Consider the following 55740-nt stretch of genomic DNA (forward strand, 5'->3'; position numbering starts at 1 on the left):
TTAGGGTGGAATGTGAGTTCATGGATTAAATCTATCATTGAGAGTGTGATAATCTTACTAATTGTATTCTTAGCAATTTGGTTCATTTACAGCATCTTAAAAGGAGAAAGGAAGAAGAAAACATCCTGGAACCAGAAAATAATGAAGGCACTGACACGAGATCCACAGCCACCATCTTCTGGTTCTCCATTTTGTGACAACATTTCCAGGACAACGTTTACATCCATCAAGGATTTGAAGAACATCAAGTATAAACTCAGAAACAAAGGATTGTATCAAGTGAAAACACTTCCACTTATAGTGAAATAAAAATGCTTTCTAAGGTGGGAATGATAGAAAAAGGTTTTAACATCACAGAAACTTTGGGGACTTAGAAAGTTAATCTTGGCAAGCCCTGGGAAAAGTAGGCCCTGAGTCATGTTAGGCCTTGTGCTTGCTAAAGGTCATGGGAAACTGCACTTGTGCAATCAATAGATGATAAATGATACAATTGTTAGATGTGATTATTGCTTAAAGAAGATGAGAAACAATGTTAGGGGGTTGAGAGGGGATCACAAGAAATCCATGCTTGGGTAAAAACAATGCATACAATAGAACAATGTAAGTTTAAGAATTAATATATAAGTTATATAATGATAGAGTATAAAAACATGTTTAACTCCAAATGAAGTCAGGTCAGATTTGGGTATGTGTACCCCTGACAGCCAGAGCTCTTCAATAAATCACCTTCATAGAATCATTCTGTGATTATGTGTGTTCCTGAACACCAACATCATGATTTCAGTGCTCAGAAGATGGAGAGAGGAGCAGGTTGTGCACACACCAAAGAAAGCAAGTTTCTTGGAGAATAAGTGGGATGTTAACAAACTGCTGCATTTAGTGTTGCAAGGTTTCATTCGAGTTAGAATCTGGAGGCTTTTGAAGGAATGTGCGTTTGAATGGATGAAGTTGGTTCCTGACTTGGAGCTGTTAGCAGTACACTGTGTTGTACCAACATTTCCTTCAATTTCAGCAGTTTAATCCAAAGTTACATTGAAGAGAAATGCAATTGTCCAGAGATCTAATAATTGGATATAAGAGAGGAGAGAAAATGACTTCTGTTATATAAAAGTAAAAAAGAGGCAAAGGCAGATCTCAGGTCAACAATGCAACAGGAAATTCGTTGTGCCATGAAACAGAAAACTCAGATGACCAAACTGAGCTAAGTCCTCTAGGTGTTAAAATTTGGTTATCTGTGTGGACATGCATCCTTAATTTGGGTTTTTCATTTTTGTCTCGATTGTGTGATTTACCTGCATCCTCCGTCATACTTCAAGATGTCTTAGTATTGCCATATTTAGGCAGAGGTAGTAATAAACAAGGTTCATTGTAGCCGCTAATTATGATTTGGTTTGATCTTCATAAAAAACCTAAAACATTAGTATTAGCCTGATAAAGTGATCTTTCGATTTTTCCTATTCATGAAAACTACTTGACTTGTCAGAAGTACTCCCAGATAACACTTCAACAGACACACATCAAATGATGTACTTATAGGGTGGCCATAAGTTTTAGACGAATGTTTTCTGTTTCTCATTATTGCAAGACTTTGAACTTCTTGGTGGATGCAATGACAGTAAGCAGAAATGTCTTTTTAAATAGCTATATTCGTAGGTGACCTGCTATGCTAGGTATTTACTCTGAAAAGAGCATTTAAAGAAGCATTTATGGTCAAGTAAATTTGATCTTATTTAACCTGCAATGAAATGGCACTCAGTTGATTTTATAAGAAATTGAAACCAATGTTGGTTTGGCTCAACAGCATCAGCTGAGGCAATTTTATTTTAAAATTTTGTTGTTTTCAAATTTGTTTTTGATCTTGGTGCATAGTTGTCAGCAGAAGGAAAAGCACATTTTCAGCTCATTCCATCATTCATCTGGAGGCATAGAAAAATTGGGGTTTTTTGAGCTTCAGAAGCCCAGAACAGAGAGACAGCATATTTGCATTGTCCATTTCTCATATTCAGTGCTTTGGCACCCATCCAAGGAGCTTAATTATTCATATATTAAATGTATAGTTGGAATTGCTTTAGCATCTTAGTATTTTTATCTAAAGCATTGAATGTCCTTTAGGGTTTTTTCAGAAAATGGAAGAGTCATCCCCACCCACTCTCCAACACTTGATACCTAATTACCCAAAAGGATGAACTGTAGTAAGTGGGAATGTTTTGTAAGAGATGAGGCTCCTCATGTAGAGCACGAGCTGAACATATCCTTGTGCTCATCTCCACAGCACTGGATCAATTTCCACCGTTCTCCCCACACCAGAGGGCACCCAACCAAAGGGACCAGGGGCTGAGGAGCATTCCTGCATCTGGCAGGGCTCAGATGGCTTCCCTGGTGCCCTCAGGAGCCCCAGCCCATCGCTCTCAACACAGGCCTCATGGCAGAGTGGCTAGAAGGACAACTGATTATTAATTCTGCTTTTTTTGCTGTGGCACCGTGCAGAGCAGAGCAGGTCCTCAGGAGGGAAGGTGCTGACCCCAGGAGCAGAGCAAAGCTCCTCAGCCCTGTTGGGAAGTTCTAGTAGAGGAGTAGTTCAACACCTGACAAAGTCAAGATTTCAGAGACTTGAAATCAGGATCTGAATGGTTAGATAGTTGGAACAGTTTGAGAAAAACAAAAACTCCAACAAACTTGGATTCTGTGTTAATTGCTATTTACTCGGGGTCAAGTTAAAGCAGTCCCATTAGATATAAAACAGCCAGAGACCAATAAAGCTGGAGGAGAAAGGTTAAGGAAGGGTTTAAATTTGCTTTAGCTTTGGGGAGGTGTGGTTTGTTGTGGGTTCTTTGGGCACAGGAAGGCTCCAGTGATGCTCAGGTGCCTGAGGCTGAAGGCGGCGGGAGGCGCAGCTGTGCCCGTGAGGCCGCGTGTGCGGAGCTGTGTCCAGCTGGGCCCAGCAGGAGCGGGATGTGCCTGTGGAGCAGGGCTGGAGGCGGCCCTGGGGATGTGTGGAGGCCTGGGGCAGCTGTCCTTTGCAGCCAGGCTGGGAGAGCCGGGGCTGTGCAGCCGGGAGAGGAGCAGGGGCTGGGGAGGCCTGACTGTGGCCTTCCCGTGCCCAGAGGGGGCAGCGAGCCATGGGGGAAAGGGAAGGTTGGGATCAGATGTTTGCAAGAGCTAGGAGGGTGCTGAGCCAGTGCAACAGGCTGCCCAGAGAAGCTGTGGATGCCCTGTCCCTGCAAGGTTCCAGGCCAGGCAGGACAGGGCCCTGAGCACTGCGATGGAGCCAGCGGCAGCAGAACCAGGCCATGGCTGCGGTGCCTCCGTGGCCTTCTGGAACTCCATGGGTGAGCAAAGCGCAGCCCCGTTACCTGGGCATGGAATGTTGGCACCGATTGCCAGGGGCACTCCTGCTCCCAAGGTTCTGTTGACACCGAGTCTCTTGAGCCAGTTGACGGATTCTCTGCTGCGCAGCAGACGTAGAGTGTCCGTCTTCTCCATCCCGGCTGCGTACAGAGAGCCGTGTGTTGAATTTGCGAGCCAAACTCTGCTGTGACTGAACAGGTGAGTGCAAACAACTCCTGAAAAGCTGAGTGTCATGCTGAGGGGCTGTTCTGGGCTGCAGCATGGGCTGCAGGTGGGCTCCAGTGCCAGAGTCAGGGACTTCCCACCTAGCTTTGAACAGGAACAAAAGACTTGGCAATGGGAGTCTTGGGGCATGCGGGTATTCAAGAAAATTGGCATTCCAAATAGACAATCTCTCCTGTACTTTTCTGACAGGTTTGGAACAGCAGTTTTCAGTCACGCCAAATAATCGGCAGTGGGCTACCCAAAGGAACCAAAGGGATTGATCCCATCCCTGAGGTTCCTTTTTTGGTGTTGGTCCCACTTCCTTTGCCGGTACCTTTAGATCCAAAAACACCATGAGCTCCGTAAGTACATTGCTACTCAGTGCTGATCTGAATCTTGAAACATTTTACAGGGCACTTCTAGGAAGTATTTCAAGACTTTGTAGCAAAAAGACAAGAATGGAAACCTTTGAAAATTTCATGCAACTGGATGTTGCTCTCCTCATTTACAAGGGATTGGGACAGGCTCTTTCTTGTTGAGGCGGCTTGTCGGAGTTCAGGGCTGATGTCTTTGCTCTGAGGAGATGCACTTAGGTGGGAATGGCCCATAGCACCATTGGATGCATATTGCAGCCTTTGCAGGAGTGTTTTGTGTATCCTTGTGTGCTGTCATTGGGGTGGCAAAAACCAAGTGCCATGTTCATATTAGTGCCACAGAAAATGCTAAGGCTTTGTTCTCTCTCAGGGTCAGCGAAAGCGCCCTGGAGAGGCGCTGGATTCTACCCCAGCTCAGAAACGGAGCAGGCTGCTGCCCTCCAGAGCTGGTGGAACCTTGGAGACAGAGCCAAGAGAGGCTGGTAAGAACAGAAACTGCTTCTGGAGGCTTGGAGTTCATTTGAGTGGGTGCTTTTGCCAGTTCCTAGGCTCTTTCCTGGGGAGGAAGGGAACCTTGGGCTTGAGGAAGCACCTGGTATGGCATCCCTAAACAACCAGCCCACTGACAGCTGTTTTGGTTTGTTACTGAACTCTGTCCATTGGCCTCTAGTGGGAGAGGAGCTGTTTAGCAAAGGCCCCAAGTGCTGCTCAAACACCTGAATGGGTGCCCTGATGAGCTGGCAGTGACTGCAGTTGCCACAGTGGAGGTGGCAGGCTGAGTTTGGCATCTCCCAAGCTGCACAAAGATGAAGAAAAGTTAGTCATTAGCGGGGGCTCATTCTTCAGGGGAGCACAGACAGCATGGTACTGTAAAATTAGCATCCCCCATAGATTTGGAGGTTTTTTTCTCCTGTGTGCTAAACATTCCCCTATGCAAGAGGAATGATCTGTTGGTGTGCACCTCCCGTACGCTGTTGTCATCCAACAGAACTTGTGAGGAGCTCAGGAGCTCTTCCTCTTGTTTTGCCCCTTCAGGGCACAAGGCAATGCTCAGCAGGACACATGAGGCAATGCACAGAGGACCATGCTCCCTGTGGACTGCTGAGGGCAAAGCTTGAGTGAAATGTTGGACCCATTCCTGAAAAAAAGACACCTTGGGCACAGGGAATCCTAGCACAGTCTGTTCCACAGTGGCAGCCCATTGCATTCCTCTGCAATCTCTGAACTCACTTCTAACCTTCTCTTTTTCAACTGCTGAAGAAGTCATAGATCTCACAGGAGATTCTCCGCAGCCTGAAGTCATCACCATCAGCGATGATGAATCTCCTGTGGTAAGTAGTGACTGGCACACTCCTCTCCATGTTGCATCCATAGGAATTTTCTTGCCCTCTTCAATTTTACTAAGTCCTCTGGCCTCAAAGGTTGAAAGATGGCTCTGATTTAGCACTTTAGACACAGTTCCTAGTCAACCCCAAACACACTCACAAACACATCAGCATGCCTGAGAATCAGTTGCAGGGAGTGGATGAACAACCTAAAAGAGGTTGTTGCTTCAGTGATTCAAAAGAGAGCAGAGGAAGTCTTTGATTTGAAGAAGTGTTTTAGCTGCAGCATCAGTTTAAGGTCCCCCTGTCACTGAGGTGTCAAAAGCAACTGCAGCTGACTGGGGTACACACTAATTCTCTTTCTTATTCCTCTAAGTCTTTAAAAGGGGCATATTTGGGATTTTTTCTTTTTACCCTACTATTTTGAAAGAATATGCTTTGATGCAGCCCTCAGAGCAGTGTGTCTGCTCAAATCTGGGATGCCTCTACTGCTGTGCAAAGCAGACACATGCAGCAAACATTGCATGGCAGTTATATCCTGACAGGGTTGATCCTGAACCTGTGCAAAGAAAAGGCCTCCAATTTCACAACAGACTTTGCATGACCCAGCTCCTCTTACACCAAACACCAGAGCAGGTTTGGGTCTAGGGGTTTTTTTCTCTTCAGTAGCAGTTCCTATAAAAAGTAGTGCTCAGGCTATCACAGGTGAACTGCCAGTTGGAGGGAGAAAGAGGCAAAGAAACAGCTCTGGCCCAAATCCAATTAGGGAACTGAAATGGGGGAGCAGGAAGGGTCAAGTTCCACTGGTTCCTAAGTGTGTCCATTTCTACCCCGTTCTACCCCTGCAGCAGAGCCCACAGCAGCCACGTCTTTCCAGGGCCTCGGAGAATTCACCTGAGCCACTGGAAAGGAACGATGGAGAGGAACCAGGAGAAGATGATGGGTATGTGAGAGAGAAAGTGTCTATTAAAACTCTGATTCCATATATGTGGTAGAAAGAGGTTTTTGCCAAGCCGTAGGGTTCTGCAAAACTCTGTGCAAATACTTCAGACCTGGAATATAGTGGTCTGCCTCGAGGAGAATTAAAAGAAACCCAGCAAAATCCAGCAGAAACCTTCCTTCCCTGTTTGTGAAGCCACAATTGAATTTAAGATAGCTACTTGACATGCTGAAATGCTTGCAGTACATAAAAATTCTTGCAATGATGGTGTTTCTGGGTGAGAATGCATCTTATTCAGAATAGGGGATGTTTTGAGTACCAGCGTTTTCTTTGTTGGTAACCCTTGGTGGCCAGTGAAAGAAATGTCTGTGCATTTAAATGACTGTATGTTCTTTTGGTTCTCCTCTCTCTAGTGATTGGCTGCTGTTTGAATTTGATCCTCCCTATTGGTCGGATGAGGACTCCCAGGTGAGGATGCACATGTTCTTGTCCTGCTCTGTGGGAGGGAAAAGGGGCAGAGGGGGAGCTGCACAACTCACTTGTCTTAGGTGGGTGCCACGGGCAGCTGGCTGGAAGCACAGCCCTTGCTGGGAAGCTCCAAGTTGTCCATTCCTGCAAGTCCCTCCTTGCTGGTGTCCATAGAGGGAGGAGCCCTTGCCAGGATGGCACTGGCAGAGCTGTGTGTTCCTTGTAGTTCTTACATTGACTGACTGACTGCACATACTCCAAGTCCTGTTTGTCTGGGGCCAATAGAGCAGCAAACTGGAATTCCTTCCTCCCAGTGCCTGGTATGCTTTCCATTCTTCAGCAGCTGGTCATACAGCAGGAAGTATTTAGAGCTGTGACTGTAGAAGTTGCCCATTTTGGGGCTAAGGCAAAGAAAAGGTTCTAGCCCAAATCCAATCAGGGAACTGTAAAAGGGGAAGTAGGACAGAGTTGATTTGAGTGGCTTCTAATTTGCCTCCATTTTTACCCCACTGCAGTACAGAGAGCAGAACCAGCAGCACTCTCAGCTTTCCAGATTAGCTGAGAATTCAGCTGGGCCCCTGACAACTCCTGATGAAGAGGAACCAAGAGTTAATGATGGGTATGTGAGAGTAAAATCTCTCTCTCTCTAGATTCTAATTTCTGATAGATGGTAAGAACAGGTTTTGCCACACTTCCGGCTTCTACTCAAGTCTGTGCAGAAACTTCTGACTTGGAATATAGTGACCTATCTGTCAAAGAAGCAAGTAAAAGAATCAAAAAAACCCCATAGCAAAATCCAGATGAAACCTTTCTTTTCCTTTCATTAAGTCATGGTTGAATATTTATTCCAGTATGGCTCGCTATAAGTTTCAAATGCTTACAGTACATAGCAGCTGGGGGAACAACTGTGGTGCTGGGCTGGGATGTTGCTAGAACAGAATAGGTGTTACCTGTTGGTAAGCCTTGGTGCCCAGGGAAATTCTTGGCTTTGTGTTGAAATGGCTGCATGTTCTTTCTGGTTCTGTTCCCTCTAGGGCACAGCCAGCAGATCCTGCTAGTCCTCTGACTACGGAGGATGACAACTCAGAGGAGCAGGACAGGGAGCTGAGTCAGCTGCATGCACAGGATTCCAGGGAGGCAGAGAATTCAGCTGAGCTCTGGCCAAGAGATGATGAGGAGGAATCAAGAGACAACGATGAGTATGTAACAGATGATGTGTCTCCCCAAAGTGTCATTTCTGACATAGGGCAGACACAGGGTTTTGCCAAGCTTTTGCATTCTGCTTGATTCTGTGGGAAGGAATCTGATTTGAACCATAGTGTCCTGTCTGGAAGGCAACTTGTGGAAAAAACCCCTAAAGCCCAGCAAAATCCAGGAGAAACATTTCTTCTCCATTCAGGAAGTCATTATTGAATGTTTCTTTACATTATGTGTTGTGATACACTGATATGCTTGCAGTCCATTAAAGCTCTTGCACTGACTGTGTTTCTGGCATGGGATGTTGCTAAATGAGAATAAGGGATTGTTTCAATTTCTGCCATTTTCTATCTCTATGCACTGTGAAATTGATGGCTGCATGTTCTTTTGGTTCTTCTCCCTCTAGTGCATGGTCAGCAAGTCTCATCAGTCCTCCAAGTCCTGAGGATGACAACGCAGAGGTGAGGATCCACAGCCCTTGCTGGGAAGCTCCAAGTTGCCCATTCCTGCAAGTCCCTCCTTGCTGGTGTCCATAGAGGGAGGAGCCCTTGCCAGGATGGCACTGGCAGACCCATGTGTTTTTTATAGTTCTAGCACTGACTGACAGACTGCACATACTCCAAGTCCTGTTTGCCTGGGGCCAATAGAGCAGCAAACATTTTGCCCCAAATTCCTGTGCCTGTGCTTTCCATTTCTCAGCAGCTGGTCATCCAACGCCAAGTGTTTAGGGCTAACGAGGGAAAGGAAGGTTCTAGCCCAAATCCTGTTAGGGAACTGAAATGGGGAAGCAGGATGGGGTGGCTTCAAGCGCTTCATAATCTCTCTCCGTTTTTACCCCATTGCAGGACTGGGAGGAGAGCCAGCAGTATCCATCTGATTCCAGATCAGATGAGAATTCAAACCAAGGACTGGCGAGCAGACTTCAACAGGAGCCAAGAGATCTAGAATTGTATGTGACAGATAAAGGGTCTCTCCAAAGTGTAATTTCTGATGCCATTTCCGTGTAGACACAGGTTTTTGCCAATCTTTTGGCTTCTACTTGATTCTGTTTGGAGAATTCTGACTTGGATCATAGTGGCCTGTCTGGAAGAGAAGGAATGGAAAAAACCCCTAAAACCGGCAAAATGCAGGGGAAATATTTCCTCTCTGTCAGGAAGTCATTATTGTAATGTTTCTTACCTTATGGACTGTGATACACTGAAATGCTTGCCGAACATAAAAGCTCTTGCACTTGATTGTGTTTCTCAGCTGGGATGTTGCTAAATTAGAATAAGGGGTTACTTTAAGTTCTGCAGTTCTATGTCTTGGTAACCCTCTGTGCTGAGTGAAATTGATGGCTGCATGTTCTTCTGATTCTGCTCCCTCTAGTGCACCGCCAGGAGGTCCCATTAGTCCCCCGAATTGGGAGGATGACAACGCAGAGGTGAGGACCCACATGTTGTTGTCATTTCTGATTTGTGGGAGGGGAAGGGATAAAGAAGTGCTGCACAACTCACTTGTCTTAGGTGGGTGCCACGGGCAGCTGGCTGGAAGCACAGCCCTTGCTGGGAAGCTCCAAGTTGTCCATTCCTGCAAGTCCCTCCTTGCTGGTGTCCATAGAGGGAGGAGCCCTTGCCAGGATGGCACTGGCAGACCCATGTGTTATTTACAGTTCTAGCATTGGCTGATAGAGTTCTTTATTCACAATGCCTGTTGTGGTTTCCTTTCTTCAGCAGCTCTTTCTAACGTGAAGTGTTTAGAGTTAAAATAGCAGAATTTGCCTGTTTAAAAGAGAACAAGGGAACAAAACAGCTCCAGCCCAAATTGCATTAGGGCACAGGAAGAGGGGAGGAGGGAGGAGGGTTTTCAGGTGGTTCCTAAGCTATCTCTGTTTGTACCCTGTTGAGAGCAGAATCAGCAGCAGCCACTTGGTTCTTTTCAGGGCAGCAGCTGTTTGTGCTCCTGCTTTGAATGCTCTTAAGCCAACTTGGAGGGTGATAGCCTAGCCTTCCTCACTCCTCTGCTAGAACTGCTTTCTGAGCTGAGGTTTGCATGCAGCACAGGGGGCTCACCCAATCTAATTGTATCTTCTTTTCTTTCCCTTCTCATGTGCATCAATGGAAGTTTCCTGAAGGTGAGTTGATGTTTGACATTTGGTAATGGACTTTGATCTAGAATGTAATCATGACTTTTATTCTTTTCCAAGAACCTGGAGCAGCAGGGCTTGAAAGTGCTTTTAGTAAAAGGCACAGGACAGGCTCAAGCTGCTAGCCAGTGTCTTAGAGAATGGATGCAATGTGTGTGGGCATACATGAGGATGAAATATATCAATACAAAAACATCCTTCCTTAAGAATGAAATATATCGAGAACAAGAGCATCCTTTCTTAAGAAATCTTTTACATGTTCTACATTTTGCATCTCATAGAACTCCATCTTCAAATTACCTTAACTCAGGAGGGACATGATGATAATGTTTAAGGGGACACTCACTGCTCCAAGTAATTGTGTAGTTTCCAGGGACTGTTCTTGAGAATCACCTTTTTAGCTGAGTGTAGAGTGAACAAAGCAAAAGTTTTGTGTTGCTCCATAGCAGAGCAGTTGTCGTACTGTGTTAGGAACAACCAGAAGTGCAATATGACTCTCTTAGTTGCTTTGTCCAAGAGAGCAAAGTTTATTATTCCACATCTTCTTTTATAGATGTGTTCCAGAAGGTCTGAGAGGTAAAACTCTCATTGGTCCTTAAATTTACACATCACTATCATTGCTTAATTGGAACAGCACCCCTTGACTATTTCTTGCAAGGAAACAAGGATTCTAAACAGCACCTGCAAAGATTGCTGTCCTTTACCAAGGACTGCTTGGATTTTTCATTATGCTTTCTCAGGCCAGAGTGAGAAGCTTTGTGTGACTTAGTTTCACACAGACTGTGTGTTCCTGCTTGCTTTTTGCACTTAGCATCCACAAGTAGTCCCAATGTCTGGAAAGGTTCAGCCTTACTCTTTGGGAAAGTTGTTTATTTCAGGTTGTTTTTAACCCAGATGAACAGAGTCCATTTAAAACAGGAACCATTACTGACTATTTCTAGAACTCATTTGAAGGGTAGCTCCAGGGAGAGAGGGAATAATAGATGTAACTTCTGAAAATTCAATTACAGTGCATGGAGAAGAACAGAGAACTGCTGCACTGAACAGCCAGGAACAGGTGGATGGCTCTGCTGATGGCACAGGAGCTAATGACGCACCTGTGGCTGATGCAGCCCCTGCAGAACACGGAGCAGAGGAGCATGCTGGAAGTTCAGCGTACGTATGGCTCATGCCCTACCAAACACGGAACTTTGTGCTTTTGTTTCTTTTCTCAGTAGGAATAAGTTCTACAGCTATGCCTGCTTTATCTCTGAAGCCTTCCCTACTCTACTCATTTCCATACTTCTCCTGTGCTGCATGATGATCAAATGATACCATTTGCATTTTGGGAGAAAAAGGCAGCCCAAGGCAGACACCACAGAACCTTAGAGATGAGAGTGGGGCTATGGCAAGGAAGGGCATTGGTCACAGCCCATAGCTCAGGATTGCATTTGCTTTTTCTGACAAGTTCTAGTAGCCAGGTTAGCTATGGAAATACTTCCATTGCTAGCAATGAGGCTTGGCATCATGGGGCCAGCAGGCAGCAGCTGGGCAACTTCCAGCAGAAATTCCCTGCTGGAATGCTGCCAGCTGGCTCCCTTTCTCCTGCAGCTGGAGCCATTCTTCCCAAGGTACACTTGCACACAAGCAGCTGTGCAGGTCCTGCTTTTATGGCCAGTGCTGGATGTCACAAGCCCTGATTTCTTTGCTTCTGGCATGGAGATCTTGCAGTTCAAGTTGGCTGCCTGCACAGTAAAATCCCCGTTCTGCAGAGCAACAGCAAAGTCCTGCTCTAGGAGCGCTCCAGCAGAATAAGAAAGAGGCAATGCATTAGGCTGATTAGATTAAACCAGGCATCTGTGTCACTAGGGAGGACAAAGCACATGAGAATTATGATGGAAGGTTTTCTAAAGTGGCTTTTTGGGGGTGAAAGGGAAAGGCATAGGTTTAAACAAAGCTGGTGTGCTTTGAGCCTTTGGGAAAGGCAATGTAGGAGAGAAACTGAGGATGGAACTTTTAGGTGTCAGGTCTTAAACATGCCACCTCAAGGGCTTTCACTATTCTTAAGCATGATGCCTTTTGCCAATGACTTTGGACATGTTTAAGTTTTGGTTGTTGGGTCTGCAGGTGAACAAATCCCACTATTTGGTTCATATAGAAAAAGAATACTCTGTCCCTTCAGTTCTCTGTTCCAGAATGGAACTGCTCTGAAAGAAGTCAGTGCTACAGCATTCAACATTGACCAAAGGCTCCTTTCTGGGGCTGGATCTTGCCAGAGTCATGCTACTCTGTAGCGTTAGAACTGGCTCCTGCAATGAATATTCCGGGCTGAATGGTTCCCAGAGGACAGCTGGATGCTGTAGTTCCAAAGCTGTTCCTGATGAGCTGCTGCAAGTCCAAGTTTCCAAACACCAAGTGGCCAGCACTAAAGACTGCTCTTCAAATGCCAGAGCAGGGTGTCTGACTGCACCTTTCTCCTAGTGAAAACCAGGATGCTCTTTCCCTCGAGGCATGGAGAGCCCAAATCCTCATTAAATGCAGCAAAGAGAGAGTTAAAGACAGCAGGCTTCTTCAAAGGAAATGGGCCAGGGCTAGTCAGTGCACTTGCATGATGAGCTGAGATTTTTAGGTATCAATAACCATTGAAGTGGGGTGATATTAACAGCTGCACGTTCTTTCTGCTTCTGTTCCCTCTAGTGCAGAGCCAGGAGTTGTCATTAGCTGTCCAATTTGCATGGACTATTACTCAGAGGTAAGGATGCACCTCTTGTCATCCTTTGTGCTTTGTGGGAGGAGGAAGAAGCCAAAAGGGGAGTTGCCCAAGTCAGCTGCCTGATGTGGGCAGCTGGCTGGAAGCACAGCCCTTGCTGGGAAGCTCCACAAGTCCCTTCTTGCTGGTGAATGGAGAGGGACAAGCCCTTGCCAGGATGGCACTGGCAGATCTGTGGGTCCCCCCTGGCTTCTAACTGATTCCAGATGCTCTCAAGTCTCATTTGCCTGCTGCCAATAGAGCAGAAAACTCCAATTCTTTTCTCCCAATACATGTGGTTGTTGTTTCCTTTCTTCCAGATCATGCAAAATGGACGACAGCTTGTGACAACTGTGTGTGGCCACGTGTTCTGCAGCGCGTGCCTCCCTGCTGCCCTGGAGAACACCGGCATGTGCCCAATGTGCGGCGTGCAACTCGATCCAGGGTTGTACTTTCCTATTTATTTATGAGTGCTTCTGCTGCTCAGGACAGACTCAGGTGGACCTCGAAGAACAGGCGGTGCAGAGGCTTGCTTCTTTCTGTATATAGTTTTTTCTGTACATAGTTTCATGTTTTCTGCGTTCAGTTATACATAAAGTTTTGATTGATTTAAATCTAGTCTGCCTGCTCTTCTGTGTTGGACTGTGCTGATAAACAGAGATGTTGTTTACCAGGTGGAAATCAGGCTCTTGGTTTGAGCAGTCAGAAGCTCGTTCTTTTCATCACACCATAGTCACTGATTTGGGGGAAATGTGCTAAAGCCATGGGCTTTGTAGTTCTTGTGGCCAACAAATAATAATTGAATAGTAATTGTGGCAAATAAAGACTGTGTTGTACAGGGAAAAGAAACAGGTGCTCCTTGGGATGCAAGGCCTTGTACTTGTCAGGCCACAATCTGGTGGATGTTTAGGTGCAAATGTCAGTGATAGTAAAAGGTTTTAAAATCATAGAAACTTTGGGGACTTAGAAAGAAAGTTAAGCTTGGCAAGCCCTGGGAAAAGTAGGCCCTGAGAAATGTTAGGCCTTGTGCTTGCTAAAGATCATGGGAAACTGCACTTGTGTTATCAACACATGATAAATGATACAATTGTTGATGTGATTATTGCTTAAAGAAGATGAGAAACAATGTTAGGGGCTTGAGAGGGGATCATGAGAAATCCATGTTTGGGTAAAAACAATGCTTCAAATAGAACAATGTAAGTTTAATAATTAATATGTAAGATATAGAACAGAGTATAAAAACATATAGAATAGAGTATAAAAACATATAAAAACTCCAAATGAATGCGGGTCAGATTTGGGTATGTGTACCCCTGATAGCCAGAGCTCTTCAATAAAGCACCTCCATATAATCATTCTGTGACTATGTCTGTTCCTGAACACTAACATTTTGGCGACCCCAGATGGGATCTCGTGAGTGCTGCTGAGCGAGATCGTGACCCGATCACGCTCCAGCCGGCACCGAGGGATTCTCGGGGAGCCCATCGGCCGTGACCGTCTCTGCTGCTCACAACGTCCCCAGGAGAGAAAGGTGAGGTGCTTTACCTGGTTTGGGTGCCTGCCAGTAAGATGCAGCGAAAGCTGTGCTTGGTTGGGCTAAAGGAATTCCTGTCGGCATTGCCCAGGCGCCGTCCGTCAGACGACTGCGAAAGCATGGCAAGTTTGGCATTTGTGGTGTATTGTAGTTGTAATATGAAGAAGCTTAAAGGGGTTTTGGGCAGCAATGCTCCCATTCTGGGTACTTCTCCTTTGGGGTGCTTAATAGCACATTGGAAACAAGGTAACTTTGGGGAAGAATTCCATAAGACTAAGTTAATTTCGGTGAGATCTCCCCACAGAAAAAGACCCCAGCGAACCCGTCTCGTCTGTTGGTAGCTATAACCCCCTCTTCTCTCTTCCTTTACTTTGTTTTCTTTATCTCTCCCTCTCTCTCCCTCTCCTCTATCGCATAACCCTTGTTGTTGGCACTAAAATAAAGGTGCATTATTGTTGTTGTGATTCAAACTGAAATCCCTTTGTATTCTTTTTGCACTCTAAGATCAAACGAACCTCTCCCGACTCCTGCTTGCGTTAGCCAATTGTGACATTTAAACTGGAGCCACAGACAGGATTTCTGACAGACAGAAGGGGCTGCAGGTTTTGTTGTGCAGTCTCTGTTAGGGGAAGGAGGGCTCCAGCCGCACCCAGCCCGACACTCCCAAAAGAGTGAGCGGGCCCTAGAAAGCAAGGTGGGGGTGACTCAAATTTCCCACAAACTGCACACACCGAGGTGAAAAGCACCCCACACTCACTTGAGGGCTCTCTCTGCAGAATTTCACAGAACATCTCTTAGTGCAAAAAGCGGGGGGACTGATGTTTTTTATTGTTGTGTGTTTGAATTTTGACTGTTTGGTGTAGCGAAGAGACAACCAGAATTTGAAACTGAAGGAGTGCCTCCCAAGCAGATTTGTTCTTTTCACCCACACAGGGAAGCAAAAAGCTGTGTGTGTGTGTGTATCATTTAAGTTTATACATCCCTGTAGTGATTTTCCCTTTGTAAAAATGACTGAAAAATAGCAATGCAGAACTTATTGCTGCGTTTATGCTCTGTTAGCAAAACATAATGCCAGACCTTCTCTGGGAGGGGAAGAATGGGCACTTAATAATTGGTTTAATTTGGAAAATGTGATTGATAGAGTATGTTCATTACAACATGAAACAAAATTAAAGAGGGCAAAAATAAAATTATACAATGCTCAGTTTTGGGAGCTTGTTTTACAGCAGCTATAGAAACTTGCTGTGATAGATTAGCATTTAAGAAAACAAAGAGAAACACCTAAAGAAGTTAAAACTGCTGGAGGCTGGTGGGAGTTTTTGTCCCGGCCAACAACTGGCCATTTCTAAGAATTGACAGGAGTTTTGACCACTGAAAAGTGAGATCAACCTGTGAACACCACCTTAAGACCTAAGCCTGAGAATTTCTTTGTCTCTTTGTTTCCTGGCTGTGAAAGGTAACTGAGCTCCAGCTGGCCTCCTGTTCCCCCACCCAGCCCATGCGGCCCGGGCAGGGGCTGGGCTGGGCCTGCCGCGGCTCCTGGCCGGGAGATGGGGCGTGCGGGGCTTGCCCCGGGCTCTGGCCGGGCCAGGCCGGTCCCTGGCTCGGCTGCAGTTTTGTTTTTGCTGTGACTGAATTCATCAGAGACTGCCGAGTAAGGAAAGCAAAAAGCTCTTGACCTGTGGTGGGCTGAGACAGTGACCACACTCTCCAGAGCAGCCATGAAGAATCTTCCATTGCAGACAGCTCCGGCTGCTGCTCCAGCAGAGATCACAGAACCATCTACAAAGCCTGGGCAAGATTTTAAGCCTTTCTTTAACCAAATGAGACTTGCAGATTAATCCTTTTGTTCCAGAGAGAGAAAGAGAGAGTAATCAGCATGTAAAGAGACTTTATCAGCTATCAGAGACAGTAAAGAAAGGAATTAAGTGTAAGAAGAGGTAGAGAATAAGGAGTTGCTTTAATAAGCTGAAATATTTTTCTGTTAAAGCTATGGAGATGGACAAGAATGTTCTGAAAAAACTCCTTTAATTCATGACAGAGTATATTAGGAGGAATAGAGTAGTTCAAAGTGTGAATTTTGAGCAAAAAGTAAAGTGATTGTGATACAGTGAGGTGCTGGAACAGAGGGAGAGAAGCAATAGTTCAAGATTGGTAGCTTTGTAGGGGCAAAGAGAAAACTTTTGTTTCCAGAGAAGCTCACAGAGACAAATGAAGAGAACTTTTACTTTTGAATAACTCATCCTTCAAAATGATATCCCTAGACTCATTCGACCCATAACACACCTCAGAGTGATGGGAAATGGGAGGAGACAATTGATGGCAGATTTTTCCAGGCATCTGGCATCAGAGAAATTGAAAGCCATAACAGAAATAGTTTTCTTGTGAAAAACTTCATAGATTAGCAGAAGAAACTTCTTTTTCTCTATGAAGACTGATGGGAAGACTATAGCAAGAAATGGGACTGTTGTAAACACCAAAACTCTTTTTGTCTTTATGCTGTCATGTGAACAAGAGAAGAGTTGGGTAGTGGGGGGAAAAACGGGTTTCCTGGAAGATTTATCCTGGTTTTCTTATTCTTGTAGTTTTGTTAATAAACTTTCTTTATTCCTTTTAAGTTTTAAGCCTGTTTTGCTCTTGTTATAATCCATATCTCACAGCAAGACATAAGTAAGTTTTCTAGTGATTTTTTAGTTGCTGCTTTAAAACCAAAACATTTATTCGGTGTGTTGGGCGGGAAACGAAATTAACAAAACTAAACCACTACACTGCAGATGGAGAATATGGAATCTATCGGTTGCAACAAATAGAGCATGGAGCACAGGAAGAGCAAAAGGATTTGACTACAAGTTGGTTGGGCAAAATCTTCAAAGGGTTAGGCTGGAATGTGAGTTCATGGATTAAATCTATCATTGAGAGTGTGATAATCTTACTAATTGTATTCTTAGCAATTTGGTTGGTTTACAGCATCTTAAAAGCAGAAAGGAAGAAGAAAATGCCCTGGAACCAGAAAATAATAAAGGCACTGACACGAGATCCACAGCCACCATCTTCTGGTTCTCCAGTTTGTGACAACGTTTCCAGGACAATGTTTACATCCATCAAGGATTTGAAGAACATCAAGTATAAACTCATAAAAAAAAGGACTGTGTCAAGTGAAAACATTTCCACTTATAGTGAAGTGAAAATGATTTCAAAGGGGGGAATGATAGTAAAAGGTTTTAAAATCATAGAAACTTTGGGGACTTAGAAAGAAAGTTAAGCTTGGCAAGCCCTGGGAAAAGTAGGCCCTGAGACATGTTAGGCCTTGTGCTTGCTAAAGATCATGGGAAACTGCACTTGTGCAATCAATAGATGATAAATGATACAATTATTGATGTGATTATTGTTTAAAGAAGATGAGAAACAATGTTAGGGGCTTGAGAGGGGATCACAAGAAATCCATGCTTGGGTAAAAACAATGCATACAATAGAACAATGGAAGTTGAATAATTAATATGTAAGATATAGAACGATAGAGTATAAAACCATGTTCAACTCCAAACCAAGTCAGGTCAAATTTGGGTATGTGTACCACTGACAGCCAGAGCTCTTCAATAAAGCACCTTCATAGAATCATTCCATGATTATGTGTGTTCCTGAACACTAACATCATGATTTCAGTCCTCAGAAGATGGAGAGAGGAGCAGGTTGTGCACACACCCAAAGAAAGCAAGTTTCTTGGAGAATAACTGGGATGTTAACAAACTGCTGCATTTAGCGTTGCAAGGTTTCATTCGAGTTCAAATCTGGAGGCTTTTGAAGGAATGTGTGTTTGAATGGATGAAGTTGGTTCCTGACTTGGAGCTGTTAGCAGCATAATGTGTTGTACCAACATTTCCTTCAATTACAGCAGTTTAATCCAAAGTTACATTGAAGAGAAATGCAATTGTCCAGAGATCTAATAATTGGACATAAGAGAGGAGAGAAAATGACTTCTGTTATATAAAAGTAAAAAAGAGGCAAAGGCAGATCTCAGGTCAACAATGCAACAGGAAATTCGTTGTGCCATGAAACAGAAAACACAGATGACCAAACTGAGCTAAGTCCTCTAGGTGTTAAAATTTGGTTATCTGTGTGGACATGCGTCCTTAATTTGGGTTTTTCATTTTTGTCTTGATTGTGTGATTTACCTGCATCCTCAGTCATACTTCAAGATGTCTTAGTATTGCCATATTTAGGCAGAGGTAGTAATAAACAAGGTTCATTGTAGCCGCTAATTATGATTTGGTTTGATCTTCATAAAAAAACCTAAAACATTAGTATTAGCCTGATAGAGTGATCTTTTGATTTTTCCTATTCATGAAAACTACTTGAGTTGTCAAAAGTACTCCAAGATAACACTTCCACAGACACACATCAAATGATGTACTTATAGGGTGGCCATAAAGTTTAGACCAATGTTTTCTATTTCTCATTATTGCCAGACTTTGAACTTCTTGGTGGATGCAATGACAGTAAGCAGAAATGTCTTTTTAAATAGCTATATTCGTAGATGACATGCTATGCTAGGAATTTTCATTGAAAAGAGCATTTAAAGAAAGCATTTATGGTCAAGTAAATTTGATCTTAATTAACCTGCAATGAAATGGCACTCAGTTGATTTTGTAAGAAGTTGAAACCAATGTTGGTTTGGCTCAACAGCATCAGCTGAGGCAATTTTCTTTTAAAATTTTGTTGTTTTCAAATTTGTTTTTGATCTTGGTGCATAGTTGTCAGCAGAAGGAAAAGCACATTTTCAGCTCATTCCATCATTGATCTGGAGGCATAGAAAAATTGAGGTTTTTTGAGTTTCAGAAGCCCAGAACAGAGAGACAGCATATTTGCACTGCCCATTTCTCATATTCAGTGCTTTGGCACCCATCCAAGGAGCTTAATTATTCATATATTAAATGTATAGTTGGAATTGCTTTAGCATCTTAGTATTTTTATCTAAAACATTGAATCTCCTTTAGGGTTTTTTCAGAAAATGGAAAAGTCATCCCCACGCATTCTCCAACACTTGATACCTAATTACCCACAAAGGATGAATTGTAGTAAGTGAGAATGTTTTGTAAGAAATGAGGCTCCTCGTGTAGAGCACGAGCTGAACATATCCTTGTGCTCATCTCCACAGCACTGGATCAATTTCCACCGTTCTCCCCACACCAGAGGGCACCCAGCCAAAGGGAACAGGGGCTGAGGAGCATTCCTGCATCTGGCAGGGCTCAGATGGCTTCCCTGGTGCTCTCAGGAGCCCCAGCCCATCCCTCTGAACACAGGTCCCATGGCAGAGTGGCTAGAAGGAAAACTGATTATTAATTCTGCTTTTTTTGCTGTGGTACCGTGCAGAGCAGAGCAGGGCCTCAGGAGGGAAGGTGCTGACCCCAGGAGCAGAGCAAAGCTCCTCAGCCCTGTTGGGAAATTCTAGTAGAGGAGTAGTTCAACACCTGACAAAGTCAAGATTTCAGAGACTTGAATTCAGGATCTAAATGGTTAGATAGTTGGAACAGGTTGAAAACAAAAAACTCCAGCAAATTTTGATTCTGTTTTAATTGCTATTTCTTTGGGTTCAAGTTAAAGCAGTCCCATAAGAGTTAAACCAGCCAGAGACCAATAAAAATGGAGGAGGAGGATTAAGAAAGGGTTTAAATTTCTTTTTGCTTTGGGCAGGTGTGGTTTGCTGGGGGTTCTTTGGGCACAAGAAGGCTCCAGTGATGCTCAGGTGCCTGAGGGTGAAGGTGGCGGGAGGCGCAGCTGTGCCCGTGAGGCCGCGCGTGCGGAGCTGTGTCCAGCTGGGCCCAGCAGGAGCGGGATGTGCCTGTGGAGCAGGGCTGGAGGCGGCCCTGGGGATGTGTGGAGGCCTGGGGCAGCTGTCCCTTGCAGCCAGGCTGGGAGTGCCGGGGCTGTGCAGCCGGGAGAGGAGCAGGGGCTGGGGAGGCTTGACTGTGGCCTTCCAGTGGCCAGAGGGGGCAGAGAGCCATGGGGGAAGGGGAAGGTTGGGATGAGATGTTTGCAAGAGCTAAGAGGGTGCTGAGCCAGTGCAACAGGCTGCCCAGAGAAGCTGTGGATGCCCTGTCCCTGCAAGGTTCCAGGCCAGGCAGGACAGGGCCCTGAGCACCGCGATGGAGCCAGCGGCAGCAGAACCAGGCCATGGCTGCGGTGCCTCCATGGCCTTCTGCAACTCCATGGGTGAGCAAAGCGCAGCCCCGTTACCTGGGCATGGAATGTTGGCACCGGTTGCCAGGGGCACTCCTGCTCCCAAGGTTCTGTTGACACGGAGTCTCTCGAGCCAGTTGACGGATTCTCTGCTGCGCAGCAGACGTAGAGCGTCCGTCTTCTCCATCCCGGCTGCGTACAGAGAGCCGTGTGCTGAATTTGCGAGCCAAACTCTGCAGTGACTGAACAGGTGAGTGCAGACAACTCCTGAAAAGCTGAGTGTCATGCTGAGGGGCTGGTCTGGGCTGCAGCATGGGCTGCAGGTGGGCTCCAGTGCCAGAGTCATGGACTTCCCACCTAGCTTTGAACAGGAACAAAAGACTTGGCAATGGGAGTCTTGGGGCATGGGGATATTCAAGAAAATTGGCATTCCAAATAGATAATCTCTCCTGTACTTTTCTGACAGGTTTGGAACAGCAGTTTTCAGTCACACCAAATAATCGGCAGTGGGCTACCCAAAGGAGCCAAAGGGATTGATCCCATCCCTGAGGTTCCTTTTTTGGTGTTGGTCCCACTTCCTTTGCCGGTGCTTTTAGATCCAAAAACACCATGAGCTCCGTAAGTACATTGCTACTCAGTGCTGATCTGAATCTTGAAACATTTTACGGGCTACTTCTAGGAAGTATTTCAAGAGTTTGTAGGAAAAGGACAAGAATGGAAACCTTTGAAAACTTTACATAACATGGTGTTCTGGAATACTGAAAGTTTTGGATGTCTGTGGGTGTTAGCAGCAATAGTTCACAACTGCTTACAGTGTGAGCAGCAGCCTGCTAGAATTGGGAACTGTTCTCCTCATTTTCAAGGGGTTGGGACAGGCTCTTTCTTGGTGAGGCACCCTGTCGGAGTTCAGGGCTGATGTCTTTGCTCTGAGGAGATGCACTTAGGTGGGAATGGCCCATAGCACCACTGGATGCATATTGCAGCCTTTGCAGGAGTGTTTTGTGTATCCTTGTGTGCTGTCATTGGGGTGGCAAAAACCAAGTGCCATGTTCATATTAGTGCCACAGAAAATGCTAAGGCTTTGTTCTCTCTCAGGGTCAGCGAAAGCGCCCTGGAGAGGCGCTGGATTCTACCCCAGCTCAGAAACGGAGCAGGCTGCTGCCCTCCAGAGCTGGTGGAACCTTGGAGACAGAACCAAGAGAGGCTGGTAAGAACAGAAACTGCTTCTGGAGGCTTGGAGTTCATTTGAATGGGTGCTTTTGCCAGTTCCTAGGCCCTTTCCTGGGGAGGAAGGGAACCTTGGGCTTGAGGAAGCACCTGGTATGGCATCCCTAAACAACCAGCCCACTGACAGCTGGTTTGGTTTGTTACTGAACTCTGTCCATTGGCCTCTAGTGGGAGAGGAGCTGTGTAGCCAAGGCCCCAAGTGTTGCTCAAACACCTGAATGGGTGCCCTGATGAGCTGGCAGTGACTGCAGCTGCCACAGTGGAGGTGGCAGGCTGAGTTTGGCATCTCCCAAGCTGCACAAAGATGAAGAAAAGTTAGTCATTAGCTGGGGCCCATTCTTCAGGGGAGCATGGACAGCATGGTACTGTAACATTAGCATCCCCCATAGATTTGGTGGTTTTTTTCTCCTGTGTGCTAAACATTCCCCTATGCGAGAGGAATGATCTGTTGGTGTGCACTTCCCGTAAGCTGTTGTCATCCAACAGAACTTGTGAGGAGTTCAGGAGCTCTTCCTCTTGTTTTGTCCCTTCAGGGCACAGGGCAAGGCTCAGCAGGACACATGAGGCAATGCACAGAGGACCATGCTCCCTGTGGACTGCTGAGGGCAAAGCTTGAGTGAAATGTTGGACCCATTCCTGAACAAAAGACACCTTGGGCACAGGGAATCCAAGCACAGTCTGTTCCACAGTGGCAGCCCATTGCATTCCTCTGCAATCTCTGAACTCACTTCTAACCTTCTCTTTTTCCACTGCTGAAGAAGTCATAGATCTCACAGGAGATTCTCCAGAGCCTGAAGTCACCACGATCAGCGATGATGAATCTCCTGTGGTAAGTAGTGACTGGCACACTCCTCTCCATGTTGCATCCATAGGAATTTTCTTGCCCTCTGCAATCTTACTAAGTCCCCTGGCCTCAAAGGTTGAAAGATGGCTCTGATTTAGCACTTTAGACACAGTTCCCAGTCAACCCCAAACACACTCCCAAACACATCAGCATGCCTGAGAATCAGTTGCAGAGAGTGGATGAAGAACCTAAAAGAGGATGTTGCTTCAGTGATTCAAAAGAGAGCAGAGGAAGTCTTTGATTTGAAGAAGTGTTTTAGCTGCAGCATCAGTTTAAGGTCCCCCTGTCACTGAGGTGTCAAAAGCAACTGCAGCTGACTGGGGTACACACTAATTCTCTTTCTTATTCCCCTAAGTCTTTAAAAGGGGCATATTTGGGATTTTTTCTTTTTACCCTACTATTTTGAAAGAATATGCTTTGATGCAGCCCTCAGAGCAGTGTGTCTGCTCAAATTTGGGATGCCTCTACTGCTGTGCAAAGCAGACACATGCAGCAAACATTGCATGGCAGTTATATCCTGACAGGGTTGTTCCTGAACCTGTGCAAAGAAAAGGCCTCCAATTACACAACACATTTTGCATGACCCAGCTCCACTTACACCAAGCACCAGAGCAGGTTTGGGTCTAGGGTTTTTTTTCTCTTCAGTAGCTGTTCCTCTAAAAAGTAGTGCTCAGGCTATCACAGGTGAACTTGCCAGTTGGAGGGAGAAAGAGGCAAAGAAACAGCTCTGGCCCAAATCCAATTAGGGAACTGAAACGGGGGAGCAGGAAGGGTCAAGTTCTGCTGCTTCCTAAGTGTGTCCATTTCTACCCCGTTCTACCCCTGCAGCAGAGCCCCCAGCAGCCACATCTTTCCAGGGCCTCGGACAATTCACCTGAGCCACTGGAAAGGAACGATGGAGAGGAGCCAGGAGAAGATGATGGGTATGTGAGAGAGAAAGTGTCTATTAAAACTCTGATTCCATATATGTGGTAGAAAGAGGTTTTTGCCAAGCCGTAGGGTTCTGCAAAACTCTGTGCAAATACTTCAGACCTGGAATATAGTGGTCTGCCTGGAGGAGAATTAAAAGAAACCCAGCAAAATCCAGCAGAAACCTTCCTTCCCTGTTTGTGAAGCCACAATTGAATTTAAGAAAGCTGCTTGACATGCTGAAATGCTTGCAGTACATAAAAATTCTTGCAATGATGGTGTTTCTGGGTGAGAATGCATCTTATTCAGAACAGGGGATGTTTTGAGTACCAACGTTTTCTTTGTTGGTAACCCTTGGTGGCCAGTGAAAGAAATGGCTGTGCATTTAAATGACTGTATGTTCTTTTGGTTCTCCTCTCTCTAGTGATTGGCTGCTGTTTGAATTTGATCCTCCCTATTGGTCAGATGAGGACTCCCAGGTGAGGATGCACATGTTCTTGTCCTGCTCTGTGGGAGGGAAAGGGGCAGAGGGGGAGCTGCACAACTCACTTGTCTTAGGTGGGTGCCATGGGCAGCGGGCTGGAAGCACAGCCCTTGCTGGGAAGCTCCAAGTTGTCCATTCCTGCAAGTCCCTCCTTGCTGGTGTCCATAGAGGGAGGAGCCCTTGCCAGGATGGCACTGGCAGAGCTGTGTGTTCCTTGTAGTTCTTACATTGACTGACTGACTGCACATACTCCAAGTCCTGTTTGCCTGGGGCCAATAGAGCAGCAAACTGGAATTCCTTCCTCCCAATGCCGGGTATGCTTTCCATTCTTCAGCATCTGGTCATGCAGCAGGAGTGTTTAGAGCTGTGACTGCAGAAGTTGCCCATTTTGGGGCTAAGGCAAAGAAAAGGTTCTAGCCCAAATCCAATCAGGGAACTGTAAAGGGGAAGTAGGACAGAGTTGATTTGAGTGGCTTCTAATTTGCCTCCATTTTTACCCCACTGCAGTACAGAGAGCAGAACCAGCAGCACTCTCAGCTTTCCAGATTAGCTGAGAATTCAGCTGGGCCCCTGACAACTCCTGATGAAGAGGAACCAAGAGTTAATGATGGGTATGTGAGAGTAAAATGTCTCTCTAGATTCTAATTTCTGATAGATGGTAAGAACAGGTTTTGCCACACTTCCGGCTTCTATTCAAGTCTGTGCAGAAACTTCTGACTTTGAATATAGTGACCTATCTGTCAAAGAAGCAAGTAAAAGAATCCAAAAAAACACATAGCAAAATCCAGATGAAACCTTTCTTTTCCTTCCATTAAGTCATGGTTGAATATTTATTCCAGTATGGCTTGCTATAAGTTTCAAATGCTTACAGTACATAGCAGCTGGGGGAACAACTGTGGTGCTGGGCTGGGATGTTGCTAGAACAGAATTTGTGTTAACTGTTGGTAAGCCTTGGTGCCCAGGGAAATTCTTGGCTTTGTGTTGAAATGGCTGCATGTTCTTTCTGGTTCTGTTCCCTCTAGGGCACAGCCAGCAGATCCTGCTAGTCCTCTGACTACGGAGGATGACAACTCAGAGGAGCAGGACAGGGAGCTGAGTCAGCTGCACTCACAGGATTCCAGGGAGGCAGAGAATTCAGCTGAGCTCTGGCCAAGAGATGATGAGGAGGAATCAAGAGACAACGATGAGTATGTAACAGATGATGTGTCTCCCCAAAGTGTCATTTCTGACATAGGGCAGACACAGGGTTTTGCCAAACTGTTGGATTCTGCTTGATTCTGTGGGAAGGAATCTGATTTGAACCATAGTGTCCTGTCTGGAAGGCAACTTGTGGAAAAAACCCCTAAAGCCCAGCAAAATCCAGGAGAAACATTTCTTCTCCATTCAGGAAGTCATTATTGAATGTTTCTTTATATTATGTGTTGTGATATACTGATATGCTTGCAGTCCATTAAAGCTCTTGCACTGACTGTGTTTCTCGCATGGGATGTTGCTAAATCAGAATAAGGGATTGTTTCAATTTCTGCCATTTTCTATCTCTATGCACTTTGAAATTGATGGCTGCATGTTCTTCTGGTCCTTCTCCCTCTAGTGCATGGTCAGCAAGTCTCATCAGTCCTCCAAGTCCTGAGGATGACAACGCAGAGGTGAGGATCCACAGCCCTTGCTGGGAAGCTCCAAGTTGCCCATTCCTGCAAGTCCCTCCTTGCTGGTGTCCATAGAGGGAGGAGCCCTTGCCAGGATGGCACTGGCAGACTCATGTGTTTTTTATAGTTCTAGCACTGACTGACAGACTGCACATACTCCAAGTCCTGTTTGCCTGGGGCCAATAGAGCAGCAAACATTTTGCCCCAAATTCCTGTGCCTGTGCTTTCCGTTTCTCAGCAGCTGCTCATCCAACGCCAAGTGTTTAGGGCTAATGAGGGAAAGGAAGGTTCTAGCCCAAATCCTGTTAGGGAACTGAAATGGGGAAGCAGGATGGGGTGGCTTCAAGCGCTTCATAATCTCTCTCCTTTTTTACCCCATTGCAGGACTGGGAGGAGAGCCAGCAGTATCCATCTGATTCCAGATCAGATGAGAATTCAAACCCAGTGCTGGCAGGCAGACTTCAACATGAGCCAAGAGATCTAGAATTGTATGTGACAGATAAAGGGTCTCTCCAAAGTGTAATTTCTGATGCCATTTCCATGTAGACACAGGTTTTTGCCAATCTTTTGGCTTCTACTTGATTCTGTTTGGAGAATTCTGACTTGAATCATAGTGACCTGTCTGGAAGAGAAGGAATGGAAAAAACCCCTAAAACTGGCAAAATGCAGGAGAAATATTTCCTCTCTGTCAGGAAGTCATTATTGTAATGTTTCTTACCTTATGGACTGTGATACACTGAAATGCTTGCAGAACATAAAAGCTCTTGCACTTGATTGTGTTTCTCAGCTGGGATGTTGCTAAATTAGAATAAGGGGTTACTTCAAGTTCTGCAATTCTATGTCTTGGTAACCCTCTGTGCTGAGTGAAATTGATGGCTGCATGTTCTTCTGATTCTGCTCCCTCTAGTGCACCGCCAGGAGGTCCCATTAGTCCCCCGAATTGGGAGGATGACAACGCAGAGGTGAGGACCCACATGTTGTTGTCATTTCTGATTTGTGGGAGGGGAAGGGATAAAGCAGTGCTGCACAACTCACTTGTCTTAGGTGGGTGCCACGGGCAGCTGGCTGGAAGCACAGCCCTTGCTGGGAAGCTCCAAGTTGTCCATTCCTGGAAGTGCCTCCTTGCTGGTGTCCATAGAGGGAGAAGCCCTTGCCAGGATGGACCTGGCAGACCCATGTGTTATTTACAGTTCTAGCATTGACTGATAGAGTTCTTTATTCACAATGCCTGTTGTGGTTTCCTTTCTTCAGCAGCTCTTTCTAACGTGAAGTGTTTAGAGTTAAAATAGCAGAATTTGCCAGTTTAAAAGAGAACAAGGGAACAAAACAGCTCCAGCCCAAATTGCATTAGGGCACAGGAAGAGGGGAGGAGGGAGGAGGGTTTTCAGGTGGTTCCTAAGCTATCTCTGTTTGTACCCTGTTGAGAGCAGAATCAGCAGCAGCCACTTGGTTCTTTTCAGGGCAGCAGCTGTTTGTGCTCCTGCTTTGAATGCTCTTAAGCCAACTTGGAGGGTGATAGTCTAGCCTTCCTCACTCCTCTTTCTGAGGAGTGAGCTGAGGTTTCTGAGCTGAGGTTTGCATGCAGCACAAGGGGCTCACCCAATCTAATTGTATTTTCTTTTCTTTCCCTTCTCATGTGCATCAATGGAAGTTTCCTGAAGGTGAGTTGATGTTTGACACTTGGTAATGGACTTTGATCTAGAATGTAATCATGACTTTTGTTCTTTTCCAAGAATCTGGAGCAGCAGGGCTTGAAAGTGCTTTTAGGAGAAGGCATAGGACAGGCTCAAGCTGCTAGCCAGTGTCTTAGAGAATGGATGCAATGTGTGTGTGGTGGCCTCTATCAGTCACAGTGGAAAATCCCTGTCATAAGAGTTGAGGCTGAATTGCAGAAGGAACTGGAATTTGGTGACACTTCCTACACTTTGAGTTAATTAGTGATTGATTAGTATCACATGGAGAATGGAATTGCAGAAGTCATTGATGCCTGCATTTTCTGAGAGTTAAAAAGCAAGCAGCATTTCTTGACCCTCTGGTGTTACAGAGCGGGCCATTTAAAATTGATCTCTCTTGAACTTGGTCAAGATGTTGCCCACAAAAACTGGATTGGTTACTGGGTTTGGTGCAACAGGTCAATAGTTGTACACTTGGGAGAGACATTGATTGTTTCTTTCAGTGCTGCACTTTCAGTCTGGCTGCTCAGTGCTATTTCACCTATCAGACACGCTCACTAGCAAAACTAATATTTACGAATTTGAACAAACCAAGAAATTAGTATTGATTGGTTACAAATGACACGGTCATCTTCCTAATTAGTCTTCTGTCTTCTTTTGGTTCCCAATTGCCTCACTTCTCCCTAGAATTAGTCCAATCAGTGCATTGCTCAGTCTCTCTCTCCTTTTGGGCTGGGCAGTTTCTTGAGCTGCTGCTCCTTGAGTCGGTGGTCGCAATCTCCCCCTGCAGGAATTACTTTTTACCACTCAAAGCGGATTTCAGGAGAGTCTGGTTTCTTAGTTGTTTCCTTATCTTGGGACTTGGGTTGAATGTCCTTTTGGCCCCTCAGTTCTGCATTCTTTGTGTCCACTCTCAGTGGGCATCCTTCTCCTGAAGCTTTCTTAACCTTCCCCTGGCTCTGAGCTCCTGGAAGCATGGCAAGGTCTGAAGCTTAACAAGGCAATTCTACCAACAAGGAATTTGTTTTTCTAACCCATGGGCATCACTGAGATCTTGTTTGTTAGTTGCTGTCTATTTCATGGATTAAATCTCCCTTCCGGTTGCTTTGGTTTGAGAATACACAAGGGTGAAATATATCAATACAAAAACATCTTTCCTTAAGAAATCTTTTACATGTTCTACATTTTGCATCTCATAGAACTCCATCTTCAAATTACCTTAACCCAGGAGGGACCTGATGACAATGTTTAAGGGGACACTGCTCCAAGTAATTGTGTAGTTTCCAGGGACTGTCCTTGAGAATCACCTTTTTAGCTGGGTGTAGAGTGAACAAAGCAAAGGTTTTGTGTTGCTCTGTAGCAGAGCAGTTGTCGTACTGTGTTAGGAACAACCAGAAGTGCGATATGACTCTCTTAGTTGCTTTGTCCAAGAGAGCAAAGTTTATTATTCCACATCTTCTTTTATAGACGTGTTCCAGAAGGTCTGAGAGGTAAAACTCTCATTGGTCCTTAAATTTACACATCACTATAACTGGTGAATTGGAACAGCGCCCCTTGACTGTTTCTTGCAAGGAAACAACAAGGATTCTAAACAGCACCTGCAAAGATTGCTGTCCTTTACCAAGGACTGCTTGGATTTTTCATTATGCTTTCTCAGGCCAGAGTGAGAAGCTTTGTGTGACTTAGTTTCACACAGACTGTGTGTTCCTGCTTGCTTTTTGCATTTAGCATCCACAAGTAGTCCCAATGTCTGGAAAGGTTCAGCCTTACTCTTTGGGAAAGTAGTTTATTTCAGGTTGTTTTTATCCCAGATGAACAGAGTCCATTTAAAACAGGAACCATTACTGACTATTTCTAGAACTCATTTGAAGGGTAGCTCCAGGGAGAGAGAGAGAATAATAGATGTAACTTCTGAAAATTCAATTACAGTGCATGGAGAAGAACAGAGAACTGCTGCACTGAACAGCCAGGAACAGGTGGATGGCTCTGCTGATGGCACAGGAGCTAATGATGCACCTGTGGCTGATGCAGCCCCTGCAGAACACGGAGCAGAGGAGCATGCTGGAAGTTCAGCGTACGTATGGCTCATGCCCTACCAAACACGGAACTTTGTGCTTTTGTTTCTTTTCTCAGTAGGAATAAGTTCTACAGCTATGCCTGCTTTATCTTTGATACTACTACTCTACTCATTTCCACACTTCTCCTGTGTTGCATGATGATCAAATGATACCATTTGCATTTTGGGAGAAAAAGGCAGCCCAAGGCAGAGACCACAGAACCTTAGAGATGAGAGTGGGGCTATGGCAAGGAAGGGCATTGGTCACAGCCCATAGCTCAGGATTGCATTTGCTTTTTCTGACAAGTTCTAGTAGCCAGGTTAGCTATGGAAATACTTCCATTGCTAGCAATGAGGCTTGGCATCATGGGGCCAGCAGGCAGCAGCTGGGCAAATTCCAGCAGAAATTCCCTGCTGGAATGCTGCCAGCTGGCTCCCTTTCTCCTGCAGCTGGAGCCATTCTTCCCAAGGTACACTTGCACACAAGCAGCTGTGCAGGTCCTGCTTTTATGGTCAGTGCTGGATGTCACAAGCCCTGATTTCTTTGCTTCTGGCATGGAGATCTTGCAGTTCAAGTTGGCTGCCTGCACAGTAAAATCCCCGTTCTGCAGAGCAACAGCAAAGTCCTGCTCTAGGAGCGCTCCAGCAGAATAAGAAAGAGGCAATGCATTAGACTGATTAAATTAAACCAGGTGTCCGTGTTGCCAGAGAGGACAAAGCACATGAAAATTGTGATGGAAGGTTTTCTAAAGTGGTTTTTTGGGGGTGAAAGGGAAAGGCATAGGTTTAAACAAAGCTGGTGTGCTTTGAGCCTTTGGGAAAGGCAATGTAGGAGAGAAACTGAGGATGGAACTTTTAGGTGTCAGGTCTTAAACATGCCACCTCAAGGGCTTTCACTATTCTTAAGCATAATGCCTTTTGTCAATGACTTTGGACATGTTTAAGTTTTGGTGGTTCCCTCTGCAGGTGAACAAATCCCACCACTTGGTTCATATAGAAAAGGAATACTCTGTCCCTTCAGTTCTCTGTTCCAGAATGGAACTGCTCTGAAAGAAGTCACTGCTGCAGCATTCAACATTGACCAAAGGCTCCTTTCTGGGGCTGGATCTTGCCAGAGCCATGTTACTCTGTAGCGTTAGAACTGGCTCCTGCAATGAATATTCCGGGCTGAATGGTTCCCAGAGGACAGCTGGATGCTGTAGTTCCAAAGCTGTTCATGACGAGCCGCTGCAAGTCCAAGTTTCCCAACACCAAGTGGCCAGTGCTAAAGACTGCTCTTACTTCAAATGCCAGAGCAGGGTGTCTGACTGCACCTTTCTCCTAGTGAAAACCAGGATGCTCTTTCCCTCGAGGCAGGGAGAGCCCAAATCCTCATTAAATGCAGCAAAGAGAGAGTTAAAGACAGCAGGCTTCTTCAAAGGAAATGGGCCAGGGCTAGTCAGTGCACTTGCATGATGAGCTGAGATTTTAGGTATCAATAATCATTGAAGTGGGGTGATATTAACAGCTGCACGTTCTTTCTGCTTCTGTTCCCTCTAGTGCAGAGCCAGGAGTTGTCATTAGCTGTCCAATTTGCATGGACTATTACTCAGAGGTAAGGATGCACCTCTTGTCATGCTTTGTGCTTTGTGGGAGGAGGAAGAAGCCAAAAGGGGAGTTGCCCAAGTCAGCTGGCTGATGTGGGCAGCTGGCTGGAAGCACAGCCCTTGCTGGGAAGCTCCACAAGTCCCTTCTTGCTGGTGAATGGAGAGGGACAAGCCCTTGCCAGGATGGCACTGGCAGATCTGTGGGTCCCCCCTGGCTTCTAACTGATTCCAGATGCTCTCAAGTCTCATTTGCCTGCTGCCAATAGAGCAGAAAACTCCAATTCTTTTCTCCCAATACATGTGGTTGTTGTTTCCTTTCTTCCAGATCATGCAAAATGGACGACAGCTTGTGACAACTGTGTGTGGCCACGTGTTCTGCAGCGCGTGCCTCCCTGCTGCCCTGGAGAACACCGGCATGTGCCCAATGTGCGGCATGCAACTCGATCCAGGGTTGTACTTTCCTATTTATTTATGAGTGCTTCTGCTGCTCAGGGCAGACTCAGGTGGACCTCGAAGAACAGGCGGTGCAGAGGCTTGCTTCTTTCTGTATATAGTTTTTTTCTGTACATAGTTTCATTTTTTCTGCGTTCAGTTATACATAAAGTTTTGATTGATTTAAATCTAGTCTGTCTGCTCTTCTGTGTTGGACTGTGCTGATAAACAGAGATGTTGTTTACCAGGTGGAAATAAGGCTCTTGGTTTGAGCAGTCAGAAGCTCGTTCTTTTCATCACACCATAGTCACTGATTTGGGGGAAATGTGCTCATGCCATGGGCTTTGTAGTTCTTGTGGCCAACAAATAATAATTGAATAGTAATTGTGGCAAATAAAGAGTGTGTTGTACATGGAAAAGAAACAGGTGCTCCTTGGGATGCAAGGCCTTGTACTTGTCAGGCCACAATCTGGTGGATGTTTAGGTGCAAATGTCAGTGATAGTAAAAGGTTTTAAAATCACAGAAACCTTGGGGACTTAGAAAGAAAGTTAAGCTTGGCAAGCCCTGGGAAAAGTAGGCCCTGAGACATGTTAGGCCTTGTGCTTGCTAAAGATCATGGGAAACTGCACTTGTGTAATCAATAGATGATAAATGATACAATTGTTGATGTGATTATTGCTTAAAGAAGATGAGAAACAATGTTAGGGGCTTGAGAGGGGATCATGAGAAATCCATGTTTGGGTAAAAACAATGCTTCAAATAGAACAATGTAAGTTTAATAATTAATATGTAAGATATAGAACAGAGTATAAAAACATATAGAATAGAGTATAAAACCATGTTAAACTCGAAATGAAGTCGGGTCAGATGTGGGTATGTGTACCCCTGACAGCCAGAGCTCTTCAATAAAGCACCTCCATATAATCATTCTGTGACTATGTCTGTTCCTGAACACTAACATTTTGGCGACCCCAGATGGGATCTCGTGAGTGCTGCTGAGCTCGCTCACGACCCGATCACACTCCAGCCGGCACCGAGGGATTCTCGGGGAGCCCATCGGCCGTGACCGTCTCTGCTGCTCACAACGTCCCCAGGAGAGAAAGGTGAGGTGCTTTACCTGGTTTGGGTGCCTGCCAGTAAGATGCAGCGAAAGCTGTGCTTGGTTGGGCTAAAGGAAGTCCTGTCGGCATTGCCCAGGCGCCGTCCGTCAGACGACTGCGAAAGCATGGCAAGTTTGGCATTTGTGGTGTATTGTAGTTGTAATATGGAGAAGCTTAAAGGGGTTTTGGGCAGCAATGCTCCCATTCTGGGTACTTCTTCTTTGGGGTGCTTAATAGCACATTGGAAACAAGGTAACTGTGGGGAAGAATTCCATAAGACTAAGTTAATTTTGGTGAGATCTCCCCACAGAAAAAGACCCCAGCGAACCCGTCTCGTCTGTTGGTAGCTATAACCCCCTCTTCTCTCTTCCTTTACTTTGTTTTCTTTATCTCTCCCTCTCTCTCCCTCTCCTCTATCGCATAACCCTTGTTGTTGGCACTAAAATAAAGGTGCATTATTGTTGTTGTGATTCAAACTGAAATCCCTTTGTGTCCTTTTTGCACTCTGAGATCAAATGAACCTCTCCCGACTCCTGCTTGCGTTAGCCAATTGTGACATTTAAACTGGAGCCACAGACAGGGTTTCTGACAGACAGAAGGGGCTGCAGGTTTTCTTGTGCAGTCTGTATTAGGGGAATGACGGCTCCAGCCGCACCCAGCCCGACACTCCCAAAAGAGTGAGCGGGGTCTAGAAAGCAAGGTGGGGGTGACTCGAATTTCCCACAAACTGCACACCCCGAGGTGAAAAGCACCCCACACTCACTTCAGGGCTCTCTCTGCAGAATTTCACAGAACATCTCTTAGTGCAAAAAGCAGGGGGACTGTTGTTTTTTATTGTTGTGTGTTTGAATTTTGACTGTTTGGTGTAGCGAAGAGACAACCAGAATTTGAAACTGAAGAAGTGCCTCCCAAGCAGATTTGGTCTATTCAGCCATACAGGGAAGCAAAAAGCTGTGTGTGTGTGTGTGTGTATCATTTAAGTTTATACATCCCTGTAGTGATTTTCCCTTTGTAAAAATGACTGAAAAATAGCAATGCAGAACTTATTGCTGCATTTATGCTCTGTTAGCAAAACATAATGCCAGACCTTCTCTGGGAGGGGAAGAATGGGCACTTAATAATTGGTTTAATTTGGAAAATGTGATTGATAGAGTATGTTCATTACAACATGAAACAAAATTAAAGAGGGCAAAAATAAAACTATACTCTGCTCAGTTTTGGGAGCTTGTTTTACAGCAGCTATAGAAACTTGCTGTGATAGATTAGCATTTAAGAAAACGAAGAGAAACACCTAAAGAAGTTAAAACTGCTGGAGGCTGTTGGGAGTTTTTGTCCCGGCCGACAACTGGCCATTTCTAAGAATTGACAGCTGTTTTGACCACTGAAAAGTGAGATCAACCTGTGAACACCACCTTGAGACCTAAGCCTGGGAATTTCTTTGTCTCTTTGTTTCCTGGCTGTGAAAGGTAACAGAGCTCCAGCTGGCCTCCTGTTCCCCTACCCAGGCCATGTGGCCCAGGCAGGGGCTGGGCTGGGCCTGCCGCGGCTCCTGGCCGGGAGATGGGGCCTGTGGGGCTTGCCCCGGGCTCTGGCCGGGCCAGGCCGGTCCCTGGTTCGGCTGCAGTTTTGTTTTTGCTGGGACTGAATTCATCAGAGACTGCCGAGTAAGGAAAGCAAAAAGCTCTTGACCTGTGGTGGGCTGAGACAGTGACCACACTCTCCAGAGCAGCCATGAAGAATCTTCCATTGCAGACAGCTCCAGCTGCTGCTCCAGCAGAGATCACAGAACCATCTACAAAGCCTGGGCAAGATTTTAACCTTTTCATTACCCAGATGAGACTTGCAGATTAATCCTTTTGTTCCAGAGAAAGAAAAAGAGACTCATCAACATGTAATGAGACTTTATAAGCTATCAGAGACAGTGAAGAAAAGAATTAAGCTTTAGAAGAGGTAGAGAATAAGGAGATGCTTTATTAAGCTGAAATATTTTTCTGTTAAAGCTATGGAGATGGACAATAGTGTTCTGAATAAACTCCTTTAATTCGTGACAGAGTATATTGGGAAGAGCAGAGTGTTCAAAGTGTGGATTTTGAACAAAAGTGGAGTAATTTTGATACAGTGAGGTGCTGGAACAGAGGGGGGAGTAGTAATAGTTGAAGATTTGAGGCCTTGAAAGGCAACAAGAAAACTTCTGTTTCCAGAGAAGCTCACAGAGACAAATGAAGAGAACTTTTGCCTTTGAATAACTCATCCTTAAAAATGACGTCCCTAGACTCATTTGACCCATAACACACCTCAGAGTGATGGGAAATGGGAGGAGAAAATCTGAAGGCAGATTTTTCCGAGCAGCTGGCATCAGAGAAATAGAAAGCTATAACAGAAATAGTTTTCTTGTAAGAAACTCCATAGATTAGCAGAAGAAGACTCCTGTTTCTCTACAAAGACTGATAAAAACACTCTAGCAGGAATTGGGACTGTTTTAAACACCAGAGTTCCACAGTTTTTTGTCTCTGTGTTGTCATGTGAACAAGAGAATGGTTGGGTAGTAGGGGAAAATAGGGGTTTTCTGGAAGTTTTATTCTGGTTTTGTTATTCTTGTAGTTTTGTTAATAAACTTTCTTTATTCCTTTTGAGTTTTAAGCCTGTTTTGCTCTTGTTCTAATCCACATCTCACAGCAAGAAATAAGTAAGTTTTCTAGTGATTTTTTTAGTTGCTGCTTTAAAACCACAACACTCGCTTTAAGCAAAGAAGGGAGGAAAGAACTGTAATAGACTCCCTCCAAAACCTAGTTAGAATTTTGCAAAAACAATTAGACGAAGAAAGAAATAAGATCAGTCTGTTGCGAGCAGCCCTCCATGATAAAAATTTAAAAAATGCTGACTTGCTAAAAGAAACAGAAGAGAGGAAAACCCCTCTCATTAATCAAATTTACCCTCAAAAGGAGCTAACGTAGATTAAATTGTGGGGAACACTGGTGTCCTAGTTTGAAACCTCTAATTAAAACAGAATGTAATTATATCAATGATGAAGATCTTGATCCACATATAACCACTAAAAAAAAACAACTCCTGTACTCTGCTGCTGAATTGGCTAAGTTTGAAAAAAAAAAAAAAAGAGTACGGGCGTCTCCCTCATGACTCAGAGACAGAATCCATATTCCCAGTGTCTCTCACTGGAGGTGGTCAAATTCAACTGGGAGAATGGGAAGCCAGTGGGTACTGGGGACATGAAGTCTTCTTAACAGCAGGAGACAGACATAACCCATGGACCCTAACTCAGCACGCAGCTTATTGGGCAGAGGGGCTGAACCCCTTGGAAAGGGGGGACTCCATTGCTATAGTGAGTACCCCTGACCAACTACTGGAAAACATTCACAATGTTGCCTGCTTGCAAATGATACACAAAAGAAAATTCATTGCTGGTTATGAATCACCAATGTTGTTACCTGTGAAAACTGAAATTATCACCCCTTGAATTCAAGGCCTTCCAGAATCACTTCAACCTACAGCAATTTTCCTCCAAAAAAACCATAGCAGCTATAACCTCTGTGGATAGACTAGACAGATTTCTTGAGAACTCGACGCATTGACCTGGTTCCACTGATCCTGGGTTTACTCCCTTCACCACCCCCTCTCAGCCGACACCTTCACAATTGCATTCTCCTGCTAGGAACCATAAAATATGGACATGGAGTAAAGTTGCAAAAGAGCTGATTAATGACAGTAGAAATTATGGACCTGTAAAAATGCCAGAAGAAAAATCAGAGAAAGCAGAGGGTGTTAGATACATTGGTTCTCTTAAGGAAAAGCCAGCAAAGGGAAAGCAAACCTCTAACCACCAGTATGGGTGGTCACTAGAGATAAAGAAGGGGGTCCCCAGAAACGTAACGGATGGCTTATCACTTAGAAGTTGAGTCAAGTTGTTTCTAAGTGCCACTGTCCCACGTTCATTGTATCAAATGCCCCTACTCTACAACCCAGACCACCTCCACAGGCTCTGGGCTGTGAGCCAAAGCAATCTCCTTCTCAGCTTCTGCGAGTGGAGCCCAAACAGCCTCAGAATCACAGAAACTGGGAACTCTGCCTCTCATGGGTGAGCAGAGAGGCGGAGATTGGTTGTATTTAAAATGATCACTAGAAATAACAGAACTGGAGAAATACTGATTATAGCAACAGTGGGTCCTAAACGTGCACCTGTTACTTCTGTAGTTAACACTAGAGCCCAAATTTCTGTGTTGACCAATACAGACTAGTACAGGGTTTGAGAGCAATTAATGGAACAACTAAAGATATTTACCCAGTGGTAGCTAATCCTTGCACATTGTTAACATCCGTAAAAGAGAAATAGAAATGGTTTACTGTCATTGATTTAAAAGATGCCTTTTTCTGCATACCCCCTTGACAAAGAAAGTAGGAAACGGTTTGCCTCTGAGTGGGAAAATCCAGAAAACACAAGGAAAACTCAGCTCACCTGAACACAACTCCCACAAGGATGCAAGAACAGTCCAACCCTATTTGGAAGCCAGCTGGTGAAGGAGCTGGAGATTTGGACCGAGAACGGGCAAGTACCGAGAAAACAATACCTGCTGTTACACTATGTAGATAATATACTGATAGCTACAGAAGAGAAGACAACCTGCATAAAGGTAACAGTTGAAATTTTAAATCAGCTGGGAATGGGAAGATATAAGGTGTCTAGAGAAAAGGCACAAATTGCCTGGCAGACTGTGATTTACCTGGGATATGAAATCTCACAAAGGCAACGTTAGCTGGGTACTAATCGTATTCAAGCTATTTGTGTTATTCCAGAATCCCAGAACCTGCATGAGCTGCAAGTTTTCCTTGGGATGACAGAGTGGTGCTGCCTGTGGATCATGCACTATGGACTAATTGCAAAACCCCTGTATGAAGCCCAGAAGATGCAGCCATTTACCTGGGGCAAACCACCAAAGGAAGCCTTCCTCAAACTAAAGGAGGCATTGACAACTGCTCCGGCGTTAAGATTGCCTGATTCATCCAAAGATTTTCAGCTTTTCGTGCATGAAAGACTACACCCAGCACTGGGAGTGCTGACCCAACGTTTGAGAAGCTGGAAAAGGCTGCTAGGCTGCTTTTCCAAACAACTTGACAAGGTGAGTGCCGAGTGGCCTTCATGCCTGCGGGCAGTTGCAGCCACCGTGGTGCTGATACAAGAAGCTATAGGAAACTCACGACGGGTAGACACATGGATGTCTACGTGCCACATATGGTAACCGCTGTTTTAGAACAAAAGGGGGGCCATTGGCTATCTCCAAGCAGGATGGTGAAATTCCAGGTAGTCATGACTGAGCAGGACGATGTCACACTAAAGACAACTAAGCTTTTGAATGCAGCTTTGTTCCTAGGTACCACAACTGAAGAAGGCCCATTAGAGCACGACTGTGTAGAAGTAATAGAGTACACCTATTCATCAAGAGAAGACCTGAAAGACATCCCACTGGAGCAACCAGAGTGAGAGCTATTCCCAGATGGAAGCAGCTTGGTGCAGAACGGGACCAGATACGCTGGATATGCGGTAACAACAGTCAGTACGATAGTGGAGGCAAAAGCATTATCACCAAATCCATCTTCCCAGAGGGCAGAACTGGTTGCCTTAAGCAGAGCACTAGAATTAAGTGAAGGGAAAAGGGTAAACATACGGACTGGCTCAAAGGATGCTTTTGGAGCAGTGCATGTACACGGAGCACTGTGGAAAGGAAGAAGACTACTGTCTTCTCAAGGTGCACACATTAAACATCAAGATGCAGTCCTGCAGTTAATAAAAGCAGTACAAAAACCTGAACCAGTGGCAATCATGCACTGTAGAGCACACCAAGCAGGAAGCTCCAAAACTGACGAGGGGATTCAAAAAGCAGACTGGACAAGCTGACAAGCTGCTTGAAAAGTGCAAACTGCAATGGCACTGATGCTTTTAAAGACTAATATATCTCAATTCAATTTGCCTCCAAAGCCAAAATATTCAGTAAAAGACAAGACACTGAGACATTTGCTAAAAGCACAAAAATTCAGAAAGGTGGCATGTCACTGCACAAAGACAAATAGTGTTACTCCCTTGATCACGAGAGAAGTTCTAGAAATTAAACATAACAAATGTCATTGGGGTGCAGAGGCAGTGGTACAATTGCTAAAGCAAAACTTAATCTTGGTATGGTTGCTAACAATGGCAAAATCAGTAATGTCAAAATGTGAGATCTGCTTGAAAAACTACTCAGTGGCTAGACACAGGCATAGCTAGAAAAGATTAGGATAGGAATAGAATCAGGATGACACTTGGAAAGAACCCTCTAGTGAAGTGAAATTTGGGTGAGCCCTAGAGTCTTTGCTCGGTCCTGCTGCAAACAATCAGAATAGAGAAACAGGTCAGGGAGATAGAATAGCAAGAGTCGCTCACGAAAGATTTAGAAACTAAACAAGCACTTACAATTTATTACTCCTGAAAGACCATGGAGTGTGTAAGTTTTTTAAAGGGATGAATTGATCATTGCTGTGTCCACATCCCAAATATGACTGCAGATGGAGAATATGACATCAACCAGTTGCAACAAATAGAGCATGGAGCACAGGAAGAGCAAAAGGATTTGACTACAAGTTGGTTGGGCAAAATCTTCAAAGGGTTAGGGTGGAATGTGAGTTCATGGATTAAATCTGTCATTGAGAGTGTGATAATCTTACTAATTGTATTCTTAGCAATTTGGTTGGTTTACAGCATCTTCAAAGGAGAAATACAGAAGAAAACACCCTGGAACTAGAAAATAATAAAGGCACTGACACGAGATCCACAGCCACCATCTTCTGGTTCTCCAGTTTGTGACAACATTTCCAGGACAACGTTTAAATCCATCAAGGATTTGAAGAACATCAAGTATAAACTCAGAAACAAAGGATTGTATCAAGTGAAAACACTTCCACTTATAGTGAAGTAAAAATGATTTCAAAGGCGGGAATGATAGAAAAAGGTTTTAACATCACAGAAACTTTGGGGACTTAGAAAGTTAATCTTGGCAAGCCCTGGGAAAAGTAGGCCCTGAGACATGTTAGGCCTTGTGCTTGCTAAAGGTCATGGGAAACTGCACTTGTGCAATCAATAGATGATAAATGATACAATTGTTAGATGTGATTATTGCTTAAAGAAGATGAGAAACAATGTTAGGGGGTTGAGAGGGGATCACAAGAAATCCATGCTTGGGTAAAAACAATGCATACAATAGAACAATGTAAGTTTAAGAATTAATATATAAGTTATATAATGATAGAGTATAAAAACATGTTCAACTCCAAATGAAGTTGGGTCAGATTTGGGTATGTGTACCCCTGACAGCCAGAGCTCTTCAATAAAGCACCTTCATAGAATCATTCTGTGATTATGTGTGTTCCTGAACACCAACATCATGATTTCAGTGCTGAGAAGATGGAGAGAGGAGCAGGTTGTGCACACACCAAAGAAAGCAAGTTTCTTGGAGAATAACTGGGATGTTAACAAACTGCTGCATTTAGTTTTGCAAGGTTTCATTCGAGTTAGAATCTGGAGGCTTTTGAAGGAATGTGCGTTTGAATGGATGAAGTTGGACCCTGACTTGGAGCTGTTAGCAGCATAATGTGTTGTACCAACATTTCCTTCAATTACAGCAGTTTAATCCAAAGTTACATTGAAGAGAAATGCAATTGTCCAGAGATCTAATAATTGGATATAAGAGAGGAGAGAAAATGACTTCTGTTATATAAAAGTAAAAAAGAGGCAAAGGCAGATCTCAGGTCAACAATGCAACAGGAAATTCTTTGTGCCATGAAACAGAAAACTCAGATGACCAAACTGAGCTAAGTCCACTAGGTGTTAAAATTTGGTTATCTGTGTGGACATGCATCCTTAATTTGGGTTTTTCATTTTTGTCTCGATTGTGTGATTTACCTGCATCCTCAGTCATACTTCAAGATGTCTTAGTATTGCCATGTTTAGGCAGAGGTAGTAATAAACAAGGTTCATTGTAGCCGCTAATTCTGATTTGGTTTGATCATCATAAAAGAAACTAAAACATTAGTATTAGCCTGATAAAGTGATCTTTTGATTTTTCCTATTCATGAAAACTACTTGAGTTGTCAAAAGTACTCCAAGATAACACTTCCACAGACACACATCAAATGATGTACTTATAGGGTTGCCATGAAGTTTAGACCAATGTTTTCTGTTTCTCATTATTGCTAGACTTTGAACTTCCTGGTGGATGCAATGACAGCAAGCAGAAATGTCTTTTTAAATAGCTATATTCGTAGGTGACCTGCTATGCTAGGTATTTACACTGAAAAGAGCATTTAAAGAAGCATTTATGGTCAAGTAAATTTGATCTCAATTAACCTGCAATGAAATGGCACTCAGCTGATTTTATAAGAAATTGAAACCAATGTTGGTTTGGCTCAACAGCATCAGCTGAGGCAATTTTATTTTAAAATTGTGTTGTTTTAAAATTTGTTTTTGATCTTGGTGCATAGTTGTCAGCAGAAGGAAAAGCACATTCTCAGCTCATTCCATCATTGATCTGGAGGCATAGAAAAATTGGGGTGTTTTGAGCTTCAGAAGCCCAGAACAGAGAGACAGCGTATTTGCATTGTCCATTTCTCATATTCAGTGCTTTGGCACCCATCCAAGGAGCTTAATTATTCGTATATTAAATGTATAGTTGGAATTGCTTTAGCATCTTAGTATTTTTATCTAAAGCATTGAATCTCCTTTAGGGTTTTTTCCAACAATGGAAGAGTCATCCCGACCCATTCTCCAACACTTGATACCTAATTACCCAAAAAGCATGAATTGTAGTAAGTGGGAATGTTTTGTAAGAGATGAGGCTCCTCATGTAGAGCACGAGCTGAACATATCCTTGTGCTCATCTCCACAGCACTGGATCAATTTCCACCGTTCTCCCCACACCAGAGGGCACCCAACCAAAGGGACCAGGGGCTGAGCATTCCTGCATCTGGCAGGGCTCAGATGGCTTCCCTGGTGCCCTCAGGAGCCCCAGCCCATCCCTCTCAACACAGGCCTCACAACAGAGTGGCTAGAAGGACAACTGATTATTAATTATGCTTTTTTTGCTGTGGTACCGTGCAGAGCAGAGCAGGTCCTCAGGAGGAAAGGTGCTGACCCCAGGAGCAGAGCAAAGCTCCTCAGCCCTGTTGGGAAGTTCTAGTAGAGGAGTAGTTCAACACCTGACAATATCAAGATTTCAGAGACTTGAAATCAGGATCTGAATGATAGTTGGAACAGTTTGAGAAAAACAAAAACTCCAACAAACTTGGATTCTGTGTTAATTGCTATTTACTCAGGGTCAAGTTAAAGCAGTCCCATTAGATATAAAACAGCCAGAGACCAATAAAGCTGGAGGAGGAAGGTTAAGGAAGGGTTTAAATTTGCTTTAGCTTTGGGGAGGTGTGGTTTGTTGTGGGTTCTTTGGGCACAGGAAGGCTCCAGTGATGCTCAGGTGCCTGAGGCTGAAGGTGGCGGGAGGCGCAGCTGTGCCCGTGAGGCCGCGCGTGCGGAGCTGTGTCCAGCTGGGCCCAGCAGGAGCGGGATGTGCCTGTGGAGCAGGGCTGGAGGCGGCCCTGGGGATGTGTGGAGGCCTGGGGCAGCTGTCCCGTGCAGCCAGGCTGGGAGAGCTGGGGCTGTGCAGCCGGGAGAGGAGCAGGGGCTGGGGAGGCCTGACTGTGGCCTTCCAGTGCCCAGAGGGGGCAGAGAGCCATGGGGGAAGGGGAAGGTTGGGATCAGATGTTTGCAAGAGCTAGGAGGGTGCTGAGCCAGTGCAACAGGCTGCCCAGAGAAGCTGTGGATGCCCTGTCCCTGCAAGGTTCCAGGCCAGGCAGGACAGGGACCTGAGCACCGCGATGGAGCCAGCGGCAGCAGAACCAGGCCATGGCTGCGGTGCCTCCATGGCCTTCTGGAACTCCATGGGTGAGCAAAGCGCAGCCCCGTTACCTGGGCATGGAATGTTGGCACCGGTTGTCAGGGGCACTCCTGCTCCCAAGGTTCTGTTGACACCGAGTCTCTTGAGCCAGTTGACGGATTCTCTGCTGCGCAGCAGACGTGGAGTGTCCGTCTTCTCCATCCCGGCTGCGTACAGAGAGCCGTGTGCTGAATTTGCCAGCCAAACTCGGCAGTGACTGTACAGGTGAGTGCAGACAACTCCTGAAAAGCTGAGTGTCATGCTGAGGGGCTGTTCTGGGCTGCAGCATGGGCTGCAGGTGGGCTCCAGTTCCAGAGTCAGGAACTTCCCACCTAGCTTTGAACAGGAACAAAAGACTTGGCAATGGGAGTCTTGGGGCATGCGGGTATTCAAGAAAATTGGCATTCCAAATAGACAATCTCTCCTGTACTTTTCTGACAGGTTTGGAACAGCAGTTTTCAGTCACACCAAATAATCGGCAGTGGGCTACCCAAAGGAGCCAAAGGGATTGATCCCATCCCTGAGGTTCCTTTTTTGGTGTTGGTCCCACTTCCTTTGCCGGTGCTTTTAGATCCAAAAACACCATGAGCTCCGTAAGTACATTGCTACTCAGTGCTGATCTGAATCTTGAAACATTTTACGGGCTACTTCTAGGAAGTATTTCAAGAGTTTGTAGCAAAAGGACAAGAACGGAAACCTTTGAAAACTTTATATAACATGGTGTTCTGGAATACTGAAAGTTTTGGATGTCTGTGGGTGTTAGCAGCAATAGTTCACAACTGCTTACAGTGTGAGCAGCAGCCTGCTAGAATTGGGAACTGCTCTCCTCATTTACAAGGGGTTGGGACAGGCTCTTTCTTGGTGAGGCACCCTGTCGGAGTTCAGGGCTGATGTCTTTGCTCTGAGGAGATGCACTTAGGTGGGAATGGCCCATAGCACCATTGGATGCATATTGCAGCCTTTGCAGGAGTGTTTTGTGTATCCTTGTGTGCTGTCATTGGGGTGGCAAAAACCAAGTGCCATGTTCATATTAGTGCCACAGAAAATGCTAAGGCTTTGTTCTCTCTCAGGGTCAGCGAAAGCGCTCTGGAGAGGCGCTGGATTCTACCCCAGCTCAGAAACGGAGCAGGCTGCTGCCCTCCAGAGCTGGTGGAACCTTGGAGACAGAGCCAAGAGAGGCTGGTAAGAACAGAAACTGCTTCTGGAGGCTTGGAGTTCATTTGAATGGGTGCTTTTGACAGTTCCTAGGCCCTTTCCTGGGGAGGAAGGGAACCTTGGGCTTGAGGAACCACCTGGTATAGCATCCCTAAACAACCAGCCCACTGACAGCTGTTTTGGTTTGTTACTGAACTCTGTCCATTGGCCTCTAGTGGGAGAGGAGCTGTTTAGCAAAGGCCCCAAGTGCTGCTCAAACACCTGAATGGGTGCTCTGATGAGCTGGCAGTGACTTCAGCTGCCACAGTGTAGGTGGCAGGCTGAGTTTGGCATCTCCCAAGCTGCACAAAGATGAAGAAAAGTTAGTCACTAGCTGGGGCCCATTCTTCAGGGGAGCATGGACAGCATGGTACTGTAAAATTAGCATCCCCCATAGATTTGGTGGTTTTTTTCTCCTGTGTGCTAAACATTCCCCTATGCGAGAGGAATGATCTGTTGGTGTGCTCCTCCCGTAAGCTGTTGTTATCCAACAGAACTTGTGAGGAGTTCAGGTGCTCTTCCTCTTGTTTTGTCCCATCAGGGCACAGGGCAATGCTCAGCAGGACACATGAGGCAATGCACAGAGGACAATGCTCCCTGTGGACTGCTGAGGGCAATGCTTGAGTGAAATGTTGGACCCATTCCTGAAAAAAAGACACCTTGGGCACAGGGAATCCTAGCACAGTCTGTTCCACAGTGGCAGCCCATTGCATTCCTCTGCAATCTCTGACCTCACTTCTAACCTTCTCTTTTTCAACTGCTGAAGAAGTCATAGATCTCACAGGAGATTCTCCGCAGCCTGAAGTCATCACCATCAGCGATGATGAATCTCCTGTGGTAAGTAGTGACTGGCACACTCCTCTCCATGTTGCATCCATAGGAATTTTCTTGCCCTCTGCAATCTTACTAAGTCCCCTGGCCTCAAAGGTTGAAAGATGGCTCTGATTTAGCACTTTAGACACAGTTCCCAGTCAACCCCAAACACACTCCCAAACACATCAGCATGCCTGAGAATCAGTTGCAGAGAGTGGATGAACAACCTAAAAGAGGTTGTTGCTTCAGTGATTCAAAAGAGAGCAGAGGAAGTCTTTGATTTGAAGAAGTGTTTTAGCTGCAGCATCAGTTTAAGGTCCCCCTGTCACTGAGGTGTCAAAAGCAACTGCAGCTGACTGGGGTACACACTAATTCTCTTTCTTATTCCCCTAAGTCTTTAAAAGGGGCATATTTGGGATTTTTTCTTTTTACCCTACTATTTTGAAAGACTATGCTTTGATGCAGCCCTCAGAGCAGTGTGTCTGCTCAAATCTGGGATGCCTCTACTGCTGTGCAAAGCAGACACATGCAGCAAACATTGCATGGCAGTTATATCCTGACAGGGTTGTTCCTGAACCTGTGCAAAGAAAAGGCCTCCAATTTCACAACAGACTTTGCATGACCCAGCTCCTCTTACACCAAACACCAGAGCAGGTTTGGGTCTAGGGGTTTTTTTTCTCTTCAGTAGCTGTTCCTCTAAAAAGTAGTGCTCAGGCTATCACAGGTGAACTTGCCAGTTGGAGGGAGAAAGAGGCAAAGAAACAGCTCTGGCCCAAATCCAATTAGGGAACTGAAACGGGGGAGCAGGAAGGGTCAAGTTCCACTGCTTCCTAAGTGTGTCCATTTCTACCCCGTTCTACCCCTGCAGCAGAGCCAGCAGCAGCCACGTCTTTCCAGGGCCTCGGAGAATTCACCTGAGCCACTGGAAAGGAACAATGGAGAGGAACCAAGAGAAGATGATGGGTATGTGAGAGAGAAAGTGTCTATTAAAACTCTGATTCCATATATGTGGTAGAAAGAGGTTTTTGCCAAGCCGTAGGGTTCTGCAAAACTCTGTGCAAATACTTCAGACCTGGAATATAGTGGTCTGCCTGGAGGAGAATTAAAAGAAACCCAGCAAAATCCAGCAGAAACCTTCCTTCCCTGTTTGTGAAGCCACAATTGAATTTAAGAGAACTGCTTGACATGCTGAAATGCTTGCAGTACATAAAAATTCTTGCAATGATGGTGTTTCTGGGTGAGAATGCATCTTATTCAGAACAGGGGATGTTTTGAGTACCAACATTTTCTTTGTTGGTAACCCTTGGTGGCCAGAGAAAGAAATGGCTGTGCATTTAAATGACTGTATGTTCTTTTGGTTCTCCTCTCTCTAGTGATTGGCTGCTGTTTGAATTTGATCCTCCCTATTGGTCGGATGAGGACTCCCAGGTGAGGATGCACATGTTCTTGTCCTGCTCTGTGGGAGGGAAAGGGGCAGAGGGGGAGCTGCACAACTCACTTGTCTTAGGTGGGTGCCACGGGCAGCGGGCTGGAAGCACAGCCCTTGCTGGGAAGCTCCAAGTTGTCCATTCCTGCAAGTCCCTCCTTGCTGGTGTCCATAGAGGGAGGAGCCCTTGCCAGGATGGCACTGGCAGAGCTGTGTGTTCCTTGTAGTTCTTACATTGACTGACTGACTGCACATACTCCAAGTCCTGTTTGCCTGGGGCCAATAGAGCAGCAAACTGGAATTCCTTCCTCCCAATGCCGGGTATGCTTTCCATTCTTCAGCATCTGGTCATGCAGCAGGAGTGTTTAGAGCTGTGACTGCAGAAGTTGCCCATTTTGGGGCTAAGGCAAAGAAAAGGTTCTAGCCCAAATCCAATCAGGGAACTGTAAAGGGGAAGTAGGACAGAGTTGATTTGAGTGGCTTCTAATTTGCCTCCATTTTTACCCCACTGCAGTACAGAGAGCAGAACCAGCAGCACTCTCAGCTTTCCAGATTAGCTGAGAATTCAGCTGGGCCCCTGACAACTCCTGATGAAGAGGAACCAAGAGTTAATGATGGGTATGTGAGAGTAAAATGTCTCTCTAGATTCTAATTTCTGATAGATGGTAAGAACAGGTTTTGCCACACTTCCAGCTTCTACTCAAGTCTGTGCAGAAACTTCTGACTTGGAATATAGTGACCTATCTGTCAAAGAAGCAAGTAAAAGAATCAAAAAAACCACATAGCAAAATCCAGATGAAACCTTTCTTTTCCTTCCATTAAGTCATGGTTGAATATTTATTCCAGTATGGCTCGCTATAAGTTTCAAATGCTTACAGTACATAGCAGCTGGGGGAACAACTGTGGTGCTGGGCTGGGATGTTGCTAGAACAGAATAGGTGTTACCTGTTGGTAAGCCTTGGTGCCCAGGGAAATTCTTGGCTTTGTGTTGAAATGGGTGCATGTTCTTTCTGGTTCTGTTCCCTCTAGGGCACAGCCAGCAGATCCTGCTAGTCCTCTGACTACGGAGGATGACAACTCAGAGGAGCAGGACAGGGAGCTGAGTCAGCTGCACTCACAGGATTCCAGGGAGGCAGAGAATTCAGCTGAGCTCTGGCCAAGAGATGATGAGGAGGAATCAAGAGACAACGATGAGTATGTAACAGATGATGTGTCTCCCCAAAGTGTCATTGCTGACATAGGGTAGACACAGGTTTTCGCCAAACTGTTGGATTCTGCTTGATTCTGTGGGAAGGAATCTGATTTGAACCATAGTGTCCTGTCTGGAAGGCAACTCATGGGAAAAAACCCCTAAAGCCCAGCAAAATCCAGGAGAAACATTTCTTCTCCATTCAGGAAGTCATTATTGAATGTTTCTTTACATTATGTGTTGTGATACACTGATATGCTTGCAGTCCATTAAAGCTCTTGCACTGACTGTGTTTCTGGCATGGGATGTTGCTAAATCAGAATAAGGGATTGTTTCAATTTCTGCCATTTTCTATCTCTGTGCACTGTGAAATTGATGGCTGCATGTTCTTCTGGTCCTTCTCCCTCTAGTGCATGGACAGCAAGTCTCATCAGTCCTCCAAGTCCTGAGGATGACAACGCAGAGGTGAGGATCCACAGCCCTTGCTGGGAAGCTCCAAGTTGCCCATTCCTGCAAGTCCCTCCTTGCTGGTGTCCATTGAGGGAGGAGCCCCTGCCAGGATGGCACTGGCAGACCCATGTGTTTTTTATAGTTCTAGCACTGACTGACAGACTGCACATACTCCAAGTCCTGTTTGCCTGGGGCCAATAGAGCAGCAAACATTTTGCCCCAAATTCCTGTGCCTGTGCTTTCCATTTCTCAGCAGCTGGTCATCCAACGCCAAGTGTTTAGGGCTAACGAGGGAAAGGAAGGTTCTAGCCCAAATCCAGTTAGGGAACTGAAATGGGGAAGCAGGATGTGGAGCTTCATAATCTCTCTCCTTTTTTACCCCATTGCAGGACTGGGAGGAGAGCCAGCAGTATCCATCTGATTCCGGATCAGATGAGAATTCAAACCAAGGACTGGCGAGCAGACTTCAACAGGAGCCAAGAGATCTAGAATTGTATGTGACAGATAAAGGGTCTCTCCAAAGTGTAATTTCTGCTGCCATTTCCGTGTAGACACAGGTTTTTGCCAATCTTTTGGCTTCTACTTGATTCTGTTTGGAGAATTCTGACTTGGATCATAGTGGCCTGTCTGGAAGAGAAGGAATGGAAAAAACCCCTAAAACTGGCAAAATGCAGGAGAAATATTTCCTCTCTGTCAGGAAGTCATTATTGTAATGTTTCTTACCTTATGGACTGTGATACACTGAAATGCTTGCCGAACATAAAAACTCTTGCACTTGATTGTGTTTCTCAGCTGGGATGTTGCTAAATTAGAATAAGGGGTTACTTCAAGTTCTGCAATTCTGTGTCTTGGTAACCCTCTGTGCTGAGTGAAATTGATGGCTGCATGTTCTTCTGATTCTGCTCCCTCTAGTGCACCGCCAGGAGGTCCCATTAGTCCCATTAATTGGGAGGATGACAACGCAGAGGTGAGGACCCACATGTTGTTGTCATTTCTGATTTGTGGGAGGGGAAGGGATAAAGAAGTGCTGCACAACTCACTTGTCTTAGGTGGGTGCCACGGGCAGCTGGCTGGAAGCACAGCCCTTGCTGGGAAGCTCCAAATTGCCCATTCCTGGAAGTCCCTCCTTGCTGGTGTCCATAGAGGGAGGAGCCCTTGCCAGGTTGGACCTGGCAGACCCATGTGTTTTTTACAGTTCTAGCACTGACTGATAGAGTTCTTTATTCACAATGCCTGCTGTGGTTTCCTTTCTTCAGCAGCTCTTTCTAACGTGAAGTGTTTAGAGTTAAAATAGCAGAATTTGCCAGTTTAAAAGAGAACAAGGGAACAAAACAGCTCCAGCCCAAATTGCATTAGGGAACAGGAAGAGGGGAGGAGGGAGGAGGGTTTTCAGATGGTTCCTAAGCTGCCTCTGTTTGTATCCAGTTGCATCAATGAGAGCAGAATCAGCAGCAGCCACTTGGTTGTTTTCAGGGCAGCAGCTGTTTGTGCTCCTGCTTTGAATGCCCTTAAGCCAACTTGGAGGGTGATAGCCTAGCCTTGCTCACTCCTCTGCTAGAACTGCTTTCTGAGCTGAGGTTTGCATGCAGCACAGGGGGCTCACCCAATCTAATTGTATTTTCTTTTCTTTCCCTTCTCATGTGCATCAATGGAAGCTTCCTGAAGGTGAGTTGATGTTTGACACTTGGTAATGGACTTTGATCTAGAATGTAATCATGACTTTTATTCTTTTCCAAGAACCTGGAGCAACAGGGCTTGAAAGTGCTTTTAGGAAAAGGCAGAGGACAGGCTCAGGCTGCTAGCCAGTGTCTTAGAGAATGGATGCAATGTGTGTGTGGTGGCCTCTATCAGTCACAGTGGAAAATCCCTGCCATAAGAGTTGAGGCCTGTTACAGGGCCTTTTAAAATTGATCTCTCTTGTACTTGGTCAAGATGTTGCCCACAAAAACTGCATTGGTTACTGGGTTTGGTGCAACAGGTCAATAGTTGTACACTTGGGAGAGACATTGATTGTTTCTTTCAGTGCTGCACTTTCAGTCTGGCTGCTCAGTGCCATTTCACCTATCAGACACGCTCACTAGCAAAACTTCAATTATTTACAAATTTGAACAAACCAAGAAATTAGTATTGATTGGTTACAAGTGACACGGCCATTTTCCTAATTAGTCTTCTGTCTTCTTTTGGTTCCCAGTTGTCTCACTTCTCCCTAGAATTAGTCCAGTCAGTCCATTGCTCAGTCTCTTCTTTTGGGCTGGGCAGTTTCTTGAGCTGCTGCTCCTTGAGTCGGTGGTCGCAATCTCCCCCTGCAGGAATTACTTTTTACCAGTCAAAGCTGATTTCAGGAGAGTTGGGTTTCTTAGTGGCTTCCTTATCTTGGGACTTGGGTTGGATATCCTTTTGGCCCCTCAGTTCTGCATTCTTTGTATCCACTCTCTGTGGGCATCCTTCTCCTGAAGCTTTCTTAATCTTCCCCTGGCTCTGAGCTCCTGGAAGCATGGCAAGGTCTGAAGCTTAACAAGGCAATTCTACCAACAAGGAATTTGTTTTTCTAACCCATGGGCATCACTGAGATCTTGTTTGTTAGTTGCTGTCTATTTCATGGATTAAATCTCCCTTCCGGTTGCTTTGGCTTGGGCATACACAAGGATGAAATATATCAATACAAAAACATCCTTCCTTAAGAATGAAATATATCGATAACAAGAACATCCTTTCTTAAGAAATCTTTTACATGTTCTACATTTTGCATCCCAGAGAACTCCATCTTCAAATTACCTTAACTCAGGAGGGACATGATGACAATGTTTAAGGGGACAATGCTCCAAGTAATTTTGTAGTTTCCAGGGACTGTCCTTGAGAATCACCTTTTTAGCTGGGTGTAGAGTGAACAAAGCAAAGGTTTTGTGTTGCTCCATAGCAGAGCAGTTGTCGTACTGTGTTAGGAACAACCAGAAGTACGATATGACTCTCTTAGTTGCTTTGTCCAAGAGAGCAAAGTTTATTATTCCACATCTTCTTTTATAGATGTGTTCCAGAAGGTCTGAGAGGTAAAACTCTCATTGGTCCTTAAACTTACACATCACTATAACTGGTGAATTGGAACAGCACTCCATGACTATTTCTTGCAAGGAAACAACAAGGATTCTAAACAGCACCTGCAAAGATTGCTGTCCTTTACCAAGGACTGCTTGGATTTTTCATTATGCTTTCTCAGGCCAGAGTGAGAAGCTTTGTGTGACTTAGTTTCACACAGACTGTGTGTTCCTGCTTGCTTTTTGCATTTAGCATCCACAAGTAGTCTCAATGTCTGGAAAGGTTCAGCCTTACTCTTTGGGAAAGTAGTTTGTTTATGATTGTTTTTATCCCAGATGAACAAAGTCCATTTAAAATAGGAACCATTACTGACTATTTCTAGAACTCATTTGAAGGGTAGCTCCAGGGAGAGAGAGAATAATAGATGTAACTTCTGAAAATTCAATTACAGTGCATGGAGAAGAACAGAGAACTGCTGCACTGAACAGCCAGGAACAGGTGGATGGCTCTGCTGATGGCACAGGAGCTAATGATGCACCTGTGGCTGATGCAGCCCCTGCAGAACACGGAGCAGAGGAGCATGCTGGAAGTTCAGCGTACGTATGGCTCATGCCCTAGCAAACACGGAACTTTGTGCTTTTCTTTCTTTTCTCTGTAGGAATAAGTTCTACAGCTATGCCTGCTTTACCTCTGAAGCCTTCCCTACTCTACTCATTTCCATACTTCTCCTGTGTTGCATGATGATCAAATGATACCATTTGCATTTTGGGAGAAAAAGGCAGTCCAAGGCAGACACCACAGAACCTTAGAGATGAGAGTGGGGCTATGGCAAGGAAGGGCATTGGTCACAGCCCATAGCTCAGGATTGCATTTGCTTTTTCTGACAAGTTCTAGTAGCCAGGTTAGCTATGGAAATACTTCCATTGCTAGCAATGAGGCTTGGCATCATGGGGCCAGCAGGCAGCAGCTGGGCAACTTCCAGCAGAAATTCCCTGCTGGAATGCTGCCAGCTGGCTCCCTTTCTCCTGCAGCTGGAGCCATTCTTCCCAAGGTACACTTGCACACAGGCAGCTGTGCAGGTCCTGCTTTTATGGTCAGTGCTGGATGTCACAAGCCCTGATTTCTTTGCTTCTGGCATGGAGATCTTGCACTTCAAGTTGGCTGCCTGCACAGTAAAATCCACGTTCTGCAGAACAACAGCAAAGTCCTGCTCTAGGAGCGCTCCAGCAGAATAAGAAAGAGGCAATGCATTAGGCTGATTAGATTAAACCAGGCATCTGTGTCACTAGGGAGGACAAAGCACATGAGAATTATGATGGAAGGTTTTCTAAAGTGGCTTTTTGGGGGTGAAAGGGAAAGGCATAGGTTTAAACAAAGCTGGTGTGCTTTGAGCCTTTGGGAAAGGCAATGTAGGAGAGAAACTGAGGATGGAACTTTTAGGTGTCAGGTCTTAAACATGCCACCTCAAGGGCTTTCACTATTCCTAAGCATAATGCCTTTTGTCAATGACTTTGGACATGTTTAAGTTTTGGTGGTTCCCTCTGCAGGTGAACAAATCCCACCACTTGGTTCATATAGAAAAGGAATACTCTGTCCCTTCAGTTCTCTGTTCCAGAATGGAACTGCTCTGAAAGAACTCAGTGCTGCAGCATTCAACATTGACCAAAGGCTCCTTCCTGGGGCTGGATCTTGCCAGAGCCATGTTACTCTATAGTGTTAGAACTGGCTCCTGCAATGAATATTCCGGGCTGAATAGTTCCCAGAGGACAGCTGGATGCTGTAGTTCCAAAGCTGTTCATGACGAGCCGCTGCAAGTCCAAGTTTCCAAACACCAAGTGGCCAGTGCTAAAGACTGCTCTTACTTCAAATGCCAGAGCAGGGTGTCTGACTGCACCTTTCTCCTAGTGAAAACCAGGATGCTCTTTCCCTCGAGGCAGGGAGAGCCCAAATCCTCATTAAATGCAGCAAAGAGAGAGTTAAAGACAGCAGGCTTCTTCAAAGGAAATGGGCCAGGGCTAGTCAGTGCACTTGCATGATGAGCTGAGATTTTAGGTATCAATAATCATTGAAGTGAGATGATATTAACAGCTGCACATTCTTTCTGCTTCTGTTCCCTCTAGTGCAGAGCCAGGAGTTGTCATTAGCTGTCCAATTTGCATGGACTATTACTCAGAGGTAAGGATGCACCTCTTGTCATCCTTTGTGCTTTGTGGGAGGAGGAAGAAGCCAAAAGGGGAGTTGCCCAAGTCAGCTGGCTGATGTGGGCAGCTGGCTGGAAGCACAGCCCTTGCTGGGAAGCTCCACAAGTCCCTTCTTGCTGGTGAATGGAGAGGGACAAGCCCTTGCCAGGATGGCACTGGCAGATCTGTGGCTCCCTCCTGGCTTCTAACTGATTCCAGATGCTCTCAAGTCTCATTTGCCTGCTGCCAATAGAACAGAAAACTCCAATTCTTTTCTCCCAATACATGTGGTTGTTGTTTCCTTTCTTCCAGATCATGCAAAATGGACGACAGCTTGTGACAACTGTGTGTGGCCACGTGTTCTGCAGTGGGTGCCTCCCTGCTGCCCTGGAGAACACCGGCATGTGCCCAATGTGCGGCGTGCAACTCGATCCAGGGTTGTACTTTCCAATTTATTTATGAGTGCTTCTGCTGGTCAGGACAGACTCAGGTGGACCTTGAAGAACAGGCGGTGCAGAGGCTTGCTTCTTTCTGTATATAGTTTTTTTCTGTACATAGTTTCATGTTTTCTGCGTTCAGTTATTGTCATGGAGTTACTTTACTTTTAAGGGAGTTGGAGTTGCTGGGAAGTGCTTGGAGTCTTTTCTCCTGACCAATTATCGGTCATTGCTGGGAATTGACAGCAGTTTAGGCCATTGAAAAGTGGGATCAACTTGTGAACCCTACTTTAAAATGTAAAAGCAGAGCTCTCTGGGTTCTCTTTGTTTTCTGGCTGTGGAGGGTGGCTGAGCTCCAGGCCTCCCGTCCCTGCCCAGGCCATGCGGCCGGGCGGGGATGGGGCCGGGCCTGCCCCGTCTCCCGGCCGGGAGATGGGGGGGCCTGGGGAAGGTTTTTCTCGGGCCCGGGCCGAGCCGATCTCTGGCTCGGCTGCAGGTTTTGCTGTAACTACATTCACTAGAAACTGCCAAGTGAAGAAAGAGAGAAGCCCTGGATTTGCAGCGGGTTGGAGCAGTGACCACACGCTCCAGAGCAGCCATGAGGAACTTTCTATCGCAGACGGCTCCAGCTCCTGTTCGGCAGAGATCTCCGAACCATCTACAAAAGCCTGGGCAAGATTTTAACTCTTTCATTACCCAGATGAGACTTGCGGATTAATCTTTTTATCCAGAGAGAGAGAGAAAGAAAGATCAACATGAAAAGAGACTTTATAAACTACCAGTGACAAGAAAGGAAAGAAGCTTCAGGAAAGGTAGAGAATTAAGAAGATGCTTTAATTAAGCTGAAATATCTCCCTGTTAAAACTATGGAGATGGACAATAAAGTCCTGAAAAGAACTCCTTTAATTCATGATATAGGATCTAGAGAGGAATAGTGTTCAAAGTGTAAATTTGAGTAAAGAGTAATTATAGTATAGTGAAGTACTAAGAGATTAAAAGCCTTGAGAGGCCATGAGAAAACTGTTGAGAGATTTGAAGCCCTGAGAGGCCATGAGAAAACTGTTTTCTAGTGAAGCTCACAGAAACAGATGAAGAAGACTTTTTTTTGCCTTTGAATAACTTATCCTTAAAAATGTTATCTCTAGACACATGGCCCATACTTACTTCAGAGTGATGTGAAAATGGGAAGAGTGAACTCTAATAATAGCAGCTCTGAGCAGCTAACATTAGGGCAATAGAAAACTATAACAAAAATAGTTTTCTTGTGAGAAACTCCATAAATTAACAGGAAGAAACTTCTGTTTCTCTATAAAGACTGGTGAACATACTAGCAAGAATTGGGACTGTTTTAACCATCAGAGTTCCAGAGTTTTTGTCTCTGTTGTCATGTGAACAAGAGAATAGTGGGTGGATAAGAGATGGAAAGGTTTTTCTGGAAGTTTATTCTGGTGTTCTTATTATTGTGGTTTGTCAATAAACTTTCTTTTTTTTTCCCTTTTAAGTTGTATGCCTGTTTTGCTCTTATTCTAATCCATATCTCACAGCAAGAAGTAAATAATTTTCTTAGTTAGTGGTTTAAAACCACGACAGTTATACATAAAGTTTTGATTGATTTAAATCTAGTCTGCCTGCTCTTCTGTGTTGGACTGTGCTGATAAACAGAGATGTTGTTTACCAGGTGGAAATCAGGCTCTTGGTTTGAGCAGTCAGAAGCTCGTTCTTTTCATCACACCATAGTCACTGATTTGGGGGAAATGTGCTAAAGCCATGGGCTTTGTAGTTCTTGTGGCCAACAAATAATAATTGAATAGTAATTGTGGCAAATAAAGTGTGTCTTGTACAGGGAAAAGAAACAGGTGCTCTTTGGGATGCAAGGCCTTGTACTTGTCAGGCCACAATCTGGTGGATGTTTAGGTGCAAATGTCAGTGATAGTAAAAGGTTTTAAAATCATAGAAACTTTGGGGACTTAGAAAGAAAGTTAAGCTTGGCAAGCCCTGAGAAAAGTAGGCCCTGAGACATGTTAGGCCTTGTGCTTGCTAAAGATCATGGGAAACTGCACTTGTGTAATCAATAGATGATAAATGATACAATTGTTGATGTGATTATTGCTTAAAGAAGATGAGAAACAATGTTAGGGGCTTGAGAGGGGATCATGAGAAATCCGTGCTTGGGTAAAAACAATGCTTCAAATAGAACAATGTAAGTTTAATAATTAATATGTAAGATATAGAACAGAGTATAAAAACATATAGAATAGAGTATAAAAACATATAAAAACTCCAAATGAATGTGGGTCAGATTTGGGTATGTATACCCCTGATAGCCAGAGCTCTTCAATAAAGCACCTCCATATAATCATTCTGTGACTATGTGTGTTCCTGAACACTAACATTTTGGCGACCCCAGATGGGATCTCGTGAGTGCTGCTGAGTGAGATCGCGACCCGATCACGCTCCAGCCGGCACCGAGGGATTCTCGGGGAGCCCATCGGCCGTGACCGTCTCTGCTGCTCACAATGTCTCCAGGAGAGAAAGGTGAGGTGCTTTACCTGGTCTGGGTGCCTGCCAGTAAGATGCAGCGAAAGCTGTGCTTGGTTGGGCTAAAGGAATTCCTGTCGGCATTGCCCAGGCGCCGTCCGTCAGACGACTGCGAAAGCATCGCAAGTTTGGCA

The 55740-nt window shown here is 45.1% G+C and overlaps 3 protein-coding genes and 1 long non-coding RNA gene across 4 annotated transcripts; all 4 read left to right on the top strand.

The window, feature by feature from the left end:
- The first annotated feature begins 2483 nt into the window (after positions 1 to 2483).
- LOC147653128 (uncharacterized) lies at positions 2484 to 9969 on the top strand. Its single transcript, XM_086889415.1, has 11 exons — positions 2484 to 3546; positions 3763 to 3914; positions 4297 to 4408; positions 5187 to 5257; positions 6100 to 6194; positions 6605 to 6659; positions 7175 to 7278; positions 7694 to 7858; positions 8263 to 8317; positions 8702 to 8805; positions 9225 to 9969. The coding sequence occupies exons 2-11, from the start codon at positions 3906 to 3908 to the stop codon at positions 9511 to 9513; spliced, it is 1059 nt and encodes a 352-aa protein (XP_086745541.1). The 5' UTR covers positions 2484 to 3546; positions 3763 to 3905; the 3' UTR covers positions 9514 to 9969.
- Positions 9970 to 10991: 1022 nt separating this feature from the next.
- On the top strand, positions 10992 to 13323 carry LOC111928830 (uncharacterized). Its single transcript, XR_015286891.1, has 3 exons — positions 10992 to 11136; positions 12658 to 12712; positions 13030 to 13323. It is a non-coding gene; the product is annotated as an uncharacterized LOC111928830 (long non-coding RNA).
- Positions 13324 to 20555: 7232 nt separating this feature from the next.
- On the top strand, positions 20556 to 31469 carry LOC147653129 (uncharacterized). Its single transcript, XM_086889416.1, has 14 exons — positions 20556 to 20670; positions 20887 to 21038; positions 21516 to 21627; positions 22406 to 22476; positions 23320 to 23414; positions 23825 to 23879; positions 24392 to 24495; positions 24907 to 25071; positions 25476 to 25530; positions 25915 to 26018; positions 26438 to 26492; positions 29133 to 29277; positions 30799 to 30853; positions 31171 to 31469. The coding sequence occupies exons 2-12, from the start codon at positions 21030 to 21032 to the stop codon at positions 29163 to 29165; spliced, it is 858 nt and encodes a 285-aa protein (XP_086745542.1). The 5' UTR covers positions 20556 to 20670; positions 20887 to 21029; the 3' UTR covers positions 29166 to 29277; positions 30799 to 30853; positions 31171 to 31469.
- Positions 31470 to 42871: 11402 nt separating this feature from the next.
- Positions 42872 to 48619, top strand: LOC147653130 (uncharacterized). The gene is made up of 10 exons (XM_086890442.1): positions 42872 to 42939; positions 43417 to 43528; positions 44307 to 44377; positions 45222 to 45316; positions 45727 to 45781; positions 46294 to 46397; positions 46809 to 46973; positions 47379 to 47433; positions 47808 to 47911; positions 48331 to 48619. Exons 1-10 carry the CDS (start codon positions 42931 to 42933, stop codon positions 48617 to 48619), a joined length of 1059 nt encoding a protein of 352 aa, XP_086746568.1. The 5' UTR covers positions 42872 to 42930.
- The last annotated feature ends 7121 nt before the right edge of the window (positions 48620 to 55740 follow it).

The sequence above is a fragment of the Cyanistes caeruleus genome, chromosome 5 (assembly GCF_971803275.1).
Source record: "Cyanistes caeruleus chromosome 5, bCyaCae1.hap1.1, whole genome shotgun sequence".
Taxonomy (NCBI): Eukaryota; Metazoa; Chordata; class Aves; order Passeriformes; family Paridae; genus Cyanistes; species Cyanistes caeruleus.

What these genes read in the sequence shown, in the direction of transcription:
- LOC147653128 (XM_086889415.1), top strand. An exon ending in GACAGAGCCAAGAGAGGCTG is followed by an intron (nt 4,409 to 5,186) that starts GTAAGAACAGAA and finishes CAACTGCTGAAG; the next exon opens with AAGTCATAGATCTCACAGGA. An exon ending in GAACCAAGAGTTAATGATGG is followed by an intron (nt 7,279 to 7,693) that starts GTATGTGAGAGT and finishes TGTTCCCTCTAG; the next exon opens with GGCACAGCCAGCAGATCCTG.
- LOC147653129 (XM_086889416.1), top strand. An exon ending in GAGCCAGGAGAAGATGATGG is followed by an intron (nt 23,415 to 23,824) that starts GTATGTGAGAGA and finishes TCCTCTCTCTAG; the next exon opens with TGATTGGCTGCTGTTTGAAT. An exon ending in GAACCAAGAGTTAATGATGG is followed by an intron (nt 24,496 to 24,906) that starts GTATGTGAGAGT and finishes TGTTCCCTCTAG; the next exon opens with GGCACAGCCAGCAGATCCTG.
- LOC147653130 (XM_086890442.1), top strand. An exon ending in GCGATGATGAATCTCCTGTG is followed by an intron (nt 44,378 to 45,221) that starts GTAAGTAGTGAC and finishes CTACCCCTGCAG; the next exon opens with CAGAGCCAGCAGCAGCCACG. An exon ending in GAGCCAAGAGATCTAGAATT is followed by an intron (nt 47,912 to 48,330) that starts GTATGTGACAGA and finishes TGCTCCCTCTAG; the next exon opens with TGCACCGCCAGGAGGTCCCA.